The 71104-nt window shown below is 36.2% G+C and overlaps 6 protein-coding genes, 1 long non-coding RNA gene and 1 pseudogene across 10 annotated transcripts; 2 read left to right on the top strand and 6 right to left on the bottom strand.

Moving 5' to 3' along the window:
- Positions 1-7504: 7504 nt before the first annotated feature.
- Positions 7505-10328, bottom strand: LOC116187428 (probable glycerol-3-phosphate acyltransferase 3). The gene is made up of 2 exons (XM_031516114.1): positions 9511-10328; positions 7505-8741 (listed from the first exon to the last, which is right to left on the bottom strand). The coding sequence occupies exons 1-2, from the start codon at positions 10264-10266 to the stop codon at positions 7851-7853; spliced, it is 1647 nt and encodes a 548-aa protein (XP_031371974.1). The 5' UTR covers positions 10267-10328; the 3' UTR covers positions 7505-7850.
- An 11543-nt stretch (positions 10329-21871) lies between these two features.
- LOC116187425 (cleavage stimulation factor subunit 77) lies at positions 21872-33661 on the bottom strand. Of its 2 annotated transcripts, XM_031516109.1 has the most exons (23): positions 33344-33661; positions 33156-33236; positions 32994-33056; positions 32809-32918; positions 31732-31832; positions 30966-31027; positions 30732-30872; positions 30490-30618; positions 29773-29819; positions 28804-28867; positions 28098-28218; positions 27510-27568; positions 27328-27396; positions 27030-27170; positions 26373-26437; positions 26009-26105; positions 25237-25296; positions 24376-24528; positions 23924-23990; positions 23745-23837; positions 23055-23222; positions 22748-22969; positions 21872-22248 (listed from the first exon to the last, which is right to left on the bottom strand). In XM_031516109.1, the coding sequence occupies exons 1-23, from the start codon at positions 33380-33382 to the stop codon at positions 22085-22087; spliced, it is 2316 nt and encodes a 771-aa protein (XP_031371969.1). In that variant the 5' UTR covers positions 33383-33661; the 3' UTR covers positions 21872-22084. The 2 variants fall into 2 exon arrangements, with proteins under 2 accessions (XP_031371969.1, XP_031371970.1); XM_031516110.1 differs by lacking the exons at positions 30490-30618; positions 30732-30872.
- Positions 33662-40275: 6614 nt separating this feature from the next.
- LOC116187446 lies at positions 40276-43102 on the bottom strand. Its single transcript, XM_031516147.1, has 4 exons — positions 42961-43102; positions 41793-42440; positions 40735-40889; positions 40276-40596 (listed from the first exon to the last, which is right to left on the bottom strand). The coding sequence occupies exons 2-3, from the start codon at positions 42352-42354 to the stop codon at positions 40780-40782; spliced, it is 672 nt and encodes a 223-aa protein (XP_031372007.1). The 5' UTR covers positions 42355-42440; positions 42961-43102; the 3' UTR covers positions 40276-40596; positions 40735-40779.
- Positions 43103-44389: 1287 nt separating this feature from the next.
- LOC116187430 lies at positions 44390-49143 on the bottom strand. 3 transcript variants are annotated; one of them, XM_031516121.1, is made up of 6 exons: positions 48994-49143; positions 47599-47911; positions 46841-47291; positions 46194-46483; positions 45134-45490; positions 44390-44855 (listed from the first exon to the last, which is right to left on the bottom strand). In XM_031516121.1, the coding sequence occupies exons 2-5, from the start codon at positions 47899-47901 to the stop codon at positions 45158-45160; spliced, it is 1377 nt and encodes a 458-aa protein (XP_031371981.1). In that variant the 5' UTR covers positions 47902-47911; positions 48994-49143; the 3' UTR covers positions 44390-44855; positions 45134-45157. The 3 variants fall into 3 exon arrangements, with proteins under 3 accessions (XP_031371981.1, XP_031371979.1, XP_031371982.1); XM_031516119.1 differs by lacking the exon at positions 44390-44855 and having other exon boundaries at positions 44903-45490; XM_031516122.1 differs by lacking the exon at positions 44390-44855 and having other exon boundaries at positions 44903-45490; positions 47599-47923; positions 48994-49133.
- A 2685-nt stretch (positions 49144-51828) lies between these two features.
- On the bottom strand, positions 51829-55518 carry LOC116187423 (annotated as a pseudogene).
- A 3485-nt stretch (positions 55519-59003) lies between these two features.
- LOC116187436 lies at positions 59004-63548 on the top strand. Its single transcript, XM_031516131.1, has 8 exons — positions 59004-59462; positions 60113-60180; positions 60457-60523; positions 60621-60775; positions 60882-60952; positions 61966-62034; positions 62463-62563; positions 62986-63548. Exons 1-8 carry the CDS (start codon positions 59193-59195, stop codon positions 63286-63288), a joined length of 1104 nt encoding a protein of 367 aa, XP_031371991.1. The 5' UTR covers positions 59004-59192; the 3' UTR covers positions 63289-63548.
- Positions 63549-64964: 1416 nt separating this feature from the next.
- LOC116188859 lies at positions 64965-65622 on the bottom strand. The gene is made up of 3 exons (XM_031518319.1): positions 65588-65622; positions 65420-65538; positions 64965-65326 (listed from the first exon to the last, which is right to left on the bottom strand). The coding sequence occupies exons 1-3, from the start codon at positions 65620-65622 to the stop codon at positions 64965-64967; spliced, it is 516 nt and encodes a 171-aa protein (XP_031374179.1).
- Positions 65623-65722: 100 nt separating this feature from the next.
- LOC116187421 lies at positions 65723-66278 on the top strand. The gene is made up of 2 exons (XR_004152045.1): positions 65723-65822; positions 65987-66278. It is a non-coding gene; the product is annotated as an uncharacterized LOC116187421 (long non-coding RNA).
- The last annotated feature ends 4826 nt before the right edge of the window (positions 66279-71104 follow it).

Genomic DNA, 71104 nt, shown 5'->3' with positions numbered 1-71104 from the left:
TTTTTTTGTAATTTGCCCTATCTAATAGTATATTGTTAGTGATTGTAAATTACTATTTTCTAGATGTGCAATTGTAAATTACTATTTTCAACAATTCATAACAAATATTTTATATAATAAAATAGCAAAAGAAGATCACATTTTATTTTGTTTAATGCACAGGCCACACAACTAGTATATATATAAAGTCGTATCACATGCAATAAATAAGGTTAGAAAAATAAATGTCAATATAATATAGGGTCACAAATGTAAATGTCTAAATAAGATTTATGATTAAAATATTATTATAGGAAAACAAGTAAACCTCTTGCATTAAATGCATTAAGTATTTAAACAATTAAAGGAATTTATTAATTATTTTTAGTCATTCTTAGCAAAGAGGTTGTATATTTATTTATAATATGGATTTATAAAATTTTATATACAATTTTTTATCTATTCAATTTATTATGCTACCGAAATACCATGCACTTTTTATATCTAAATAATATTTAAAATTTAAAAAGTACTATAACTATATTAAATATATTTTTGTCACAGATCTCTATCCATTAGTAAAAGGGAATTGGTACCTTTATTACATATTAAATATTTTAGTGCAACTAATTAATCAATTTTAAATTTTAATTTCATGAAAATGCTTCAAATAAATGATCTTATAACTTTTCCACCATGATAATAACTAAAAAATATTTTAAGTAAACTTCGTAAATAAGCTTTTGCTTTTATATTATAATTGTAGCACTTAAGTATGCGTATACATATATAACATCGATAATATACTAATGAAAAAGTATTGTGTACTATATTTTAATATTTCGATTTTTATGATTTAAAAAATGAAAAAAATTCTATTTTCATATTTTTATACAACATGAAAATCATTAATATGAGATTTATACAAAGATATAGTTTACTTATGAAAATATATTTGATGCAAATTCAAAATACACATATTCATAAAAGAAATCACTTGGTAAATGAATTAACTATACTTCTCCCACAGTTGTATATTTCACTTATTATTTGAGTTTCCAAAGTACGATTATATCATAATATAAAATCTTTCAATTAGAAATTTTTAGTTTTGATAATATTTTAACACAAATTTGAGCAAAGTAAACACCATCAAACACCCATGCATCGAACAGGAAAAGGTTAATAGACATAAGTAAATGAGAATTTGTTCATTTAAAGATGTGAATAAGTAGAGACAATGAAATCGTAAATTAATTTTTCTACCAAACAAAATTGTAAATTAATTTGAATGTATAGATAAACATATATAATATATAATATTATACAGTTCCAAAAATTTATAAAAGAGAATTACTATACTTAGAAGTTATATAGATATGACAATTAGAATGGAAATAGAATAAATAAAATATTATAATTAGTATCGGTGATCCAAAGAGTAATAGTTAAAACTTTTCAAAATTTTTAACTTATATTCCCGATATTTGGAATTAATCACGTGGATGAATTCCTGAAGACGACTTATCAAATCCAGACTTGATGCTATTGCGGAATTTGTCCCACCGACCTTTTGAATGGACAAGTCAATGAGGCCCAAGCAAGTAGCCATGCATACAGATTTCAATTATTTCGAAAAATGCTTTTGGGGATTTGTGTGCTCGATCAAGTGGAACGATGTGATCGGTGATTATTGGATCGATAGAATCATGTGACTGTCTATAATTGGAAGTTATACGTCGTTGATTCAAGTGTTGTTTGCCCAAGCAAAATGAAGTGATATGCTATTACTGGAAGTTAGACGGCGTTATGGCTGGTTGATGCTGACGAGAAGGACACGGACGACTGCATCCTCCCGCCTTTCTCTGAGAGATATTTGTGGAATGCTGCAAAGCAAATTACATTCATTTGGAATACTTCGAGATGAGCTGTTCGGGTTCCCCCCCCCGGATAAACCGAATAGAACATGAAAAAAAGGGGATATTAGCCAACCCCCTTCTGCACCTGATAATTATCTGTACTTCCCTTAAAACATTTATTATGTCCTTGATAATTATCTATATGTATGGCCCACGGCTGTCAGCCAAGGGAAGGATCGAATCACAAATTAGCCAACCACCTTCTGCACCTAATAACGCATGCCAAATTATACTGTCGTCAGTGGCCAAAATTGAAAAATTCAAATGATAGATTGAAAAGAAAAGAGACAGGAAAAAGAGAGGAAAAAAAAAAAGATATGGGGCTGAGGCAGAAACAAGCCAGTTGATATTTTTTCAAAAAAATTTGTCGATTCATTAGGGTTTCTTTTGGTATATTACGTATATATACATGTAACCTGCATTCAAGAAACATATGCAACGATTGCGTGTTGGATGACATTGTAAACGTTGTGCCGTTCCAGCGCTCAATGCAAACTGCGGTTCAATGTTTTTGCTGAATTGCAGACAGTATCGCTCGACGAGAAATTCACCAGTATGTCCAATTTTCTCGTTTTCTAGTACGTTCAACATTTGTACGTACTTTCTGTATTTTCATTCTGTCTGTTTTGCATGAACATCTTTTCATTTTCTTTGCAATTAGACTCCAATTGCAGCGTGTCTAAGGGCCTCCGTCTAAGCATATAAATTTAAGGGTAAATTCTACAAAAAAATCACGAACTTCGCTTTTTTTTTTCCAAATCTAACATGATATATTTTTTCTCACAAAAATATATCCACTTTCATATTCCTTTCCAAATCTAGCATCGATCAGGCTTTTTAGCATATTTTTGCTGGCTTGGCAGACAAAATGCTGACATGGCATTAAAAATTCACAAATAATATAAAAGGCACTGAAAGAATCAAAAATTTTAAAAATAGATAAATGAAAAAAAATTGGAAAAATCATTAAATCTTATAAATTTCAAATAGTTTGGGTCAAATGTAAACAATAAAATAAAATGTAAAATTATAAAAATAGATAAATTTAGGAAAAATGAAAAATTCCAGAAAATTCCAGAAAATTTTAGAAATGTTAATTAGACTAAGTAGAAAAAGAAATTAAAGTATAAAATCTAGAATTTAAAAGATTAAGAAAATTTTATGAAAAATTAAAATAAAATTTAGAAAATTTTATAAAGTTCAAAAATACATAAAATAAAAAATATTCTTTAGATTTAGAAAAATAAGAAAAATTCAAAGACAAATAAAATGAAATTTTAGGAAAAATAAAACAAAATAAAATAGAGTGCGTAACCTGGCATGTAAGGGAAGTATAATGATTGGTTAATCTTCCTCACGAGATTTCCAAAGATTAATTAAATGGGCATATTAAATGTTTAAGTTATTTTTTTTGAATTTTGAGAAAGATTTTTTTACTTTAACTTTTGATACCTACATTTAATTATTTTCCTTAAATTCACTCACTCTATATTTAACTATTTTCCTAAATTTCATTATATTTTTCATTGAACTTTTCTTTTTGTCAATATTTTTTTATTTTCTAAACTATATTTTTATGTACATTTCAAAGTTTTTAAAATTTTTCTAAAAAAAATTTTCTAATTTTAATAATTTTTCATGAAATTTCCTTTTTTTTGAACCTTTCTAATTTTTTTTCTGAAAATTTCCATTTTCCTATATTTTTCTATTTTATATTATCTAAATTTTATTCTTATATTGATATTTGATCTGAACTTTTGGAAATTTTCTAAGTTGATTTTCTATTATTTTTCTGAAAATTTTTCATTTTTCATTTTTTTATTTTTAAATTTTTATGCATTTTATATTATTTTAAAATTTTTAATGCCTTGTCAGCATTCAGTTTGCCATGTCAGCAAAAATAAAGGAAAAAAAATTGACGGACACTTGATTTAGGAAGGAAATGAAAATTAATATATTTTTGTTAGAAAAAATTAGATCATTATAGATTTGGGAAAAAAAACAGAGTTGGTGATTTATGACGCAATTTACCCTTCTATATGTGGACCGTTCAAAACAATATGCATGTCCCTGTTGGGATCGTATGCCCATATGCATGACTACATCGATAATCAACGTGTCATGTGATATGGTCGAGAATTTAATTCTGGTTGGTTTGGCAGCTGAGCAAGAGCCAATATCTGGTATATAGAGCACTTCATATATCTAGACAATTATTTAATATGTGGTATATAGAACACTTCATATATCTGGACAATTATTTTGAAAAGGTGGAAAAAATTATGGAAGTATTTATTATTAGAGAATATATTCTGGGTTTTTTTATAATATTTGATTATTAGATAATATATTCTGGGTTTTTTCTTATAATATTTGATTTTTTTCCCAATTATAAGGGAGGCAATGAATTTAATATATGATAATAAAAAATTTAATAAATGAATACGAATAATTTCATTATGAAAAATCGAATTTGAAACTTTTAAATTATTAGGCAAGAGCGCGTGTTACTATATTTACTTTCCTTTCTCGTTGATCCTTTTAGCTTCTCAATAGAATTTTTATGTATAGATCATTTGACGCTAGCAAATACTAAATATCCTATATTTTCCATAAATCCATTTCCCTTTATTCGGTTCTCGAATTTTATTCCACTCTATCCAGCAACCGTTTCTTCTTCTTCTTCTTTTTGATGAATTATCCAGCAACCTTTTCAAAATGTATCTTTATCTATATATCTATCAGTTCTCCTTAATTTGTTGATAATATAAAATATATAGTAATGTATGGACTGGCATATTGTTGGAAAAATACTTCCTGAATTCGGGAAAAAACCGAGAAGCACAACATGAATATCAAAATATATGTTTTAAAATTTTCAAACCATGGAAAATATTCATGGACAAAGTATGAAGTTTTTATTAGATTGATGAAAAATCAGATATTATCACTTCGAGATCATACTTATGTATTTTACCTTCCATTACAAGACCCAAGCATATGAAGAGCTTCACAATCTTCGATTGTCTTCACTCTCTCACTATATACCTGAAATTATCCTAAAATTCGATATTCCCCTTGAAGTAAGAAATACATTACAAGAAATCTCGTCCAAATTGAAAGTTATCCGCTTGCGCATTATCACCCAAAACTTACCGTTTTAAGCCAAAACAACCTTGAGACTGGTCTCACATGTTTCTACCCGAGATAGCAGTCTTATAGGCCTGACTGCAGTTCTCGGCTCGATTTGGTCACCCATGTTGACCGTGGTTCCTCTTCGAGACCTAGTTTCCTCCGGGTCGTTGGGTTTATAAATGCGACAAATCTTAACAAGTATGAACATACTGTCAACATTATTACATATTTATGTACATAATTTTCAATAACTCAATATATATATATATAAGGAAATATAACCAAATAAATATGTATAACATTTATATACCGCAGCAAAAAGTTAGAGACAAAATTGAAGAAAGAAAAGCAAAGGTCATGAATGTGCAACTAAGTACAACTCTAATGAGACATGAAAACCCCACGAAAGACTACAGCTCCTGAGCTAGCTCCTTCTTCCTGTGTATGTATGTATTGCACATGTTGATGGAGCTTATTAACTGGTCTTTAATTTTGTGGATATATCTCACGAAAATGATTTGAAATTATTTTGCTATCTTTTCCAAATAACATATAGTATGCAACTCCTCTTGGACCATCCAATTTTCTTTTGGAAAATGTTATATATCAACTGTTTTCAATAAGCGGCGACAAATAATAATAATAATAATAATAATTTCTTGTTGTTGCTATTGTTGTTGCTAATATTACTGGGAAGGTATGGGCGCAGGTACCATTAATTTATCAACAGAATGAAGAAGACTTATAATAAAAAGTGTTATCCTAACTTATATCCTGGCAATTGTATTAGGTCTAAATATGCAATAAAGTAGTTATTCCTATATTCTTACTATATTGGTGGCAGCAAAAAGAAAATTGTCACTACATTCAATTAATTTTTACCAAGTAATTATAAACACAAGGATTTATTTCATTTTCAGATTAATACGCATATTGGTAGTGCTATTACAGTTTATCATTTACCCTTGGGGCATAAATAAGAAAATCCAAACAGTAGAATCGTATCCATATGTATAACCAAGGCTTTTTTATTGATTAATTATAATTATAACTATACTAAAGCGCTATAATTCCAGCTTTTGAATATATTATATGATTATTGAGGTTATGAAATTTATTTTATATTTTATTTTATTTGTTTTTTGAGTAGAGACATATGTAACTGTTTTTTCTGTTACACACGCACATATATATAGAGAGACTGTTGGTAGGGACCACCCAGGTAGGGGAGGACTGTGGAAGTAGGTAGGCGGAAATTAAAAATTGTGAGCATATATATAATATAGAAATTGGTGCAACATTATATGTCTAGACCCACCCACCCACCCAATTGCAACCGTGACAAAGCTAAGGTCTTAAGAGTGCGTTTGGATTCAGATTTAAAGTAATTTTAATTTTAATTTTGATTTTGATTGTGAAAATGATAAATGAGATGTAATTATAAATTTGACTTGGAAACGTATGTTTTTGTTGTGTAGTGTGTTGAATTAAAGTTAAAGTTAAAATTTTTGATTTGAGAAATGTGGGTTTTTGTTGTATAATGTGTTGAGTTAAAGTTAATGTTAATGTTTTTATATGCTACTGTCTTGACTACATTCAATTCGAAAATTAGTGATCCCTTTCTATACAAAGTTTTCAAAAATTTTCAAATTTGGACACTATATCATGTCAGCAGTGTAATAGAATTAAGATGGCACAGCTGGCTTTTTCTACTGCTGTGCACCGCACCATCTAGTATCGGGAACCCGATGTACTTTAACTAATTTACTAAGTTAGTTCATTCCGGATTGGTTTATTAAGGATTGAAACTCTTCAAATTGTTTTTTTTTTATTCACAAAATCGAATCCAAAATCTTATTTAAAGAAAGAAGTCGAACTGTTTGAACTAATCACATCCGCAAGACGCTCGGTTGGCTTTGCATAAATGATAGAACATTTGAGAAAAAAAGAATACAAAGGAGAGAAGCTAGAAAATAAAGAAATTTAAATAGAATTGTTTAAATTAAAACTTAAATGACAATGAATATTTGGTATATAAATTCAAGTGTTTAATACATTTAGTACTCGTGATTTGTGCAAGTATTTATTATTTTTACTTTCATTTCAAGTGTTTAGTTTTTCAACTCAAGTATTTAATATTTTGTACATTTCATCACAAATACTAAAAGTATTAAACATTTGAAATAAAGTACAAATTTTTTTAATTGAAATACAAAAAGTGTCACTTTAACTCATTGTCATGTAGAATTTTCCTTAAACAAATTATATAATTTTTTAAAAATTTTGGGAGACATTGTTCTTATAATTTCGAGAGATCGAACATTAAATATTATTTTTCCTTCTAATAAGTGCTTTTCCCAGAACTCGAACTTGTGTTGTCCTTAAAACTTACCACTTAATCAACACTTTCTTAGTAAATAAATTGTATTTTAGGAAGTGCTCGTGGAATGGAAACACAACACGGTTGGGATATTCAATAAAAGAATGTTTCCTGAAAATAGGAATAATACATTAAAAAATTTCTAATGAACGACATACGTATTTGCCACAAAAAAAAAGATATATGTGTATATATATATATATATATATATATATATATATTCCACATGTACATACACAGTAGACCCTAATTAACCGTTCGTCTTAGCGTCACACGTCGCATTCTCGACTTCCACCAATCCTCACCTGTCCAGGCACATCGATCGTAAAGATTCTTCCAGTCTGGGCGCTTTTGCACTCCAAAACAAGTTGGAAGTTGCATCAATAAAGAATGTGACCTGCAGTCACAATATGTATGGCTTTAAGACCGCCGCTCTATCACTTCGTGCCGTTAACTATTCCTTCGTTACCGGCCAGGATCATGTACTTGTCCCTCCTAGTGAGTCCAGTACACTCGAACCCTAGGGCACTCCCAATATGTTGCTGAACCTCATTGGCCACATCGAACCTTGATCTCTCACCATCTCGGTCAGATATCGTGGATAAGCCAGACACCTTCTCGAGCAACCGCAGGCTGTAACATGGGCTAGGGTTCATCATGAAGAACAACGGATCAAAGCACTTAAGCCCACCTGCAGTTGTCCCATGAAACCACTCCACGCTTGTGTTAACTGCCACGGGGACGATCTCGTCGCTCATCTCTGCAAAAAGCGGGCTGAACCGTAGGAGGTATGGTTCCCGGCACGTGGTTCCCTCGGGGCAGACCACAAGGTCCCCTTGACGTAGTAGACTCTCCATCATTGCCCTATCCTTGACCCGATCCCTAGTCAATCGAACAGTCTTGATCGGGGAGAGGATCTCAGAGACACGGCTTAAGCTGTAGGTGACCGCGGTGAGCTCCTTTTTTAGAGTGAAGGATAGATATAGCGGGTCAAGGAGGGTTCGATGGTTGCAGACGTAGAGCTGGCCTTTTATGGCATTGCTCCCAGCTGGGGTACCTGGGATGGGAATAGGGATCCATACGGTGTGACGAAGGCCAGAGAAGATGAGGATGGGGATCGATAGATTGTGGGGCAGGGAGACACCAATGGCGATTCGGAGAATGGAGAGGACAATGCCGAAGGGGACCCACATAAAGAGAGCCAGGGCGGCGAGCGGAAGCGGCCGGAGAGCCAACCGGCCGTCGTGGAAGATGACTGGTTTGGTGGTGCTGTGGCTGGGGAGAGGCCGCCAGCTCCTCTTCTCCCCTCTGCTCACTATGTATATTTCCTGTTCCACAAAACAGTACAAAAAATGTAAATTGATTTTTCTTTAATTTAATCAAATAATTAAACAAATTATAAGCGAAAATGATTGCCTAAGTGTGCTATCAGCTCAAGCAGTAGCGCAGTCTTATAAAGTGAAAGTCCTTTTTCACATCCACAAATATTTATGAACGAAAATTCTAGTGTGCAGTCAAGTAACTTATTAAAAATATAAAGACTAGAAATATGTCCTAAAGTTGGCATAAAAATGCCCTTAAAAAAATTGAGGTACTTGTGCAGAGAAAAGGGATTTAGTGCGAGTGACACTATTTGTGACATGCTTTGTTGCTTCCTCAACTTGGAATCAAAAAGTGCCTAACTCCAAAGTGACTATGGATTCCCCATATAACCAGAAATAAGAGAAGTTGTTCAATTAATTGCAAAAGCATGGCATGAGGTGTATTGGTCCAAGTTTCCCCACCACCCACACCATGCACTTATGATGAGGAAACGGGAAACTCCATCAATTTTATTTTTAGGGAAGAATGAGTAGTTGGCCATCGTATTTTCTCTTCGGCTGATATAGATCTAGAAGAAATATGTAGAAAATTTAACCGCGGATATTTCGTAAATCTAGATCCTGGCTAGCACCAACTTGAACTTCAAAAAGATGGAGATGGGAGTATATCAATTATACAAATGTTTACATTCTAAAAAGCAGATTCAGAAACCCAGATGAAAAGATTCGAAACTTAAAAATAGCATTCAAAACACGTTGTAAGAGAGTTACATACCTTGCAATGGGAGAAGATGTGATTATTAAGGGATGTTTTGAAGCTGCTAACACCAATGATGCTATTGTTGAACTTACCACCAAATGCCTCATCTCCAAGGATCTCCTTATCCACAAAATTGAGGATAACTGCACCATTATTTCTCTTCCTCTCCTCCATTATCCCCAAAAAATACCCACAAAACACTTTAAGCTCTCTCCCCACCACCACATCAACCTCCAAATAATCCCTCAAGAAGCCCTCAACCATCACTTGTGGCAAGCCACTCACTCCCACTTTCTTCCCAGCTCTCCTCAACACCTCAAAGCCCTCAAGCCCAACATCCTCCATGAAGAACTTCGGCAACACGGCGCTCCCTCCCCTAAAGCTCCTCACCTTGACTCCGAAGAAGCTCACAAACACCATCACCTTTAGCCCCGACTCGCCACCAAGGAGGGCTATCAGGGGGTATAAGAGTAGGAGCACGAGCGCCCTCACAAAGCTCCCGGCCTCGAAGGCCACGAGCATGAAGTAAGGGAAGGGTGAGGACGACCTCAAGAGTGCGCCCTCAAGGTCGAAGACCACGGTGTGGCACGGGAGGTTTGGTTTGTGGGCAAGGGAGGAGAACTTTTGGCACTTCGAGAGATGGTTATGATAAAAAGCTGCAGTGCTTGCTTTTCTATGCAGACCTCTTGGGTTGTTGCTCCTTAGCTTCCCAAGGAGGATTCTATAGAGGAAGTAGACAATAGATTTGAAGAAGAACACTTCGGGAAACATTTGGTGTTCTTTGGGAACAAGCACTTGAGAGATAGCAAAAATTATTGAGGATGTTGAGTTCTATCTAGGGCAAAGTGCATGCCCTTCTTATAGAACGTTCATGTGATGAAAACCCTCTGCGTTGGCTATTATTACCAAAATGGCAATCCGTCCTTTTCTCTTTTTTCTCTTTTGTTATTGTTTCATTTTTCTTCTTATTGGATTTTTTTTCTTTATTATATTTTTTGACGCCACCTATGAAGTTGCAGAGAATTGCACCATTAACTAGTTTTTTTTTCAGTTATAAAAGAGGCTAAAAGATCCATAAAAGAATAGGAAATTCCCTATGAAGAGATGAAAATAAAGGAATATAAAAAGTAACTATGAGAGTATCACTCAACGACAAACTAAATTTCAATGTGTATCTTGATATTCGAAAGACTAACAAACCTTGATTAATCCAATTTGAGCCGGGTCAGCCCATTAAAGGGTAAATCTCTGTCAATCATGAATTTTTTTTCCATTCACAGGACTTGAACTCGAGGTCTTGTTAGACAGAAACAAGCACCGAACCACTTAAACCAATTCTTATTGGTTGACAAACTAAATTTTTAGCAAAAGAATTTTTTATATCCATAACGCAAAGATTTGAAACGCACTAAAAATATCATGTATATAGGGTTATGCATGAAAAGTTATACTGATTAAAATGGAATCTATATTCTTGTAGTTCCAAGCTAATTAAGACGTGTAATTTCATGCACTAAACACTATTTATCAATTGATAGTTCAGTTAATCATTTACAAAAAGGGAGAATTGGTATATTTTTGGAAAATATGTATTGTGTGATCTCTGATGGCTCGGTCTTCTTTGCGGAATTAATTAAACACTTGCAAACTTATCTATAAATATGCATTAACGTCCCCACATGTGAGTTCCTTGTCTTTTTTGCATATAATGTAATTTTTATATATACGTAGCCAAATTCCTTCTCAATATTATATATATGTTGATTAAAACTGCATTGGACTCGAATTCAAAAGGCATACTTAGTGGGAGGAGTAAACTTAAATGCTTGATCATCCAGAATTACTCATGCAAGAGCAATTGTCTCTAACACTTTTTTTTTCCAAAAAAAAAAATTGCACCACACATATACAATCTCGAGTGATTTCCGCCTAATTAATGTAATTAAAGCATCTCCCTTATTAATTACTATAATAAATAGATAGCGAGAAATTAAAAGAAAACCGATGAAAGCGAGTTGTTTCATGTGATTCAGTACCCCTTTCCCTTAATCTTGAGCCTTGTTATTGGAGTAAATCTTCGATTATGAGAGTTTTATCTCTTGAACCCATTGAACCTTTGGATACCAAGGAGAGAAAAAAAATGCGTTCACGACCTAATTAGTTTAATTGTACAATACTATGAATGTAAAATATATAAGTACGCACTTCACCAAATATATATATATAAGTACACATACACGTAGATGCATAATTTCCAAAAATGAAAAATTATATATGTGTGTGTGTACATGTCTGTATTAATGCATTGATGATAAGAAAGGGAGAGAATGGAGGAAGCAACTGGATACAGCTCCACCTGCAGCTCTTGGTGGGTTGGAGCAGTTGCTTGGACTTTGGAGAGGAAAGAAAAGAGATGAGTAAATATTTAATGACTATTATTCAATTGTTTCATTACGTAATATTCAATCAAAATGTCTGAAAGTAAGAAATTTGTCTCACAACGGACTCGCAGATTCTCACTTATAAGTACTATGATTGGTTATTATTAATTCAAAGTGAATGAGTAAAACTCGATCAATATTTTTTCAAAGAGACAATACTGGTCCACTCCAAGATATTTCCCTATGAGCAAAATATATATATATATATATAAATGAATTTTTTATATAAAAAAATGGACCCTAAAATTAATTAATACACATCCAATTATTGATTTTTTTTTTTGCCCTAGGTAGTCACAATTCAATGAAACTGATTAAGCATTAAGCAATAGAATCTCATTCGAAACAAGGAACGTATGTGTGTGTGTGTATTTATATATATATGCAGCTATAGCCTCCTGTGGGAGAAGTTTTATAATATATATATATATGTCATTCAATCTCCAATGACCATTTGTACACTCGATCGCACACCATCAATAATGGTTCTGCCAGCACTTTCAATATGTTCTGTTGGCACCGTACTGCACGATAGGGCAGTCCTTCTTAGAACGCGTAAATTGCCTAATAGTATGGACGAGCCCCTAAGGACCTAAACCATAACTTATATAGAATAAATTCAAATTTTTAACCTTGCTTTTTTTCCCCTAAAATTATAAATGGTGAGAGCAACAATAAATGAGAGGAGGGAAAGGGAAGGGCTCAGTTAACTATTGGGGTTTAAGTCCACAAAAGGGGACTGATAGGATAATAATCGTCCCCCTACCGCTACCATTCTCACATGGGTGGAACCGGCTACATAAAGACTAATACAATATACTCGTATACATATACAACTGTACAAATTGTGGATATATACATATATATACACCTTTTATACATATAATTATTAACTATGCATGTATGTGGGACGATTTTATGTACAACAGCTAGCTTTATGCTAGGTACATATATAAGCATGTTACTGTCGTCGATGACAATTAATCTATGTACCATTTGGCATTTTAGATGGATAATATATATGACCAAACACATCGTCGTATAGATTTATATTTATATAGTATGTATTTCATGTGAGTTGGGCTCGCGTGATTTTTAGTCTACGCGAAAGCTCCATGCTCTCATTGCGCTAGCTAGCTAGCTAGATTCAAGTCATGAATTCTTCTTATGAAGTGTACTTCATTAATCTTTTTTAGGTGAAAATAGTATCTTCATTTTAAAGTAGATATAGGGCAGCAATCCTAGGGTTCTTTGCTGGGGTAAGTTATTGCCATTTTAATTGTGGAAAAATGACCGGAAAAGCTAATCTGCGGTAGCTTATTCATGGAAGGGGAGAAAAGGCACATGGAACTTAATTGAGAACATGGAAAACGATAAAGAAATTTTACAATTAAAAACAAAACAAAAAAAAAGTCAGGCACACTAAAATAAGAGATGCATGAAACCTTTTGATTTCAAACAAGACTGTTTGACAACGCGCTATATTCCTCAGGACAAGAACATATTTATTTATTTAGTAATTTTGCAATATTTAACTATATGAAATTATTAGATAATTAGTATGTCGAATAGTAGGGAACACTTGTCATTAGTTAGAAATATTAAATTGATTTAATCAATTGAGAATTGACCACATGATATATCATCAAGTTTAACTTTACCTAAAGAATTAGTAGAACTTGTTCTTAATTGTTCTGGAAGAAGTAAAATGAGATATGGGAAAGAAAAGATCGGAACTATAACATGAAAAATAAAACAAATATGCAAAGTTCACATAAAATCTTGTAATTTTGTTAAAGGAGGGGGGGGGGAATGAAAATAAATAAATAAATAAAAAGAGGAGGACACGCGGCAATGGAATGTTGAATGAACCAGCTATATCATTTATTGTAGTAATACTGAAATGTCCCGTTCATAATATATAGGAAATATATATATATGTGGCTATTCATACAGGAAGTATATATTTATATATACATTACCCCACTTATCATGCACCACGCGTCAGTCAAACGAAGCATTCATGCATGTTATCCCACTTGATCAAGTTGATCACGCATTTAAATTTCAAATTTTACACCTATTAGATTACACGCTTATTTGAAATTTATCCGAACTGTACTACACGTGCCAATCGAGATCTCGAATCAGTTTCGAACTGTTGATGTCCACTGATAAATAATATCAAGCATCATCCAGAAACTGCATAAATGTGAGAGAGTCTTCATTAATTGCCAAATTAATTAATTAGACGATTAGAAATTTTCAAAATGAAGATTGTTGGATTGGAAATTATGATAACAGGGGCCAGTTGTCACGTGTCGGTTGAGTCAACAACCGACTTACGTTTGACAAGAAAGTTTTAATTACATGATGCGGTATGATATGATAACATACAACTCAATCAAAAGCGCGTACTGCTTGATGTTTTGATTGAGGAGAGGAATTTGGCATTTGTTGATTTTCCCTTTTTTTTATTTTTATTTTTCCAATTACAAAAGAAAACTTATGATCTCTAATAATAAATAACTAATAAAGGAACACGAGTAGTGACTTAACGAAAATTAAATTTAGAACCTTTTGGTTTACAGATAATAATATGTGTCATTATGTTACACTATTTTTCTTTCCTATTTATTTATTTATCATGTATTATACGAGTGTATAAGGAAACTAAAAAAAGTTTAATCGATTCGATTTTTATCTGAAAATTTGTTAATTCATTGAGAAAGTCTTTTATTTTCAAAAAAAGCTTTAGTTTTATTCATGATTTACGATGCAACAAGTGTTATAATTTTCCTAAGACTAAAATAATTATAAACAATACAGCAAGTGTCATAATTTTCCTGATATGGTGAAAAAGTGGGTCTTGATCACATATAAGCCATGGCCTCGAGCTTCCACGAACACTGCAAGAACAACATGTAAAAAGGGGAAGAACGGGAGAGTATGCCAATTTCTCTTTTCGATACTTAAATGAGAGTGTGTATGAGAAAGTAAAGAATAAAATTTCGAGTTTAGGAGTACTTGGAGAGGTACTTATAGAGATGTACGGGATATCCATATCAATTTATTGTAATCTGTATGAAATATTCATTTGCATTTCATAAGTAGAAATACTTGTCATGTATAGAATTAGAGATATAATAACATATCATACAGATATTGATAGCACATGCTCGAATATCTGAGAGGTATATCAAAAATATCAAAAGATACCGAGAGATAATTAAAGAGATATCATCATGATAATATTTCATTACCAACTCAATGTATCAAGGTGGGCCTAGGATGCCAAATTAAACCCGTTGAATCGGGCCAATTTTCCGATCCCTAACATTAGTCCCCCACTCCTGCGAGCTCGAGAGGTCGCGAGAAGTGGATCGATCTAGAACTGCGGTCATTGCATCGTAACTAATGTCTTGGCATGAAGGTTGATTTTGCACCACTTGTTCAATCCTATGAAAAGAAACCCAACCTTGGTTATCGGACTTTGTCGCTTCCACAAAGGAAGACTTCGCTCTTGGTTATCGAACGTTCATGGTTCCGCAGAGGAAGGCCCCGCTCTTGGCTATCGAGCGATTTTACTTCCACGAAGGAAGGCTCTGCTCTTGGTTATCAACCGTTGTTCGTCCATTGGTTATCGGGACGTGGTCCTTTGTTATTAAACTCACTTTAGCTTAGCCTTTGGTTATCAGGTATCGCTCCATCCTTGGTTATTTCATCCCTTGGTTATCAAGATATAGTCCTTGGTTATCGGACTCAATCAAGACCCTTGGTTATCGGGCGTAATCATTGTTACGAGCGTAGCCCTTCAGCGATCATGGCCAGAAATGTAGCTCCCCAACAAAGGGATATGATCAAGTGCGTTGTTTTTCTGTCCATAAAGAGTTAGCGAACCATAACACAACCCTTAGAATTCAAATAAGTATTCATCAATCAAAACAAGTTAACAACCATAAGATATTCATCCTAAAATATTTCTAACAAATAAGAAGGAAAAGACAATAGACTGTGCTAATAGCTTAATATATTTAATTAAGCACTCCTTGCAAAGCATCTTCACGCACGTCCCTCTGGCCGCGATCATGAAGAATTCCTTCACTTTGGACAAAGGACTTGAGGTGTCCCTGCTAGATCAACTTCTCAATTTCAAATTTGAACACCTGACAACACTCAGTGTCATGTCCACATACCTTGAGAAACCTGCAGTATTGATCTAAATTCTTACCCAAAGACTTATCTTTTTTCAACGAAGGGGGCTTCGCTAGACCAAGTCGCTCCATCTCTTGGAAGATAACCGCCTTAGGTGCATTGAGGAGTATTAGTGTCTCAAATTGGAAGAGTGGTCGCTTTTCACTGAACATGTTGTCATGATGTTCCTTTCATTTTTCAACCATGTGCTCCTTCCTCTTCCATGTCAAGATGGACTCCTCGACGGTCATGAACTTCTGTGCATGAGCTGAGATGTCAACCGAGTTGCTTGGTGGTGTGATGACCAAGCTCTTCGCGATGTCGTCATTCCTCAAACCCCTTTGGAAGGCAGCCATTGCCTCGCGCTGCGACAATCCTTCCACCTCAGTCGAAGCCTTGAAAAATCGATCATACTAGTCACGAAGGGATTCTTTCTCCCTTTGCTCCATAGAAAACAACTCAACAATGCTCTTCTTCACTCGTTGCATGCTCTCGAAACTTTACGGAAATAACTCTTTTAGTTGCTTGAAACTTGTTATAGAGCCAGGTTGCAAAGAGTGGAACCAATCTACCGCGACTCCAGTAAGAGTTCTTGGGAACAAGAGGCATTGCACTTGTTATGATACTCCCTTTTTCCCAAGAGTGAAGTTGTGTGGCGGCGGACATGGTTCACCGGGTCTGTCTTCCCATTATACAAAGTAATTTGAGGAGGATTGAACTTGAGGGGCACTGTAGCATGAAGAATCTCTTTGCAGAGGGGTGACTCAGAATCCTCTTCAATAAGGGGAAGCCCCTGTTGTTACCACTCTGTAGCCTGCAACACCTTGCTTACTTGTTCTACCACCAGACACTAGATATCCTTCGAAGAAAGAGTTGTAACTAGTCTAGGAGGAATTGTTATCAGCGAAGGCATGTCACCAGACAGCTTCGCAAAGTCCCCTTCGCAGGGAGATATAGGCCGATGCTTGGAGGGGACAACATCGTCTTCGATTCGGTTCATCACCAAACGATCTTCCAAGTTGACCTGAGATATGAGAGGTGCGATGATTGCATCCACCGCTACTCGAACATCTTGTGCTAGCTGATCTAGTCGAACCACGTTCGGGTTGTGCTCTAGCGCTGGTGGATTTAGATGAGTCAGCTGCACTTGGTTGTTTGTTACAACCTGTTGCAAAGGGTCAGGAGCCCCCCGAGACATGTATGTCCCAGCTTGGGAGTTTGTTCGCACTTTTGGTCGGATCCATAATTTCTTCTAGGTGGTGGAAAACAACCAATGCAGATGACTTTTCATTTCGTTTCTCCTAGACGGCGCCAATGATAGGATAGTGAAAAATCAAGTCTTGGTCACGTGCAAACCACGAGCCTCAATGTTCCACAAACACCGTACGAACAACCTGCAAGAAAGGGAAGAACGGGAGTGAATCCCGATTTCCCTCTCCGATACTTAAATGAGAGTGTATACTAGAAAGTAAAGAATAAAACTTCGGCTTTAGGGGTACCTGAAGAGATATTTATAGAGATGTACTGCATATCCGTATCGAGTTATTGTAATATGTATCAAATATTCAATTGTGTACAACAAATAGATATACTTGTCAAATATAGAATTAGAGATATCATAAAATATTATAAAGATAGTGATAGCACATTCCAAAATATCTAAGAGATATATCAAAGATATCAAAAAATATCCAGAAATAATTAAAGAGATATATTATCATAATAAGATTCCATTACCAACTCGGATGTATCAAAGTGGGCCCAAGATACCAAATCAAACCCGGCGAATTGGGTCAATTTCTCGGTCCCTAATATTTCCTAAGACTAAAATAATTATAAAAATTCAAAGAATTTAGTCAGCTAAGATATATGAAAATGGAGTTCCACATTTTGATACATAAAATTTATATACAATAATTGATAACTGAGTAATCAATTCATTTAAAAAATATGATATAATTTATCGGATTACAGTTTTTAGAGTCATGTTTATCCAATATATTGTAAGCAATACAATATCTTCAACTTAAAAGAAAATCACGTCGGAGATTCTCTTCTTTTTTTTTTGTCATGAGGGAGGTACATGAATTTAATATAAGAATAGGAAATAAGACGAAATAAAAATGCATATAAGTCCCACAGGTGATGATCGAACTCAAAATCTCTTCATTCCAAGTAGGCGTCTTGTGCCACTGTATTGAGACCCTTCTTCAAAATTCTCTATTTTCATGTACTTTTTTTCATATCTTATACTAAATTTTTTTAAAAATATCCACTTTAAGTATTAGAGTTAGGAAGAGAAGTCAAATATTATCAATGGTCAGATCTAGTAAGTGAAATATTCTTGAAATTCAATTTTCCCATATGTCTAATAATATTCTTAGCAATACATTCATGTTTGGTTAAAAATATATAATTTCTAAACAGTACAATAATGAATATTCTAACTTCAAATATATTTTTTGCTAATGTCTGGAATTTGAAACGTTGTCTTTCAGTTTTATTATCATATTAGACTTTCTGGTTGTTTCTAAATTAATTTTAAAAAGAGCAAGTATCTATGTTCTTTAACTTTGAAATTGAAAGCTTTGTGCACATGCTGTACGTGAGATAATTCCTTTTAGCAAGGTGATCTTATTTTGAGAAAAATAATATAGCGCAATAGCGCTCGCTCTCATTTGTCAACCAAGAGATTACAGATATGATTCTCGTTGAAAGACTATATATGCCCCTTATTAGCTATTTAGTATAAAAATTGTATTTGATCCATAGGCCTCTTTTATAACCGAAAATAGATTTTTTCGACTTTGGAGTACCATAATAGAAAATATAATAACATACTTTTCATTTTACAACTAATTGAGTGGTAATTTTTTATTTTTAACCAATATTTTTTTAATTATAAGATGGTAAATTGATATATTTATATGGAGATAATATGACAATATTATACTTAATGAAAAATATTTAAAATATCAATTTTATATTAACAATGAGAATTTCCGTATTTCTCATTTTATTTAATATAAGTATGGTAATCATGAAATTTTTCATTATTTCTAAATGTTCTTTTACATTTTCAAGAAGTGATTAATTAATTGGAAAATAAAATGTTCAAGAAAATAATGAGCTGCAGGTTTGCATTTTGGGCATGCGTGGCATATTCTCCTCGCACTCTTCAACTGCTATATATTCCTATTGATTTTATTCATTGAGCGGTAACTGCTTTTATTTTTAATATTCCTTTTACTATACGATGCTAGTCAATATATTTATGTACAGGTAATATGACAGCAATATGATTAATGGAGATATTTAAAATATCAAGCTTATATATGACACTTTTCATATTTCTAGGCGTATCCAATATATACAAACATGGAACTGTAAAAAAATTTCTAAATTTCTAAAAGTCTTTTTACATTATTTTCAAGCAGTGATTAATCACTTTGGGAAATACAATATTCAAAAGGAAAGAAGGGCTGGGGCTTTGCGTTTTGAACATATAAGCAGCGTCTTCTCTTTATACTCTTTATTTTTTTATATTTATATTAATTGTTTTTTTTTACTAACAGATGCTAAGTTAATATATGTATGTATAAATAATATGACAATAATATAATTACTGGAAAATATTTAAAATATCAATCTTACATTAGCAATGATATTTTTCGTATTTGTAAGTGCATTTAATATAAGTATGAGAATTGTAAAAGTTTTAAAAATTTCTAAATGTCCTTTTACATTTTTAAGTAGTAATTAATTACTTAAAGAATAAGATATTGAAAAAATGATGAGCTAGATGTTTGCATTTTCAGTAGAAGTGGCAATTTATCCTTGCATTTTTCTACTTCTATATCTATATTGATTCATTTTCTATTTCTCCAAACAATTTCCTAAAAATGGAAATGAACAATGATAATAATAATGATGATGATGATAATAATAATAATAATATCGTTATTATTATCATTATTTTGGGCAGAAGGGGTTCAAGAAAAATAGAAAATGTGGTATGTTGTAAGTTTACAAGTCAAATTTGATGACCAAAAGATTGTTTGGTGCTTCTGAGTACACAAAAGAGGGCCGCCCCTTTTATGAGGTCAACGCCTCTCCCCTCAGTCCCATACGCGTAAATTTATTAAAACCTTTTAATTTTTAAAGTAAAGAGAACGCATTTTTGCCAAAAATGATAATAACGATCCGATCATTTTGTATTATTAATAACGGAATTAAGAATGTTAGGTCAATTTCATGACAAAAAATTTATCAGAGACGGAAATGGTGGCCTAAAAATCTTTGAGAGACCAAAATGATAATTTACTTTAAATTTTATTGTTGTTGTCATTTGTTAAAAGGAAATAGAAAATTAAATGATAAAAAATGATATTCTAACAAGTTCTAAGAGCGAGGAAATCCTCTCCTCCCCTCGTAATATTTAATTCCAATGGAATGCATAATAGAAATGTGAGTTCTTCAATTTCAATAAACTAATTTGCAGGGATGGGCTTCGACAAGATCGCACAGAAACATTTAATGAATGACTAATAATTTTCTCTTTTCTGTCTAATAATTGTATCTACACACAACCCCAATTTCTTGGAGCTGTTGGAAGTCTCGAGATTTTATTATGGCATGGGCATGAAACCATTTGAATGCCAATCGATCCTGAACCAATTAATACGCAGAAATACTAAATAGATAAAAGATATATACCGCAAAATAATAAATCAATATTAATACGACCATACTCACAGTCGCTCGAGAGAAACCTTTTTATATATGAAGTTAGACCGATGACATCTATATATCCTTTGATGAGGTCACATGTCAGTAGTTTTCCTATTATATGATTTCATCCTCGTGACCCATGAGGTTGTAATATGTGATAGTAAGTGTTCTCAGAATTCCGATCAACAATTAAACCATCGTGTTAGATGCGGATGGGCAGGCAAACATAAATTCGAGCCTGTGCCAAAGGCGCTTGGATCGAAGCCGCTACAGCCTGAGGCCACAATGTCGTTAGATCTAGGGATGATCATTGATTTGTGTAAAAGTGACTTTATTGGTTCCAAATCCTAATAGACCGTTAAAGGATTACGTTTGATGGGTTATGGTACAAATATAGAAACTTTCGGTCAAAATCCTATGACGTATGGAAAAAATATGATATTTTGCATCAAAATTCATCTCAGGCCTGTTAAGATGAATGGTTAATAGACTGCCAGGCATTTATTATGTTTACCAAATAACTTGTACAAATAAAATTTTTCATCCTGCCTTTTCTCATCTTCAGCCTCCTCTCAATTCAATGAAACTCTTCTATGATTTGTGTTAATTTAGTTAGTTTTATTATTTTTAAAAGTCATGTGATAAAATATTCATTTTCTTATTGCTGCTCTTTTTTTATTAAGTTAAGAATTCATTAACAGATAAGAATTTCTCAAAATAATCCGTTAACTTAGTGGAAAGAACTTGGAAATTTTTTTCCAAATTCTTAACGGGTCAGAAAGGATTTGAACACCGACTCTTTTTCAAGGATTGGAGTATGGGAAGGATCAGACTACCCAAACCCATCCAACGATCATCCCTGGTCAGATCGAAGATACTCGGACGTTATCCAGGAGAGATTCAGAGTCATCATCGGATTCGAAGTCCGGTTCCAGTTTTATTTCCTACCCGAGCATTTCGAATATAATGAGCTACGCACAACCTTCGAATGGTAGAATTAAAATCCGAAAGAAAGGAAGCGGGCAATGGCTTACATTATTTGAGAAAGAATTGGAACACATTCTCACAGATCCGCACCAACAACTGCAAATAACAAATGATACGGAACTCGTATATAAACAGCAGATCCAAAATCGTCAACCTCGAACCCGAGACTAAAAGATGTGGAAGTCCTATAAAATAAAGGGGGGGGGGGGGGGGGGGGGGGGGCAGGGGGCATGCTCTTATCCCGTGCTCCCGGAGAGATCTCCGGAGAAAGCACTTCCATAAGAAGCGGAACCCGTCTGCGAGGAAGTAGCAGCTCGAGCCTTCTGAATCTGCCGCATCCTGAAGACATCCCTCGGGAGCGGCTGGCTTTGAACTGTCGTCGTCTCTTCATCCTCTTGTCCTAGAAATCAGTCATTTAAGGAGGATGAAACTTTCAGCAAGACTTCTCCACAGTAAGAATGTGCCTTACAAGATATAATAAGTGGAACTCTTGAACACCGACCCCTTATGTACAATGGAAGTTCACTCGTACGGACTAGACCGGACTTAAGAGTAGGACCAGACAGAACATACAGAACGAGAACTGGCTGTCGACGTAGTACACCTTGTGAAGGATAATGGTTATTACGGCTTTTTCTTCATTATATTTACCTCATTTTCCTCGAAAAGAAAAATGGGAAACTCTTTATATTTATTCTTTTTTCTAACACTAGGGTTTAGAAGAGGTTCGTTAACAATTTTTTTTGTTTTTGGTAAGTCGGATGGCACAGTCGAACTACAGGGTAGACGTTTCTGCTTCCTCATGGGGCGCATTAATTACATCCGCATGCATTAGTTTTACTGGTTCATAGTAATACAAAACATATGTAAATGTATGTGAGATTATCGAAGAAACTTACTGTTTAAATCTTTTCTTTTCTTGGCCTGCCTGTCCCCAGTCTGTTTGAAAGATGAACCGCTCCGGACGGGATGGGACTTGCTCGAGGTAGAAACTTCACTACCACTCAGAGCAGGACCTGTAGAAGATTGCTTCTGGGGAGCTCCCGGTTTTCCAATTGGAGCTGCTGGTATGTTGCTCTGTAAGCATATAGATAATACAATGTCCACATCCGGTGTCGGACCTGTGAAAGGGAAAACCTCAGACTCAGGTATTAACGTTATTATTTTACACGAAAGATGCGTAAAAAAAAAGGCAGAAAAATAAACCTTCAACAGCAGGCAAGGTTGCTAAGAATGCTGCCAATGCTTGAGGGGTTGCTTTTAGTATCTCGTCGAATGCATTCGTAATATTTCCTCCCACACCAACAGGAACAGGATTTGTTATGTTAGAAGGAGCAGCAACTGCAGGTCCCGTTGCCATGGGGGTTGGCATCCCTACAGCAATACAGTCATCAGTCACCAACACATTCTTTTGGCTAGATAGCATATACAAATTCTGCAAGTGACTTTCCGGCTTAATTTACTGAAAGGAAACACTCTGGACCTAACGAGTAAGATAAAATTCAATTAGTTCATGAAGTGATCGTCCCAGAAACAGAAACTGCAAATCAAAGGGGACAAAGAGGGACAAGTTACTCCCCAGACTAGATTCCGAATTTGGCTTCATTCGGGAGAACCGAAAAAACTCAAGTCAAGTCAAGATCAGCCCGTTAATATTCAGCTCAACAGGACCACCATTCATTATATTAGCAAGTATCGCATTCTGATCTATGTAGAAGCAAGAGGGAATCTGCCTGTCTTATGCCACTTACAGGGGGCATTTTATGATAAGCAAAAGCAAGTACACTGCTCGGTAAATCTCACGAAGTGGATAAACTTAATTAATATATATCTTAATAAGATCACTCTTGGAATGCAATGATAATTAGGTCATTATGAATGGCTGAAGCCGTATACCTGTTTTTTGCCTTGGGTCATATACGACCATTTGAGAAGTATCTGGATATATAACATCTGAAGATGAGGTTGAAGGGCCCAACAAGCCCCTTTCTGCATGAAACAACGGAGTTCATCCACCCAGTAACCGAACAATATGTCGAACTAATGGTGTAGAACAATTAGTGATTAAACTATACCCATTAATCCAGCTCCATTAGATACTGCTAGCTTGTCCGATTTCTTATTGAAATTTCTTGTAAGCCACTGGGAAAACAAATGTAAAAACCCATTATTAGACTCCTCAAAGAAAAGAAGAGATAATTATACTGGTATTCCATGTCGGAAAAAAAATAATAATAATAAAAGAAAATCAAATGTGTACTGATGGGAAAAAAGAATATCATTAAGCTGTCAAAGCAGCATCTTGATCATGGCATTCATGGACAAGTAAATGACATGACAGGCATAACTAACAAAACAGAAAGGAAGAGAAGAAGATAGGCATAACTACCAAAACAGAAGGGAAGAGAAGAAGAATAAGAGAATGTGAACTCACAGAAGAATCTATTTTCTAGAGGTTCTACTCATCACCAAACAACTTACAGGAGAAGAATTATAGAAGCTAAGGAATACTTTGAACAGAAAATACCTCCTGTCGTGACAAATGATCCAATTCTTGAGAAGAGCATGGCCATAAGTCCATGAACCTATAACGTGACACAATATCCTGCAACGATCCCTCTAATGCGGAGGCTTCATCTTCCGTGGTTCCAGAAAGAGCCTCTTTTCTTCTCTGCTCAACCTATAAGGTATTAAAAAAAAAAAAAAAAAAGGAGTAAGGTCACAAGTCGCTGACAGTAATCTCAGAGAAATGAGCATTAGAAAGAAATTGCACCATATTGGCAGCATATGGAAAGAGGGGGAACATACAGTTTACATGGACAGTTGATATTGTCATGCACAAGATATCAGAGTGAAACAGATTGCAACGATGAGAATTTTTTGGAAACCTCAAGATACATTTATGAGGTTGAGTACAGCTAAAATCAATCAAATGAGTTAAGAGAAATGACAGGAGCATATGTGAAAAGCTGCCATCCCAAATGAGAAGCAAGAAAAGTGTTCAGCTCACAAGGACAAAAACTACAGATAAGATATGAACACGATGAAAATTCAGTGAGGTCCTCCATAGCTTGTGATCTCCAAGGAGAAGTCATATGGCTATGAAAGTTTTTCAACTAAAAAAAGAGAGAGAGATGACAAAAACAAAATGAAAATAAGCTTGAACAGGCAGTTATAACATGACATCAATAAAAAGGACAAAATGACAAAATATGTACAAAATAAGGAGCTGAAAATTAGGCAGAGATAATAGACATATTTAAATAATTCAAAGCAGCACGCCATAAGAAATCACGAAAATCAGCCAGATTAGCAATCGCACGGAAGAATAGGGATAGGATAAATTCATACTCAGATTATGTAGCATGGAGAGATTAAAAAGTTTCACCTTCAACATGCTGGCCAAGTCCCCATAGGTTTGCTCAAATTCAACAAATCGTTTCCAAACCTATAATATAATGACAGATATTATTACACTAATGACTGGATATAGGTAGCCCAAGTACAGAATCACTCTAAACCATTCAGAGTTTTCATGAGTTATAGCTTTCTACAATCTCTCAATCCTTTCCTTCAGGCAATGCTCATAGCAATTGGATTCTCCATTTTCCTTACACATCAGACTCAGAATATGGTTATTGCCATAAATTCTACAGTGGCTTGCATCAGATGAATGAAGTTCTTCAGCAGTACAAGGTAATTGGAGAAAATGCTCCTAAGTACTTTTAAAAAAAAAAATTAGTTTTCAATTAAGATCTTAAAAATTGTTCTACCTTACACACTTTGGTTGAGCATATTTCAGCAGGCAATTGTACATTATTGCACATCCAACTTAAACATGCAGGGTTGGCACAAATTTTTTTTTTACTTCTTTTTGATTAAAAATCCCCTCTTGGATCACTTTTATTTCTCATCGGTATAGAAAGACCACACTCGTGAGCTTATTCCTCAGTCGGGACAAGTTAGGATTTCCTTTTTGACATCTTTACCAGAAAAAATATTTCCATAGAAATATTCAACTCACCAACCAGAAGTTGTTCTACCTCAAAGGAGAACCATCTTATCCCTAATTACAATCACGAACTCATCCTATTCAGCTTCATCTCCTTTACTTTAAGGCTTAAGGAGGATATTTCAGAAAGAAAACTGAAAGATCATACCTCCACAGATCCTTCTGCCGGCAGTGAGCTCAAAGCGCGCTCAAATAAAGCACGAATATTTTTATCATCATTCAAACGGGACAAGAAATCTGCATACCTGCAAAAGCTTAAATACTTTTTAGGCTGAACCAAATTCTAAACATGAAATTTGAAATGATTAGAAAGAACTTGTGGCAACTAAAGCACAAGTACTACTTCTAATTCACAAGAAACAGGAAGCCATTAAAATATAAACTATCAACTATAACAAGGAAGAAATGTCAATGAATATAGACTTCCAACTTTTCTAGCAAATTAACATGCCTACTAACCTACAACCTTCATAACTGGACAGAAAATACAATGAAAGGAGACTTGAACTCACTCAAGTATGTAGGCTGGTTCATTCATAAAACGTTTCAAACCAGCTTCAAAAACATTGTGTGCCATCTGCAAAATCATGAAATTCGTAAATTCTTAGTCTTAGTGGAAGACTATGAGTTACCAATACTAGAAGATGTTGGACCACTAAGCATCAAATGCCATATATTAAGAATGCAACTGATGGTTTTTGCGAGGTATACGGCACTATTGCTCTGAAGGATGCTCAGTTATGCAATGACAGAATTGTTGAATGAAATTAATTGACAGAACGTGGCACAATCATCGATGCAAGATGAAGTTGACAAAAAGGCGAACTGGATTTGCAAAGAACCCCTTTATATGGGTTAGAGCAGAGCAAGATCAATATGAGCATTGCAGCTGTCAAAATATGATCAACTTCAACTAGTGAATAAAGCATATTCTTTTGCTTTATAATATACTTACTATCTAATCTGGCGGTAAAGTTAATTTCCCATCCCTATCCTGAGTCTTATGAAGCAACTAGGCAGCGAAAAGCAACTAACTTTTTCAAACTATGAACTGATATTACAGTAGCTACCCCCCCCAAGTTGATTCAACTTATAGACTTCCAGAAAAGAAAACGGTAATTTAAGGTTGAAGGCTAATGCAAATGCAAATAAGGGATAAAGAAGATCACCTTGGGTTCCTTGTCAAGGCAAAAGGCTATCATAGCATATGCAACATAAACATGGTATGTACAGTTGGGGGATTTTCTAGCATCTAGGAAGTACTTCCGAGCTGCTTCAACACCTTCCGTCCTTCTCAAAAAGCGAATATACTGCAGATTAGACACCAAAGATGTAATATATTCTCAAGAGTACTAAAAACAGAGAGACCACCAGTTTCATGACTCTGATGGGCATGCAAAGAAATTTCTCTTTGCAAGGGAACATAATTCGTAAAGACAATAATTCATATGTTAATAGGGTAGATACTTGTATTTGCGCAAGGGAAGTATTTCTTGTGCCATCTGTAAAAAGGCTCTCATACACTTGCTTTGCTTCCTGCATCAGAGCAAAACTAGAGGTCAAAGACTGTAACTGAGCACATTCTTATACAAAACGAGACGCCAAAAGCTCTGATATTCTTCACCCCAGGAAAAAAAAAATTCCAATACCGGCGTTGCACCACGGGATTCTTCCAGCTCTAGATATGCATATCTAAGCAGCTCAGATTCTGCCAGTAAAATGATGGATTCATCAAAAAAGACGGAGTATAAAAATCATTGCCATTCTATTTTTGGGCTTTCAATCTATTTCAACAACTGGAAAACCCTAAAAGCATTGAAAAAATTCAAGCAGGGAGATTTCGTTAATATTTAAATTTCCTGAAATCACTAGCCACTGGCTGTTGCAATTGTGCCTCAGTTAAATTGACATTTCAGATGTCCATTTGTAAATGGTTTATGCCTAGAACTTCTATGGAAAATCTGAAAAATAAAATATTTCCTAATATTTTTTTTCTTGATCAAATGCACCGTCAAAGACAACCCATTTTCAATTCCAATGTCGTCGTTTCTCTGAAGTTTATCCATTTATTCTTACAGTTCATTCCACACTCATCCTATGTCAGTCATCAAGAAATTATTATTATTATCTATTATCACCATGTCTACCCATACCATGCAAGAATACCACGTTCTTACAAAAGTAAAAGCTAGGAAGTCCACAATCTACATGGCATTGCAAAAAGAGATGAGAAATACCTGGTAGAGCCTTCAATGCTCGCTGAAATACTTTGATAGCAGCATCAGTGGAACCAGATTTTGCATGCCAAGTCGCATAATCATACCATATATCAGGGTAATGGTATAAATACATCAGACACTACAAATCAACAGAATGCAACAAGCATTAATAACTTACATTTGATTAGTAGTTAGGAAACATACAATGACCAGCCAGAAGCTAAAGCTAGTGTGATCATGCAGATAAAGCCAAGTTTTATACCCTTCATATATAAAAGACCCATAAAGGAGCTGATAGGTGCAGTTGGGTATATCGGTAGTTGTTTTTTTTTTCCCCCTGCAGGGGGCCATTTGGAATTCAATTTCACAATCTCCCTCAAAGACGAACATTCCATCCTTAATCTCAACTTATCGCAAGATTAAATACAAAATGAGCACAAACATATGCCATTGCCTCCTAGTTCAGCAGTAAAGTGAGAAGTACTTGGCCCAAATTTATTGAAAACGAATCTAGTACTTCATGGGACAGAGAAACTGAGATAGAGAGAGAAAAGAGCAAGGGTACTGAGAGTATCAGTACTTTCCAGGACGAACAATCAAAAGCAGAAAGTCTCCAGAAACAAATGAATGTTTGGGTCCACAGTGTAAATGACAGAGAACTTAGGTGGAAAAAAGGGGGGCCTTCAAATACCCCACTTAGAAATTTAAGTCATAAATCTTATACCTGCTCATAGGTAAATTCAATGCGCTTATTGGCAGATGCAGCATCTATCCTTTGAGGATTCCCTCTGAAAATATTGTCAAACAAGTAAATGAATTAATTTGCCATTGCTAAGTTGAAAATTTAACTTTTAATATGAAAATTTTCATTAAAAATGATATGCAACAGTGCTCTACTTTGACCTGGGAAAAATCTACTTTTCATTTATTCTGAACCAAAAAAACTCAATAGGTCAATCCTAATGGGTATTGACAGTTAAAATTCCACTCATTTTTAGGATGAATAACTTACTAATGCTCAAGGAACAAGAATTAATTCCATATAACAGGATGCTGTACAAACATTCAATCTGTTCACAAGGTAAAATGATAGCTAAACATTTCTTTATGTTCAACAAATTCAGAGATATTCCTTTTGTACAGGGGCTCGCAACCTTTCGATGCTTGTAGTATACTACTGATATTGATTGCTTCAGATCTACATCAAGCTTCAAAAATAAGAGTGAATTATCACTCTCTACAAGTTGGTTTTCAGCTTCAAAAGCATAACTTTTTTTGGGGGGGGGTAAATCAAAAGCATTACTTTTAGATATACAAGGTTCATTTTTAAAAAATTCACAAAAGTATCAAATCCTTGTATATATCCACAAACATTCTCAGCTAACATCCATTCATAACTTCATGAACATTTTTTTGTTAGAAAGCATCAAAATTAAATTTGTTACAAATTTTTATGAAATTTGATTAAAAAGACCACATCCAAACATGTTACTGGAAGCTTGTAACAAAACTGAAGCACTACTTGTTCCGGTGCAGGTAGATCCTAAGACTTTCTGGCTTTGTAACACTTTTTTTCTTTTTTCTTTTTTTTGGATAAGTAGAATAAAAAGTTGGGATCAATAAAACAACTCATAGTATATTTTACATAAATTTAAATAAGCCATAAAAGGAAAAACACTCAGGAAGTTCTTACTTTTCAAAAGCTAAAAGTCTCTTCCATGCCATCCACTGCATTTCTTCCTGAAAAAATTCATGGGAAAATTTTACTTACTACTGATACAGCAGGAAGAGCAAAGAGCCGAAGCGAGGAAAACCTGGTTAAGTGTCAAGCAATCTACACTTAACAAAATAAAAGAACATTCGCAAACCCAAAAGTCCTAATCTCTTCTAGCTCCAAACAGTCCAAAAACTTTATATGGGGTTGAGGGATTCTTTTTCCATATTTTATCCTGTATGCACATCACAATTGACCTAAAGATTATTTGGTTGCAAATTATGACAGTAATCAACTTGGGTCCTCGAAATCCTAACATTGCCGACATGGCTTACTTGACCATACAATATGAAAATTTAGTGTAGAGCCATGCGACATAATGAAAATTGAATAATTAACGGGACAAGCATGGAGGCCTACAGATATCCATTAGATGCCTTGATATATAGTCAGAGACCCTTTTTTTGTTGAATCACTACTATCATGTTTTAATACCTACACAAAGATTAAGTAGGTAAATGGAAACAATGCATACTACTGCAGGTACAACTTAGTATACATCAATTATACTTATAACCAGAAAGAAAAAGAGATGACACGGTCATTCGGATGTAAAGCCTGTGTTCTACAATTAGCTACCGAACATTTCGACATAACCAACAGTCAAGGAGTACAGAAAAGGAAGCAGATTGTTGCCTTGTAGGAGCCACTAGGTGGTACTGCAAGCATATTCCAGTCAATCTCATCAACATATTTCTTCCGTTCTCTATAGACAGCTCTCGCACTGTTATATTTTGGTTGATATTCTGATACTAGCCCTTTTGCCTGAAAACCACAAGACCATCAACCTTTTCTTTAGAACTCCAGTCCAGTTTTCACAACTAGGTTACGTGAATCAAACTGAGCTCAGATTATACCAACAGAATTATTTATATTACCAATTGACGGCTGACTGAGTTTTCAAAATTCTCATACTCTTTCCAGAGTTGTTCGATATGATGGCAAGGCGTAACAATAGCAGTCTGATATGCTTTTCGAATAGCAGTCATTCTTTGTGATTCTTCTTGGGCATTTAGAGCCTGCAAGATCATCTCATGTACAGAATAAGCTAAAGTCCTCTATGCAGTAGATCTCTCTAAGACTAAAACATGAGGAAAAAAGAATAAATGTACCGGCAATGACTTCAGAAAAGCAATGTACTCCATCCACACAGGCCCAGCTGCCATGTCACCTCCTGGAAGTACAACCAGAAAAATGAGAAATGTGATTTACCTGACCTGAACAATACAATTTAAGCATCCAAAACATGCACGAAATTTTGAGAATTGATCTTAACAGACATGAGATGTTGAGGGGCAAACATTCCAAATGATCTAATTGTGCAGAAAAGGAGAGAAAATGAAGGCGGAAGAACAAACATTGGAGTAACATTCTACATAATTTTTAACATGCTAAGGTCATATATTATGATGATGATGATGACAGTCCCGCCCGATATTCATTTGAAAGGAGTACATAAAAAGGCCGATAAGCAAACATTGAAACCAACATGTAACTAAGAAAACAACTTCTCTTCAAGAGCTGAACCACCATATGCTATGCCCTCAAAAAACACAATTCAATTCGAATCCCAACTTTTTGCTCAAGAAAATACATGCCAAATGTCAAGAGAAGACAAATACGATGCCTCTTTCTAAATAATTTCCTTCAATATATAAAATGATGAATTTCATATCCCTGTCTTATGATCCATAAACAACCACCATATGGCATGCCAAAGAACAAAACTCAAAGAAAAAATATTAACAAAAACCATCATCATTAAATCCTGGTCACTACTTGCAACCTTACTATCAACACCCAAAAAAAGGGATGTCAATGATATTAAGAAAAAAAGCTAATCAGCACCCTTCGAAAAGACAAAGAAAGAAGACCCACCTACATAATTGAGCATGAAAAGGAATGCTTTCCTAGTTTCTTCATGGCCCTCTAACCCCTTCTTGTCATTGATCTTCCTAATGTAACGAATGTAACAACGCCTAGAAAGATGGTACAAGGAAAACATTAAGCCTTAAAACTATCAACAACCAGCTCAGGGCCATCTTAGCAAAGCCAGAAAGATAAACAATACTTAACCAAAAAGAAGAATAAAATTTAGAACAGCAAGTGGAACAGTTTGCTGATAGAAATGTAAAAAATCGCCAATAACTTTAGCCATCGATATACAATGCGTTACTGACTAATTATTAACCATAATATCCATGCAGTAGTGATGCTCTTTTCACTTCTAGAAAAGGTTTTGCCGATTTTGGGAAACTCATGACTTCTTCACATGGCATAGGAGCACAATTTTGAGTCACCCACAACACACAGTTATGTAAATCACTATATTATGCTTCTATTCCCTGTGATTTTGCAAGTAGTGTAATTGATGCACCTTCATAGAAGGAATTAATATCAGGATGCCTTAAAAACCACATTTCATATACATTTGTGTGCACCATCTTTCAAGATAGTTTGTGACCATGCAAACACTTTACATAGTATCAGAGCACAAATTTTGTGGTTTAGCCTAGCATTGTTTTTCATTTAGTTAATTAATTTCCTCTCTTTGCTCTATGTTACTTCTGGTTTTCCCAACGTGTCAAGCCCAGCTTGCGAGTACGGTCAGTGCTAAACCACCTTGGACATATACTGTCATTAGCCCCTCCTTCAAGCCTGAGCTTTTAGGAACCCATAAGCACAAAACATAATTGAGAAAACACTGCTGGCATAATAACAAAGACCAGACATCCAGAAAAAGTAAGCAGCTAATGCTCAACCATTAGTGAGAAAAGCATTCATTCACTTTTATTTATAAATTACCGCAACTATAACCATCAGATAACGACCTCATATGAACATGAGCACAAACATCAAATGTCTAATTTATTACAAATCGGGCTAATGAATTTCACAGAACTGTCAAAGTATTATATATTTGAAACAGAGAAACAAGGTAGGAGAAAGAGAGACCAAAGAGGCACTTGGAGACAATTCAATAAACAGCGGCTAAATATTAGCCTCGTGGCATCGTCATTGTTCGCGGCCATGTGAGCTTCCACATACTGCTTCCAATATTTGGCCTGCAGAAGCAAATAGAAACAGTTAAGGGACAAAAAGACGACTTATTTAAAACAGAGGAATTCAGAGATGCTCACACATGTAGGGAAGACCCCAAGAAGCTGCTCATATATCGGCACCGCCTCTGCAATGGGCAGCCGCTGCCATATCAACCAAAACAAAAGAATCAACAAGAAATTCGAATTTTTAAGGTTCAGATGCATCAACAAGAATGCCCCAAAAGAATTTGAATGCCCTACCAGAACCTCGCTTGCCAAAGCTTCGGCGGCTTCAACGTTGTACTTGTCAACCGGGGGGTCATCAGCAGCAGCCTCCTGATCCTAATTGCATCAAAACCAGACATTAATTCACGTCGAATCGCAAGTGAGTCCAAAACCAAAGAAACTGATGCTTCAGACAGCTGATGGAGCAGCTCGGGTAGACGTGCCTTCGATTCGGGGCCGCCGGGGTTCTCAACAGAGGCCATGCCGATTTGATTGGGGAAAGGATGAGCAGTGATGCGAATCCTAGTGCGTGAAATCGATGAGAACCGCCATGATTAGGGTTCCGGAGGAAGAGGAAGAGGAAGAGGAAGCGGAAGTGAAGAGAAGCTGTGGGACAGTGGAAGAAACGAAAGGGGGAAGACTTTCAACTGACAATCTGATGGAAGCGCGCAAACAAATCAAAACGGTCCGGTCGGATTGGGCCGCCGCACGCCGTCGCAGGGGGTCGGAGGGGTGTGAGAGAGAGAAGAGAGAGGAGAAAGGGACACGTGGCGAATAAGAGAAGAGAGAGAAATGGCGGTTACTATCGCATTTGTCATCATAATTAATCCCGCACGTTGGGATTGTTTTCGGGCCTGAGAGCAAACTAGAATGTCGATTTATCGGTCTAAATCGCTGTTTTGGAGCCTATGAACAAACTCTAGTATAAAATATTACAATATTCCCATTTACAGACTCGATTAGGGGGACTTTTATGGCATTGAAGATGGTCCTTAATAGCATGGTAAGTTTAATATTTAGTTGTTTAATTAATTAATCAAATAATATCGCATAATCTATCTCTTTTTTGGGCTTTTTTCTTAATGAATTCTTGTTTCTTTTATTGGTATTATACCTAAATATGTCCCTGGCTCTGCAGATGGAGAGATGAGAGAAGATCCAAAGACAACGAAGTAAGAAGATGATGCCTCTGTCCCTTCTCCCCCATCTTCTGATACTATGATTCTCAGCTCTGTTGTCTTTAGGTCATCTGGTTCTTTGAACATGCTGTTCATCTATGCTCTTTTGTCTTAAAATACCAGTGCTTTGAAGATCCTGTCCGAAGTATATGTTGGGCTTGATGTTGCACACGTTGAATGAGGTGATATGCCCCTTTCTTGAAGACCAGGCATTTGAGCAGAGGGTAGTATTTAAGAGAGCAATGTTCAGTGTCTGCTCTCTCCTGGACATGGGTTTGATAATAACGGGGATTCACAATTGGATTTACGTCTTCTGCCTCAACTATAAAAGTGACCGTGCGGACTTTGTTCGTGTTAATGAACGAGCAGAATAGGCAATTGGTTTCGAGACAGTATAGTAATGAATGGCATAATGGATTCGCAAGTTCTGGAAATCAATTCCCATTACTTGCGAGGGTAATGGGATCTCTCTGGTGGTGGTGGCGTTGCCAGAGTGAAAGAGAGGACGGTTCTTCAGTGAAGATCAAGAGCATGCAAAGAATAGGATAGATTATCTGAATTTGTTGATAATAACTGAGGGAGCAAAACCAAGAAGATCGGAAGAGAAGCAGAGTACAAAATGAACATATAGGCCCACAAGTTCACGAAAAACCTAGAGAGAGAGAGAGATGAGCCCTTGATTTCTTGCATGTGGGTATTTGCTTACCCCTCAATCTTGTTTACGCTCATTTTTCGCACCTAACGGTAATTATGGAGCTCGAGGGACAAGTGTCAAGAAAGATGGGCTCCATGGACAATATTAGGCTTAATTGAGTAGCCCATGACCGATTCAATTGAGCAAGCAAGGGCCTAAGCATGGGAGGGCAGCCCACAACCCAATTTGCAAAGAACCGAGTTAAGGACTCGCGGCACTACTCATTTTGGACAGCCGTGTATGGGTTGGCTGATTGGAGAAAGAGGTTGTGGTAACCTCTAACTGGGTTAATCTGTTCGGATTGGTCAAGAGCTTTGACTGTTAATTCTCACAAGGAAATGATCCCAATTCTTTTCAAGATGAAATTGAAACATGAACCTGGATATACATATGGGAATGGTGGTGTTTTAACAGTGCTGTTGGGATCATTTTCTTAACGACTCATGCCAAACATGGAAATAGCCGGACAAACGAGGGAAGGAGCTCTCACAAGGAAATTGACTCGATTCTTTAATAGATGGGCTATATGCGAAGCAAGAAGACACAGCTGGTGTCTTGATTTGGGTGGCCAAGGGATGTTTCCTTGGTTAGATATCACACTTTTGGGGATTGTTTGAAGATTGGCAAGAGTATTTGTCCATGTTAGGCAATTTCTTTATTCCTAGCTAGCAACATATATCTTTCCTAGTTTTAGCTTATAGATTTGGTAATTTATGGATTGGGGCTAGTTATCTTTATTCCATTAGAACAATGCTAAATGTTGTTGGGATTAGGTCTCCTAGATCTAGCCTATAAGAGTAGACAAGGCCATTCATTTTTGCTAGTTTTCTTTATTCCATCAGAATAAGGCTAAACGTTGCCCAGATTAGGTCCCCCAAGTCCAGCCTATAAGAGTCATCAAGACCATAACACAACAACACAATGCTTATCTGATTTGTCTTTACTTTCATCTATCATTTACTTTTTTCGTATCTTTACATTCTTGCAATCGGACTTTTCAATATCTGTCTTTCTTGCAACAGCACTTCAATAGTTACATATTGCATCTTCCCTGCCCTTTTCATCGTCACCTTCCCTTTCGAAGCCCTCGGTTCCATTCGTCTCCTCCCTAGCGGAACCTTTCGGTTCCATTCATCTTCTTCTTCCTACCGAAGCCTTCGGTTCTATTCTCCCTTCCACCATTCGAGCTTTCGAGCTACGAATGAATTCCACCGAGTTAACGGTTCCAGCGTGAGACTCTTTCTTTTCGGTTACCTTGTAATCAAGACCCGCCAAATACGGACCTTTCGAGGACCGTGGCCTTATCCGTCCCCAATTGGCTTTAGGGCCGTGACCATAACTTTCAGCTATCTCCAGCCGAGATTCACCTACACGGAGGGGTTCCCCGTAAGGGGTTGTTTAGTTTTCTTTTGGATAGAGTACATCTCTGATATTATTTAGAATTTCAAGAAATTACATGGATCCATACAAATTAACCGCATGGCTAAACTAATCGGTTAATATAATATAAAATATACAATAATTACTTCTCATCCTAAGTTAGGAAATGTGAACCGTGGATTATATAGAAGCTACTCAATTTAACTTTTGACTCTTCCATGAATTCCGCGCCTTCTAATTGCCCATGAGACGGAAAGAAGTTCCAAGTCCTTAATTAAAAAGTGCTTTCATCTAATGGCTTCAAGCCATTTTCAATTGGTGGTAGCAACCTTTATTCCTGAAAAAAAAAAACGTAAGAGTAGTTAATTTTTCATCTACTTATATCGAAGAGCACAATTGAGCATACAGTCTTCCAAACTTGGGTTGTTTAGACATGCCTTCCACAAAAAGGTCTTGACCTTGGGTGGGCAGTCAATATTCCATATAGATCTTTCAAACTTTCTTGTCTATTCTATATGATGAAGAAGGCTTTTGGCAGTTCTCTTTCTCCTTAATTTAAACCCCTAATGAACCCATAAACCGTCTTAACCGTAACTTCCCCTTTCTTGTCATGGGGCCGGATCAGTTCATCAGGTCTTCTTCGAGGCAAATTTGGTATTCTTTGGATGGCCTTCTCTTCCTCAGTTGTTACATAATGCTGCAGCACACCTAGCTTCCATTTCTGATTCCTACTATCCATCAGCATCTGTACTTTGCCTTTCATTTCTTCAGGTAATATCTATCATCTCCTGCAACCTGTTGCCGCTCAAACCTGGAACCCAAGCATCCTTCCATATGTCCATAACATCCCCAGCTCCTGTATGCAATAGACATCCTTTATTTAACACTTCCTTCCCTTAGTAGATACTGCTCCAATGCCATGGAGCTCTTCCTCCTTTCTTAGCCTTAAGGAAGTCTTCATTTGGCGGGGAAAAAAAAATAGAGCCCCCTTAAGAATCTTAACCCACAAAGCATCTATCTGGGTTTTCATATTATCTCCATGCAGCCTGGGTTAAGAGAGCAAGGTTGAAATCTGCCAAATCTTTAAGCCCATGCCACCTTGACCCTTCTGTTCTGTCATTTCTGACCACTTCTTCTAGTGAATTTTATGCTCCTCCTGCTTTTGGCCCTGCCAAAATCTAGCAATAACACCATTCACTTCCTGATGACACCATTTCCTTGGAAATCTGAAACAACTCATTGCATATGTTGGAGTTGCAGTGACCACGGCTTTAATTAGAACTCCTTTCCCAGCTTGAGTCAACACAAACTGCTTCCATCCTTGAATCTTCTTCAACACCTTATGCTTAATGAAACCTAATGCTTCACTCTTTGATTTCCCCCATTCTGTAAGCAATCCCATATACTTTCCTGGTTTTACATTAGGATTGATGCCAAACATGCTATAGATAGATGCCTTAGTCCCATTATATTACGAGCATTGGAACTAAAATATAGAGAAAACCCATATTCATCCCCCTGGCCTGAAGCATCACAATAGAAATAATCTTCTCGTCTACAAATAGCAATGGGACACAAACAGGACATAATCTTCTCATCTTGATACCCCTTAATGACCCCTGAGATACAGCAATTGAAATCATTGTTAAAAGAGCATCAGCTACTAATAAACAGGTAGGGAGATAAAAGGATCCCTTGTCTTATTCCTCTGGATGGACACAGATATTGTAGCTCACCGACTCTACACAGCACATAATCCAATTAATCCTAGTCTCACAAAATCCCATTTTAGTCATAATCTTCCTAATTAAATAAGCTCCATTCTATTCTATCATATGCCTTAATCATGTCTATTTTTCTTTTTTCCTCTCAAATAGTGAAACAATTCATGAACTCCCACTGAATTTGTCTTGTATAAGCCTGATCCCTTTTATAAAAGCACTTTTAAATATCTTTTTTTGTAATATTTCGAACCATTTTTTTTCTATTTAAAGAAGACTTCTATGCCGAGAGGCCTTTTTGTTCTTCTATGTAAGCCTTTCACATAGTTTCAAGAATGGATCATCAACTCGTGATGGATCGAGTCCTTGCCATTAATAATAATTCATCAAGTATTTAAAATTATTCGATTAAATAATATATTCGTAGTTTGTATTTATTAATAAGCTCTAAAAGACCGGGAACGTATAATTCTTTGATTATCTCTCTCACTCTAGCACACCCCTTCTTTCCACAAGCAAACCGATTAGCGATCTATAGTCACCTGAAAATCTGTTAGAGCTTATTCAGGTTTTGGCCGTCATGGTTTGCTCCTGGAGGGCAAGTCCATCCTTCTTGAAGAAGTAGGAGGTAATTCCAAGCGAAAAATTTATTATCCAATATAAAAAGGGACAACTATTGATTATTATTGGGCAAAAAGGAAAACAAATTCAAGCAATCGAAGAGCCTTATTATATATGTCAAAATAAGACTGGTTAGGCCAGTAAATTAAATCTGATGATGCTTTGGGATATCTGAAGATTGGTTAGGGCACGAAGGCCACGATGTTACAATATTTAATAATTCCTTTTATTCATCTACTAGCAATTTATTTTCCATTTTATGCTTAGTATACTTGTATTATTGAAATAACGCATACTCTCACTATTTTAAAAATTACAGATATATAATGTTGCAACATGGCCGAGTATGGAAAATGTTACTTATTATGTTCTAATTAAATAATAGAAATATAATGAAATGGAAAAATAAAACAACTTTTTTGATAAACATGGAAAAAGAAAAGGAAAATATATTATATGCAATTTAGTGCACAAACTCTAATAATGCAAAAATTTTCATGCGGAAAGTGAGTTGTCTTTTTTTAAGTACCTTTCATAAGTTCGATTTTTAGGAATATCATTATATCTTTAGTAAAAACAGAAAAATGCTAGCATCTAACCAACGTGTTGTATACATATCTAATTTTAAGAAAAATCTTAAAGCCCTTACATATTCCAGTATTAGTAAGAGTAATTAATAATATATAAAATAAAAATATACAAGTCATCATTATATTTATTTTGAAAATATATTTTTCAATGTATTAATTAAAACATATAAAATGCAAACGCCCATGCAACGCGTGGGTTACAAGACTAGTTTCTATTGAAAATATAAGGTTAAAGTGAACAAAGTTTGTAATGACAAGGACAATATAGAAAAGAAAGCAGCATTTAAATGAAAGTCAAATAACAACTAAAATTGAGAATTATAAGTGATTTTATTATTAATCATAGGCATAAATCATTAAGGTTCACCCATTCAAAAGTTACAATACATAAATATATTGTCCATAAAAAAGCAACCACTTTTAGTTGAATCAACGACCCACACATGAAACAGGTCGTTGATATCCTTTTTGCATAATAATAAAAAGTTCATTTACCGCAAAATGAAAAGTTAATTATAAAGACAGTAATTTCACTAGCACAAAATTCTTGATTCCTAAGCAACGACGTATGGGATCGTACTGCCCTTTTTTTTGAATCGTTGATATTCTGTAACAACTAAGGGAACATTGTTCGCTTATTTATCAAGGGAAAAGTATAATCGTAGTAACGTATGACAATAATATATTTATGAACACCGATTGTATAAATAACCCCAAAAAAAAAGGATCTGGATAATAAGAAAAGCAAAAAGTACGAAAGGTCTCTCCCAAATTGGATTTGCTCAATGAGAATCCCAATTCGAAATTTTGAAATCTCTACGAACTATAATACTAATGAACAAAAAATTGCAGTTAATATGATGACAATCTCTATAGACCACAATCTTAGAACCACGAGCTCTTGCTACAGCAGGACCGAGCTCCACTTGAGCAGACGGAGACCGATCTTAAGCTCTCCCGGAGATTAAAGGAGAGGGAGTTAAGCTGAATCAAGCATTAATCTGTTTTATGACTTCTAAGCTGGGCCAGATTTTGGAAAATAATCTGGACTGAAGTTTCGAGCTCAGGTTTCACAAGCCAAGTCGAGCTCGAGTCTGACACACCCTTATTCAGGCAGAATGAGCTTCAGTGTGTTCAATAACTTCAAGCCGAAACTGTATTTGTCCAACCAAACCAAATTTTCATGCTCAGTTTGACGGGTAAAGTCAAGCTCTGGTCAGTCATCCCTCTCAGCTCGAATTGGCTCGTTAATTTACTTGGGCGAACTAGTAAATGCAAATCATTTTTCTACTGTATCTTCGATATCAGCAAAAGAAGCTGTATCTTCTACAAAAATATATACAACAACACAGCCAAGCAATGCCTAAGAACCAGTTCGATTCAGAAAATAGAGGTAACATGAGATGCTGACCGCTAAAAAATGCTTGGTAAATTGTACAGAAACCACATCAATCAGCAACTCCAATTGCTGCTTCATGAGAACTCGAACTGGAAACACATCTATTCTTCAATCTGATGTAGCCCAACAGAAATGAAAAAGGAAACAACCATTATAAATTAACAAAATATATGAAAATCAGAAAGAGAACCTCAAAATATTGATTCTATTTACTCGGAGTGTTAGCTACATAGTTGCAGAGAAATGCATACCAAGGAGATTTTGGAGGAGTTGGAGTTGGAACTGAAGCTACTTCATTAGTTAGAAGAAAGGTTATCGAAATGATGAACCGAGATCATACTTTCGCTCATGGGAACATCAGATTCAGGAGAACCTTGCAGCCTTGGATCACTTCTCAAGTTGATTCCTGTTAGTGCATACATTACATATGATCAAATATATTCCTAAACATGCATGATGTACAAATGTATGGGTATGTGCAGCAAATATCATAACTCAAAGCATCTTAAAATATGTACTACAGTTCTCAAAAAAGAAAATATATATATATATATATATATATATATCTACATGTGTAGTAGAGCACAGCAGCATATATAACGATTTAACTGGGCCAAGAAGATTCTGATCTTGGAAAATGGTATACATGAATGTATTATCAAGAAACTTCACAGAAGTAGAAGAGAGAATGTATAACCAATTCTTTCCCCACTGAGATAAGAGGAACTGAGTCAAAATGATGAAATACGGCTCAAAAATCTTCTTGAATATAAGTTGACTGCCAGGAGAATTATATTTGATGTTTGTATTCAATAAAATGAACTACCATGCAGCCAGGTGACTGTATTTTCATGGCAAAAAGTATGATGACTGGGTCATTTTACAACTAACCAAAGCTACAAGGTAAACCCAGAGAAAGCTTCCTTCTTGGGCAGCACCAAACATATTTCTCTCTCTCTCTACCCGCATAAAGAGGAAAGCAATGCTCAAACTATGAGCACAATGATGATGAAGAAGAAGCAAAAGGGTTTCTAAGAGGACATTATTTATCCATGGAGAACAGAGTCAGATTAGATCAATTGCGGGCGTTGAAACACAACCATGTCTACACTCCAAAAAAAATCAAATAATTACCATGAAATTTTATCTCCTCAGGAGAAATCACTGAGCTCTAACTAAATGAACCCAATCACAATGGCAACCCGTAAAATGCTTTTACTCATAACCTTTTGGAGAATTCGCAGTTGCACAATAACAACTTAACCATAGGGCAGTTACAATTTACCAAAAACTAAAAGATGGATTATACCTTGAAAGACGATTACAAAGAAGAACAGAACTGTGATGAGCATTGCAGCTATGCTGCTGGTTGAAGATGACCTCGACGAAGCGGCTGCTTTAGCCTTCTTCAACGCTTTCATGCGTTCAATCCTCAATCGTTTCTTCATAGCAACCTCGGCAATATCCTTAACTAACTTCTGATCGGCAATATCAAGAAGGGGACCTTTCGGAGGCCTTGGTGGTTTCGGGGCCTTCCTAGAGTTGGTCAAGGGGTGTTTTTCCTGTACGTACATCTTTTCCAAGAAGGGGACATTTTCCTTATCATTCTCTTTCAAGTTTCTATCTACTAGTACCGACAGACTTCCTTCTACATCCTTGCCATGTCTAAAACTATCGCTACAAACGCATGCTCCAGATTCGCTCTTCGATGAACCATCGAACCTCAGAGCTCCACCCAAGGCCCTTTTGAGACATTTTCTCCTCTGTGAACTAGGCGGAGAAGCATTCTTTGGCCTCTCATCTTTGGAGGCCGTCCCGCCACTTTCAAGATCAACCTCAGGTTCGGTACTTTCTGCATTCACCGTATCCATGCTACAATCTAGGCGTCCTAAATTCAACTATATACAAGTTCTTTCTTCCTCATACGCCCAGAGGAATCAAACCCACAAATGCAGCCCTGTCATTGACGTGATAAAACATAAAAAATTAGCTTATATGACAAAGACATTTTTCTCTCTCCTATGAAAACAATAACTTGATTAGCTTTTTCGCCTCTTGTGTTTACTTTGCCTAATTCCAGCTTCTCGATTCGTTAGAACGCACAAAAACCATGATAAATCAATCAAACTCCAAGTGCAATAGCGAAATTCGGATGGTCAATGTGAGAAATCATTCATCATCAAACTGCAGAAACAAGTACGAGGTTCAAAACCACAATGCAGCTTATAAATCCGTTCCACCATCACAGGACGATAATGAGCTATATTTACGAAAAATCTGAGACCTCGGAGGGTCGTCCGACTAAAACACGAAGCCCCCGCGATGGGAGAAGCTTGTTCTACAGAACCGGGAAACTACGAGGCAAGAATCGAACCGCATTTCCAATAAAAATGCGAATTTCAGCTGTCACAACACGAGAAATCATCGGTCATTGTCCTTTGGAGTAGAATCAGAGGAGGAAGGAGCGATCAAAGTACCGTCGATCGATGCAGAGAACCCTAGTTTGGAAGGAGAGACGAGCAGACATTCTTCGTCCAGAGATTGTCTTCCGACAGCGCTGAGCATACCGAGTCGCGCCATTTGAATTGTTGATTGAAATTATTTATTATTAATTTATTTTATTTAGTTTAATTTGTTTGTTCTGTTTTATGAAATGTTTTTTTTTTCTTTCTTTTTGTTTGATGTCAGCAACAAACTTATCCAAATATGGGAGACAGTAGTTAATTAATACTTAATAATTGATTGATTAATTAATAATAATTAAAGAAAAAGGAATATTTAGGTGCAGAGACATCGTTTTGACATCCACTAGACCAAAACGACTCATCATGAGCACTTTTTTCTTTTTTCTTTTTTTTTTTCCCCAATGGTTCTATTTTATCACAAGATCCACGAAACTATCGACAAGACTGTAAAAATTTAAATAGACATACTAGCACGGTGATACTTGGCCCATAAGTCCTCACAGTACCAAAGATCTAATTCATTGTTTTTTCCGCGTCGAATTTGCTCTACATTCTCATTAGGGATTAAGTACATAATTCGCTAGATCTTGAATACTTATAGACTTATTAGTACGTGAGGAGTGAGCTCCTAATTCCATGTAATGCAGGATGAAAGATCCTTGGTTTTTTTTTTTTTTACGATATCATTGTGAGGATAATTTTATAAACGATTTCCTCCCGAATTTGCCCGAATATTAGCACTTCAATTATGTCCATGTCGCAATTTCAGAATCCTAAATCTATACATCCACAAAGAATTTCATCCATCGTCAATGCAACAAATCGGTTCTCTCCTCTTGATGAAAGCCGAAAAATTGCTTAGCCCATTGAGAGCGACGTCCATGCCCGTGCTTGGAGGTTCTTTAAAAATCGACATAAGAGGACCTCTCATCAACTATTCATGACCGTCATCGAGCCGTGTCTTGCTGTACTCAATAGCAAAGAACACTCAATCATCAACACCACGGAGGTGGGAACTAATGTCTTGATTTCCTCAATTCACACGTTTGACTGTTACCGTACTGAAATAACAACTGGATCAAATTTCCACAACCGTTCAATATTATTTGGAACACGGCGTGAAAAGTGTTCTCGAAAATCAACAAAATCACAAGTTGCAATTATATCAATACTTCGAGCACTCGACTCGCAACATGGCACTTACCAATAAGGTCGACATGATTACCGCATGGATGATAGTCGAAAGCAGACTTTTTACCGGATTGCCGGATGTGCACTAGCATGCAAACAGGGAAGGAAAAAGAGTCTAGATGTTCACATAATCCCGACTTAAGCCAAATTCAGCTGAACCGTATCAAGAATCACGACAAAACGAGAAATGTCGAGACTCCACAAACACATCCATCTATTCATATAGCGAACACAATCTCCCAGTCCCAAATGATGCAAGTGTACGTATCATATAATATTATTATTCGATAGCACTCCCATTTAAATTTGACTAAGCTTTCCTTTTTAATGTCAAGCCTGGCACAGGGGAACAGAAAAGGAACAGGAATGGAATGGAATGGAATATATTTCCATCATACTACCAAACATCACACCTTGGAAAGGCAGAGACCACATGCGGAAAAGAAGGTGAAGCAAGAACAGAGAGCCGAAGGGAACGACCAAGCGAGAAGAAATACAATTGCAGTACATCACAGAAGAAAATCTGAAATGACTTGAATCCGAACTTACTCTGCATATTACTCTCTTCTTCACACCAATTCTAAACAGGGTCGAGCAACAAACCATTTTGAATGTGATCAACATGGGAGAAACTCACCAATTTTCAGATAGTCCTTACCTAGAACAAGTCTCCCACTGTGCATAAGAACTACCCGACCAAAGATGCAGGCAATATCCTGAAATTTTGGAGTAGAATTTCAAAGCGACTTACAAGGGGAAAAAATTCAGAAAACATGAATAAAATTTTCTTCTGCCATTGCTTTCTGATGATATACAAATTTTTAATTTCACTGACTTCCTAAATTATGCAGCTCCAAACACACCCTATTCCTACTCACGTTCCAAAAGCAGCTTCTCATGGAGCGTGAATCCCACGATAAATCCCAAGACCACGATCTCAAAGCTCAGAGTGGAAGATTCACATTTACATTTCAATACGAGTAAGATAACTTACCAAATCTGACCTCAAGAGTACAAGTTAATACCGCCCGTAATTTTTCCCGTAACCATCACGTCTTTGACGTTGAAAATCGCCATAATTACCATGAGGCCTTGAATGGTAATTTTCCATTGGGTTCAAGGGGCCATTCCTCGGATCCATTTGGATAGCATACTGAGGGTTTGGCGGGCCATCATAATCGGAATAACCTTGCTGCTTATACCCACCAAAACCAGGGCCAGACATTTGCTGATGGGCCTGCACCTGACCCCTCTCGGCATCAATATGAAGGAATTCCTCAAACTGTCTTGCATGTGAACTCCTTACAGTGGAGAGTTGCTTCATATAATTCTCCCTTATTTCCCGGATAGCCTGGAATGAGATAGAAGCAAAGTCAAACAAAAGCTACTGTGGCATACAGCCTGAAGCAATAGCATCTCAGGAAAATGAATTTTTACTGGTCGCTGTTCGTGCAACTAAAGAGAGTTCAAATAGCAAAGACATGGAAATCCATAAAGAAAGACTAGTGCAGGACCTTCAGAACATACATCCATGACAACTCAGATACATCAACCCAAACAAAATTGTTATCTGATACATAAGTAAATGCCCCAGAGAAGAATAAGTGAAGTAGAAATAGTAGGAGAGAAACCATTAATAAGGAGCAACCAATATTATTCGCATAACGCAAACATCCTGCACAATTCAAAACGTAATGCTTGGGAAATAAGCCGACATCAGTTTCACTAGGGCAGATCAGCTAAGTGAGAAAACTAACTTGTTTAACTATAATTAGAAAGTAATATATATGGGGACCATAAAGGATGAAAAAGAAAAACTACAAGGTCCACAAAAAGAGATCTGCTGCATAAAGTTGTCCCATGAGAACCCAACTGGTCCTTAATAAATTGTCTACATTACTCAAAACCAGATATTTTCCCCCCTAGAAAAATACAGCTTAAGGCCTGAGAAGTCCACCATGTTTGAGAGTGTAGGACAGACGAACAGACTACATGTAACCGTATGTGACAATATTTACATATTATATAAAAATACTACATGATTCATTTCTTACCTCACGGTGTTTGTAATTCTCTTCATCTTCTTCTTTATCCCTGATTCTCTCGAGATCCATTGCCTCACGCTTATACTCCATCTCCAATTCTTCTAATGTCTGTGGGAACTGTGGCAATTCAGGATGACGCCCAGATTGAACACCAGGTGCTCTTCTCTCACCATCACTTCTATGAACACTCATGGTCTGACTATGACCATTGTAAGAATTATAGGAGTTGCCCCTGTATGGAGGATGTGCTGGAGATTTTGAACGGCTGGAATGACTTCTAGACCTATCATTACCGTAAGCTTCACCAAAGGAAGAGCATGTCAAGCACTTCATTCGAGATGATACTCTAGAAGGAAGCTTCAATTACAAAATCATTTTTCACAAAGTTCAACCATCTGAGTCAAAGAAGTCCTGATATTCTCTCAGTAAGAACTTGCATTGTCAGATCCATCCCAAAAGATGACTTCAGAATATACTGCTTGAACCTAAGAACTTACCTCCTGCTGCTACCAGTGATAAGCAACAAGCAATATCCTAAAGGATTGGCAGATAGGTGTCAACATCTATTCATCTAATTGTAGACCTAAAGCTATGCGCGTGAAAATACCAGCTTCTTATAGATGCCATATAGATATATGCTTCTATACTGGCCCTACCTTGTGGAGAAGAAACTTTATTAAATCTTTGCAAATCCTCACGAATACGGCCTTCAACAACTTTTTCCTGCTTATTAAACTTTGGTTGAAACTGCGATGCATTTGGAGGACCACGATTAAACCTCTGAGAGTCGGAGCGTCTAAACCTGTCACCAACAGGGCTACGGATGGGTGACCTAGATCTGGATGTACGACTACCAGATGGACCCCTCTGATCGCCTCCATCCTTGATCATTTTGTGCACCGCATCAACCCCTTTGTTCAAAATTAACCTATCCTTGCCACTAACAATCAAAAATTTCTCCTCAAGTCGGAGTTTACAGCCAATATCCTTCTCAATCTTCTGCACTACTTTCTCCGTGAAAAGTGCTCTCACATGACTATCCCTGGCAGGGACTCGCTCAAAGAAATCTTGAGACTTGCGGTTGGCTCCCAGAGTAGAAGGGCAACCCTACACATATGAAATATTGCAAAAAGGATTAGACACGTCCACCGGATCTTAAAAAGATATAACTCAGGCCATACCTCATCAGGACAAAAACAACTATCAGTCCCTTGTTCAACATTAAATAACTCTAACTGGTGTGCTAATCTCGCATGTTAGTAGAAGTAAAAGAATATTTCATCACAGACAAGACAAAATAACCAATAAGTAATAACCTGCAGGCATACATTGTACAGGCATTCAAGCACTTTCTTAGTTAGCATATTCTAAATATAAGAAGACAAATATTAATTTGGGGGAGAAACAACAAAACCTGAGTAAAGTGACCAGGATCGCCACATATTTTACAGATCATCTCTTCTTCTTTCTTCTTCTTCCAGTTCCTCTCAGTAGCTTTTGATTTAGCTTCCCAAACCTTTGCCTCTCGGCTAGTGAAGTCAGTAGGAACTGCATTTGGGTCTCGGGGTTCCTCTTCCTCATCGGAACCAGCATGGGACCTTTTCTTGGTTTTGGCATTATCCTCCGTATTAACAGTTGCAGATCCAGTTGGCCCTGTGTATTCTTTGTAAAGCTCTTTAAAATCATCATCAATATCTGAGTCTGATCTACTTCCCATTGTTAATTCCCTGCATTCCAGACTATGATCCCCCGTGAACATAGAGCAAGAGAAGCACAATAACTATAAACCAGATGCAATAACCAAATTAAGCTTTAGTAGAAAGTATCTTTAGCTTAAGGTGTCAGATATAAAAGAAGAAGAGGAAATAGGGAGGAGAAGGGGAATGTATGTCAGCTCTATTAGAGAGAATTAACAAACCGAAGGGACAAAATGGAGAAAACATTGACAAGACAGTATGGATTAAAGATAGTAATATGAAAGAGAAATAAACCACCACCCCCACTCCCCCACTCCCCGACCCCCCCAACATTCCTTCTCCACCCAATATTCTCCCAGGAGAATAAAGGCTACCCTTCATTTCCCTTCCCTGCCCTGCCCCATAAAATATCTCTGCCCCATTTTTCACTTAGCGTCCCAGTCCACAGACCAGAACCAATTTAACACATCCATCTCAAGCAGAACACAATACATTGTCCAAGCATAATCAAATCAATAAGGAAGAATATCAATAGAATTCATACTGGATAAGTGAACTTAACTTCATCATCAATACTGAATGCACGATATCATAAGGGATAAGATACCCCGAAAGCACTATCACCACTATATCAGCATAACCACTAAAAAATAACTTAAGAACCAGCTGAATAATGCCTCCATCCACACATGGATGCCCAAGTGCGCGCCCCCCACCCCCCAAAAAAAAAAAAAAACATTGACTGCATCCCTAGTTTACGTTGAAATCAAATTGAATAGGTAATAACCAAAAAGCCTATAATTCTAGCTCCCATAAACCCTTCCTGAATGACAGCTCCCAAATTCAATTCATCTGATGATGAGATTAAACCAATTGCCAGACAAAGTCGCATCATCTACACAATTTTTTCGATGAGTCCAATCTCCGAACTGTAGAAGCAACCGATGGAACAGCAGATTGGCAGCAGTTAGCCAATGCAAGGGCATTGAGGAAGAAATTAAAAACTCCATGGCTCGAGCAGAAGAAAAGAATTCAACAACAGCCGCTTCGGAGGAATTAGAGGAAGATTGAACCCCGGCAGGGATAGGATTAGATGAAGGTGAAGGCGTCACCTGAAATGGGCTCCGGGCGGCGAATGCGAGGGAGGAGGAAAGCGAACCCTAGGCCACCCGCTCGTTCAGCTTCTGCTCCGTTACTCGCAGTCTTCCGGGCATTTTCAATTTCCATCGGCTCCGTAAGTTCTTTTTCCCCGGTCCCTCATCTTATTGTTCAATACGCATAAGTCCCTCAACTTTACCCTCTACTTTTTCAATTAATGGTCATCAAAATCTCGATCTCATAGTCATAATTTTGCGATTTCATTTTTCTACTTCCTTTTCTCCGTGGGATCAAATGGTTTTTTCATATATTCATTATTTTCATTTTGAACTTAAAATATTATAATAATCTAAACTATATATAAAGCCCTTTTACATAATTGAATTCAAGTAACTCTAATTACAAATTAAATACTATTTTACAATATTGAATATCACAAAATAAATAATTTCACTTTTTTAACAAATGATTATCCTCTAAATAACATAAGTATTTTTATTGGGAATAAAATATGGCTGAATAATTAGACCAAATTATAATGTAATAAATAATTTAAAGTTCCATGTAGCTAAAAATCACAATAGTACACCAATTTAGGTAAAAGTTTGAGATTAATTTTCGCATGAAATTTGAATAAATAGATAAATATACAGAATAAATTCTTTTAAATTGAAGTTTTTTCAATAAATATTTTCATTGTAATAATTATTTATAAATATGTAATTTTAAAGAGATTATATAAATATATGGTGGAAATTATGTCAAAAATATTTTTTTACAAGATAGTCCCATGAGCCCATTACATTAAAATAAAAATCTTAAATATTTAATAAAAAGACACGAGTAGTCCTACTAGTTATCAGACCTGAGACATCTTGGTTACTAGATGAACGATGCTCTACTACGTTATATCATCTCTTGATATATGTTGAAAATCTTTGTCAATGTACAGCTAAAATAAGCCAAAAAAAACTTTAAATATCCATACAATTACTTTTATGTATTTTTTGAAATAAATATAGTTTAGAGCATAAGCGCTTATATATATATATATATTATATATCATGAACACTTGTATCTTATATATATTCACTATTGAAAAGTTTCAATATATTTTTTGTAAGGAAACATTCAGTTAAAAAACTCATTTTTCCATTCAAAATTTGATTTTTAAAAATAAAATATAAAAAGAGAACTAGGCAATTGATAGTGCTGACCTTGCCAATGACCGCAGTCGGGGGGTGTAGGGGTGCCCCGCCGACCACCAAACCCCCGATTGATGTTGGTGGTGAGGTCGGACCCTAGTCGGGACGCTACCGCTGACCTCAATTGGGGGTGGTGGCGAGGAGATTTTGAAACCAATTTCCCCTTATTTCCTTGGGGGAAATTGGGGGGTGTGGGGGTGCTCTAGGTCCGACTTTGCTGCCTACCTTCGCCAGGGGTGGCAAAAAAAAACCAAAGGTTTAGGTGAGAATGGCAAAAAATAAAAAGGTAAAGGCACGAAAGATTGAAGATTTTTTTTTTCAAAACGTTAATATTATTATTATGAATTATAGGTTATAAATTATAGATTATTGCTCATAGATTGCGAGTCCACCACCATATAGACTCTCGTAGAAATGCAATTTTCAATCTACAGAAAGTTAGAAACTCAAGTACACTGTCAAACATACATATATTATCATTTTTTAAGCAATTTATGTCAAATATAGAGTCCAGAACTAACAAGTATGAACATTAATTTACAAATCTCTCTGATTTCAACTGTTCTCTGCAATATGGATATTTCAAAAGTGAAAAGGTTTATTTGTATTTATGGGGCTCCTAGAATTTATGCATGTTGAGTCTTTGTTTCAACTCTATAAAGATTTTGTTCGTATAATTATCTGTGAACATAATTTCATAAAAGATAGCGACTCCATATTTTGACGTTGTGAACTCTATACAATTTTATACCCAGAAAATTCGATTTTGATAGTGTGTATAAGGAACGTCCATGCGACTTTATTTTTTTCCCCTCTGCAATCTTACGTTCACTCTAATGAGAATTGATCACCTAATAGTGAATAGAGGAAAATAAAACAAAACGAAAATGGGTGTCTCATGATTTACCCTCCATTTAGACAGATGGCTTTCCATTCAACAAATTTTGGTCGACGAAAGGGTTCAGAAACTAACGTTGATGTTTTCCAAAAAATCCTGCTAAAAGAAATCATCCACAGGAAAAAAAAAAGTCTTTTATTTTTTCTTTTATTTCCGATTTAAACAAAAGTTTAAATTCCTTGAATTTAGTCTATTATAAAAATAAATAAATAAAAAATAGTTGGAAGTATCAAATAATCATAGTCAAGTCAATGTCTGAATATGAATGAAAATTAATTTCAGTCTTTCAATATTCGAATCAATATCAATCTCAGTCTTGGCCTAATAAAAAAAGAAAAAGAAAGATGGGAAACACTTATTTTGGGAAAAATTGGAACTTTTCTTTTTCGATTGGAAAAATTGTGAGATATATTGCTCTCCTAATTTTGAAAAGTTGAATATTAAAAGTATTTTCCCTCCCAACAAGTATTTCTTGGGACTCAAATTTGCGTTCTTATCCGGAATTAGAATTGTTTACCACTCAACTAATACTTTGTTAGTGAAATTTAACCTTCGTAAGATCTTGTTATTATTTTTAACTAACTAACAATTGTTTTGACGTACTCATCAATTAAAAAAAAACACAATTGTTTTGATGTCCAAATAAACAAAAAGCAAAAAGGAAGAAAAAAAAATGAGTAACGCCATAAAAAGTATGCATTTTTGGATTCATTACAATTGATATTATATTATATTACACAGGACGACATATTTCTGGCAAAATAAATATTGTCACGGAAAAAAAAAGAACAGTTGGGATCAATCAAAACAGAATTTACGTGAAATTTTTCTGCTGAAATGTAGAAATTGAATGATTAAATGATTGACAAATGATCAGTACTCAGAAGACGAAGACCAAGTCCGAAATTCCACCAGACTCTTCAGTCCACTGGAGGTCCAAGATCAGCCTCCCATAGCTCGACCACTCGAACGGTGCTTAGCTCCAGTTCAAGAAGCATTTCTTCGGGGATCTGCTTGAATAGGCTAAGAAGCTGCCCCCTCATTTAACTCGAACCTTAGCTCGAGCCTCAGATCCACTGTCCCCATACTCGAGATCCAGGACTGTCCCTACGCTGTTATACATGTTTTTCAGCCCGATGAAGCCGAATTTGATGAGATTTCGTCCGAGCTTCTTGATAGGAACAAAGCTGAAGATCTCAAAAGAAGACGGGTCCAAGGTGACTTGGATTGGGTCGGATTTCGAGTCATCAGGATGAGTTTGTCAGCCCGGTTCGGGTAGACAGCGAATTCTTCAGATAGACCACTGGTTCGTGCAAGTTCTCGGGATTGGTCCCATTCAATGTCCGTGACATGGACCAAACTGGAGACAAGCTCATAGCACTCCGGGAAGCCTCCTATCTTTTGCTCCTTCGGGTCCCATCCAGCTCCTTGGCAATTGAAAGCTCCAATCACTCCTCCAAACTGCACCATGATTGAACGATTTAGTTCGGAGTTTCTCTTATCAGCGCTCGATTTCAACTAACAATACCACATGTTTTAATTTTTTTCAAGTTGAAACATCAAGCAGGCCAGCTATCTTAGATTGCTTGCCTTATTGAAGCTCCAGAGCTTTAGGACGGTCTTTTTGTCAAGTAGAGGATTCTTGAAAAGGCAATCCCGAGTCGGGAGGGCGAATTGCATGCACTGGGGAATGGTTCCATCTGGAAACATAAGCTTCCTGAGAAGATCAAAGTCATGACTCCCCACCGAGTCGTTGACATAAACCGGCCCGCCGCAGATTGCCCTCGAGCCTGCATGGAACTCGGCACACAGGTGATCTGACTGGAACATGTCCCAATCGGGCTGTATGATATGGCCCATCCACAGGCTGTTGTACGAGCAATGGATCATGTGGACGCCCTGCAGCCAGTACACTCCCATCGGTCCCGTTCGGGTCTTGGAACCAAAAATCATCACCTGCAGAATTTATAAAATTCACGTAATTTATCATATTATATTTTAAAAAAATATTTTTTTAAAAAAATAATGGTGGAGGCAATGACCGTTGGGTTTGAGTTTCTTTGACTCACCTACTCGTCCCATTGAAATCTGCCGGGCCAAGGAAGAAGAAGTCATTGCACTGTTGCATGCTTGATATGACTCCACTGCCTTTGAAATTCTTTATGAGTGAATCTGTTAGGGCCTTGTAGTAAGCCTTTGCAAGCTCAACCCTGCCTCCGTATTCTTCGGATACGTATTTGAGTGTCTGCATTGATGCCATATCACTGATTATAAGCCGATTTAATGACAACATATGATCGAGATACATGTACATGTATGTTCTTACCGACATTGATTTATAGTTTCAATTAATCTTTTGGAGATTCACTTAATGGGAAGGAGTGATGTTTTTCTCCTGCCAAACCCATCGGACCTGCCAAGTACCCGCATTACCCCGACAATGGACGCATTTTACATGAACCTGAATATGGTCTTAGCATAATTTGACACATGTTTGGGAAGTTTAAATTGGAAAACTGTTACAGTTAGGATTACAAGGTTAATGTGTCAAATTTTGCAGGATCGAACGAATCAATCGCAGGGTTCGAATGTTATAATGCAGTCCGTGTCAGTTGAAACCGGATATTTAACAGATTTGAAAGGTTTGTCGAGGAAAACTTAGGAAGGAAGGGTCAAGGGAACTTACATTGATGACATCGACTTTCACTCCCGTTATCCCGGCGCTAGCAAGGTAGGAATGGAAGGACTCGTAGAAGTCATCCGCTTGGGTGGGATGGACGAGCCCGATCCTGCCTTCGACAATTTTTACCACTGCCAGATGGTGCATGGTCCCATCGAGCCCCGGGGATACCTTGCAAGGAACAACCTTCGAGTCGAGATGGGTCGACCCAGGTCTCACCCTGCCCCAAGCACCGCAGAGTGCGTGCCACACGTAAATATCATCCGAGCCCTTGAACTTTGTCCTCAAACCCCTAGTGAAGGCCATTAGCCCTAAATCATCCTCGCAAGCCTCTCCTCGAACTTGTGCATCCTTCTCTTGATCACCTCCTATAATTTCGTTGAGCTCCCGCTTCAGCCTCTCGATCCTTGACTGCAGCTCGGACAAGTCGGTGCTCTTCTCCTGGATTACCCGACCTAGCTCTTTCTCAGCCTTCTCAATCTCGATGGCCTTCGAGATGATCATCCGGGGCTTGTTCGTGTCGAAGTGGGGAGAGTTCGGGTCCAGAAGGGACCCTCCCACGTATTTCTGAAACTTCTCAACCTCCCGAAGCCTACGAAGCTGGGCGGTCATCTGTTCCCCGCCAAGGACGAGGTTCTTCGCATCCTCATTGGGGTTCTGCCCATCGAGGTTGATGCTCTGCCACCCATCATCAATGATAAAAAACCAGGGCCGTAGCCTGGCATCGTAGAAGTCCTTCACACCATGCCATACACTGACCGGATCCACCGCCAGGTAGAACGCATCCCAAGTGCACCAACCAAACTTGCCGACAAGGTTCGGGACGGTCTTCTCTTCCAGGAGCCTGAAAGTGTTGAGATGAACCCTTAGGGTACTCAAGGCTTCCCTCATCAACTGGTAGGGGTTGTCACACACATGAACATAAGCTATGGCATCAAAGCATGATGCTCTCACCTGGGTGGACCCACTTTCTGCCCAGAACATAACATGGCCATTGTCCCCAGGGCTTAGGGCAGCCCTAAAGCTGCCCTCAATGATGGGCATTGAGGGCACAATAAGGGCATATGCCCTAACCTCAGGGACATCCATTAGGACCCACTGAGTCTCCTTTTGCAAGTCTGATCCTGACTTCCCCACCCACATTGTTGACCACCATGTCTTGAACCTAAATATGCTCAGGAAATCCTTTCCCTCGAGCCGACCTAGGGAGTTCACGAGGCGATTGGACGGCTTTTTGTGGACGAACCCAGGGAACCCGCCCCGGTGGGATGAGAACTCCATGCAATGGAGGATCAAGATTGGGGCGTCTGACTCAAAGTACCGGGAGACCACGGAGAATGGGAGAAAGTGACGTTGTCTGGGACTTTGGTGAGTATCGGGACACCCTCGACTGTTAGCTTGCCGTCCGATAAGTCGATGTAGGGCTCCGGTTCCACAGGTTGGTGTGGGAGTATGCTGAGGATTGGGTTGGTGGGTTCATTGGGATGAGCCATGAGCAGAGGAAAACAGAGCGCAGAGGAAACGATTGAAAATTATTTTCTGCAATTACAGTTTATTTTGGAAATTACAGAAAATTTGCTGAAAATAATTTCAAATGAAGAATACAAGAGGGGATGTCGGGGAGAGCGGGGACAAGAAGGAAGTAAATCAGGGGGATTATGCGCAAACTTCAGGGAGTTGCTATTGGCCACTCTTCAAACTGAGAAATGCTTGACATATATAGAGTGGACTTGAATGTGGTGTTATGTTTTATCAAAAGCATAACATAATTTTTGTAATAATAACAGTAGTTCAAAATTAATTTCAGTTGTAGGAGCTGGGAAGAGGAAGCTGGATGGATCTTCTTGAAGATTCCCCTTATCATCAATCTCTTTCTAATTTTGGGTGCTTACGTATTCTAAGAATACAACAAAGACTCAAAGAAAGTGCGAGATGAGAGATGTAATGCGGTCACATCATCAAAAAATTTCAGATTTCATTATCACTAGTAGTATTATCTATTTTTTTTGTTTCCGTTTTTTTTCATTTATTAGATTTATGAATCTCTTTTATAATAAAACAGTACAATGACATTATTTTAGTTTACAATATATATAAAAGTAAAAAAATTTAATTCCCTAGATTCATTTATGTCCATTTCTCTATCCGTGTCCTAGATTCACTATCTTTCTGGTGGAAAAAAAAAAAAAGAAACTGCCCCTAATACTTTTTCTCCTCATTTTCTTTTTGGGTTTCAGTTGTTGGGGCCTTGTAGCTTTTGAATTTGTTGTTTGGTTCTAGTTTTCTTTTTCAGTTTCCAATCTAAGAGACACCTTTTTGATATACATGTTTCTTTTTCTTGTTCTGGTTATAATTTCTAACCCATTTTTTGTTTTTTCCCTCAAGAAATTTGTTTGTATAATATTTCTTGTCAAAAAATTTTATGGTCCCAATCACCCTTAAATGAGCTAACTAGAAAGTTCTATCTTCCAACAATGACAAAACATTTTGCTCCTTTACTTCTCTTATTGCAGTGGAAACTATGACTAATTTCTTTCTTATACAAGTTTTATACTTAACTAGTTGTGAAGCTCGTACGTTGCATATGATAATTTCATCAATGTAAAAAGAAATTATAATTAAAAATAAAAAAGAAAAATTCCTTTGAATCAAAAGTGAAACAAAAGAATAAAATAAACAATTAACTTCGAGTTTGATAGTAAACGATCTTACTTTCTGAAAGCTTGCGTATATGGATAGCAATACCTTTCAAGAGATGATACTCACATCACCAATATTGAAAAAAATACTGAGAAAAAAGCAAAAAAAATCCCGAAGTGAAACTAAAAGAATAAAATAAATAAATAACTTCAAGTTTAGTAGTAGATGATCTTACTTTTTGAGAGCTTACGTATAAGGGTAGCATTACCTTTCGAGAGACAAAATTTACATCACCAATCTTGAAAACCAATATGAGGAAAAAAGCAAAAAGATAGAGAAAAATAAAATAAAAAAGAAAAATAATCTAGTCAACTCACTTGCATCGAGGGATAGACATTCATTTCGAACTCCCTCTAGTTGTAAACGTATTCTTTGAGAGTTGAATAAGTTCATATTTATGTGTATAATAATTCATATTTATAACTATCATATGGAATCTAGATAAAATATAATCCGATTTGTCTTCATTTTTTAGTGAACAAATCGGATTTGTTTTATGAAAAGAAAATATAATTTATATATATCGATAAAATATTATCTAATCTAATTTTCAAAAATAAATTTCTATTACAATATATAATATAAGTTTTGATTATAATTTTATAATTATAATGTTTATGCATAAGTATTGATGATATATTAAAATTAAAATACCTTACGTCTAAATATATTTATGTATATAGAAATAAAAAAATATTTATGAAATTTTAATTTATATGTATTTACAAATTTAATCTTATTTAACTCAAATTGTATATATATTTACAATTATATCATTATTTATTATACTGTATTGAAGTTTATATATTATATAAAGAGGCAATATTGGAAAGGAAAGTTAAACCAATTATTTTCTTTTCAAATTTATAATATATAAATAGATAGATTATTGGGAAGAAACGTTATAGTGTAATTTGACATATTTGAAGAACTTTTTAAAGGATGAATGCAATTATTGGAAGGGCCAATTTGGAAATACAAAGGTATGACGAAGCCTTTTTTAAGGCCTTTACAATAGTAGAGAAGAGATAGAGAAAAAAAATATTTAACATTTTTCAACTTTCAGCTGAGAATAAATAAAAATAAAATAACACCGTATAATACGAATTTTTTTTTCACGTTGCAGTATAAATTAATATAATTTCATCATGCAACATGAAAAAAATTCACCCCATAGCATTTTGTCTTTTTTTTTTCAACGTACAACATAGCTTTTTAAAGTGGTGACTTTTTTTCGGGTTAGTTTTGCAGAAATAGAAACTTAAGGGACCTAAAACAAATTAACAAAAGTAAAAATAATATAAAATTAAAAAAATCAAGGCCAAAATCGGATAAGGGTGTGGGTGAGTCCTTACTGGCCACCTACTCCCTGGTCAAGGTCGTTGGCACAGTTTGATCTGACCAACGACCGCCACTCTCAATTCAAGAGATCCCATGCAATTTGGACCCTTAAATCAGGAAGGCAGGGCTCTTGTCGCCGACCACCCACGTCCCTACCGAGTTCACCAGTGCGGATTGAACCGACTAGCGAGCTCAGTTGGGAGGTAGGAGCCAACCAGCGACCTTTATCGAGGGAAGGTGGTGCCTATGCCAACCATCCCATCTCCTGAACGAGGTCGTTGGCGCGATTTGAGTCGAAAAACTACCTCGATCGTGGGATAGGCGACTCGATAAGGCATCCCACCCACCACTTCGATCACCGCCTGTAATTTTCTCTCCTTTTTTTAATTTTATATTTTGTTTAATTTATTTTAAGTCTCTCAAATTGCAATTCCGGCAAAACAACTGAAAAAAAGTCATTGCGTTAGCATTCCATCAATTTTTTAATGGAATGATGAAGAAATGTTGTCCTGAGGTAAAAAAAAATTCATGACACGAAATTATTTTGATTTGTGCAGTAACATGAAATAAAACACGTAGGGAACATTTTTTTCCATGCAAAATTCAAACTTTACAGTGTAAAGTTCGCTTTATATAGTATTTTACAGAGTTTATTTTTAGAGATTGTAAAAGTTAATAATTATATCATTTGTTCGAATTAGAACTTTACAGCCGTGATCAGTAAAGACTTTGCATTCAAACATGTGGAATTGTTAGATTATAACAGATATTATAATCAATCCCAATGGGTGCGGCCTAGTGATTAATGTGCACCCAAGTTTGCATCGAGGTCCCGGTTCGAATCTCCTTGGGGCCATCGGAGCGCCTTAAAGTAATCACTCGTTCCATGCGCCGTCGGGAGTCCACAAAGCTCCGGAGATTAGTCGGGCGAAATCCGAACACCTCGAGTTAAAAAAATAATAATAATAAATAATAGAGATTATAATCGTGAAACCCGCAATCATTTCTATAAAAAATAAAATATATATCATATCATCACTCACATTCCCCATACTCCAATATAATTTTCCAAACACAATAATTTCACATTTCAGTTTTTAACTTGAAAAAAAAATTTATAATTAAAATTTTCCTCGAATCTTCACATTCAATCTGACATATCAAATACCCGTACCAAGCGCCCCGAAGTGTATGCCTGAATGGTGTTATTTTTCAAAAAGAAAAAATGAAAATTCAGCGTTCAGAAAATGAAACACGAAGAACAGTCAAATAAGCTCAGCTGTTTCTACTTTTGTTGGGCTCTGTCCTGTTCGATCGATCAGCTCAATGCCGTCTCTGACTCTCAACGCCGACGCCTAAGCTCTGTTTCCGATCTCCCTTCCCTCCGACATGCATCGGCCCCCGCCCGTCCCAGTGCTCCTCCTCTTGCTGTCTCTGGCCCTGGCCGGCCGGGTCAGCTCCCACGAGGAGTCCGGCGAGTGGAGCTGCGACTCCTCCGCGTCGGAGATCCGTGTGGAGGCCCCGTTCCTTCCCGGAATCATCACCCTCGATGGTCGCGCCGACGATTGGAGCGATGTTGATGGCTCCGAGTTCTCCCTCCTCCCAGCCCTCGACCCCGATGATGACAAGGAGTACGGCGGCGGGAAGATGACCGTTAAGGTAAGGATTGCGATCCTATCTGCCTTCGATTGCTTTGAACTAGACGATGTTGATGTGCGCGGTAGAGGCATCTGATTGGTTGATGCGTGTTTGTGTAGCTGAAGTGGGTGGCAGGTTGACTTTATGGAAAGCCTTTTGGGTTATGGAAAGCGCAGTTGATCGTATCTTTCTCTGTGGTGTTTCTATGGCTTTAGCTTTAGGTGGCAATTTTTGTCCATGAGTGGAGTTGCATTCCTTGCTTCAGTTCATGTGATTTGATCCATGCAATGTTTAATTGAGATTACTGTAGAAACTAAACTGGTCGGGAATTGTTATCATGCGGGTCAATGTATCTGCTCATGCCAAGCTTCGCTAGTCATAGTTGCATGGTTAGCTTGTGGTTGTAAGTCCATTGTACTCCTTTTGTTTTGACAGGCTGTCTAAATCCATGGCAATTCGGGGGCAATAAGATCTATATCGGGTTACAATTGTGACGATTGATGTAATTGTTGTTTTCCACGGCTGCAGGCTTTCGTTGTGTGCATGCTTCCTTTTTCTTTTTTCCTCCTCATTGATTCTAGATGTTATGTTATCTGTGTCAGAGATTTATTTCTGGCCTTAAATTGATGGTCATCTTCAATTTCATTTGATTTGATTTTGTGTGCGTGCAGGCTTTGCATGATGGGAAGGATGTCTTCTTCTTATTACAAGTCGATGGGGACTATGCTTACTCCAAAGGGTAATCTTAACTTCCTTGATGAAGGACCACTAATAAATTTGAGATGTGTATTCTGCAGCTTTGTCAATTGGTTGAGCATTTTAGCCTGTCATGATCTTGCTAGTAGAAGGGGCCTGTAGTGGAAACTTCGATTTTGATGCCGTCATTGTGCTTGAAATTGCTGTAGAGCAAAAAAAATCCCGTTCCCTCTTGCTGCCTTGATTAAGTTTAACAGTGAAATTCACAAATCTTTCTGTTTATCTTTGCACTTCATAGATTTTTCTTTGTGAAATGCAGTGAAAATACCAGATGCCCATCAGCCGCTCTCATGTTCCAGATTGGTGAGAGTGCGACATATCATAATGTAAGTGATTCGTGTACCTTGCGTTCGAAACTTTCCGCTCCCACTTATACTTTCCTTCTCATAATGGATTAGTTTAATGTGCATGAATAATTTATAGATGGGAGGGTGTAAAGAGGGGCGTGATAGTTGCACCAATAAGACTTGCAAAGGTCATGAGGTTGACATCATGCACTTTTCGATCGGAAATGCCATCCCGGGACGACTTTATGGTGGCAATCCAATAGACAATGGAAAGGGGAATGGAGGCGACAGGTAAAAGTAATCTTATCACATCTTAAACTATCGACAAAAATGTTATATAGTTGGATTCTATAAATCGCAAAAGAGTTGCTATTAAACTGTGAAGGTTGGTAACTAGGTTTGGCCATCTGGTGGATCTTTATGCTTGGACGCCGCATTGCAGATACATTGATGGAACTGGTCCTTCAGGTAATTCTCTGCATAAGATTATACATTTTCTCTATTCTAGTGGGAAATGAAATCTGCAAACATGGAAGAAGAGGGATTGATTCTTTATCATAAAGAAAGTTAGGAAAGGGGAAAACAAGACAAAGGCTTGCAAAGCCAATTAGATTGGTAGAAAGAATTATTCAATATTTAATACCAACCATTAATTTATGAAGATTTTAAACATAGATTATATATGGAAACTGGAGTATGAATTAATTATAAATTAAAGGTATTCTGATGCTGTCTGGAGATCACAGATTTTAACATTGCACTTTATATATAAAATGAAATCTTGTTGCAGGAAAACAATTAAATGTAACTGCACAAGCATGTAACTTTGTATTTCATCTATATTTTCTGTTCCTCAAAGTCTCCACTATCCCAGAGTTAATTTCAATTAGGGGGTGAATGCGGCTTGATGAACTGGGAAAAAGGAAGTACATAACAGGCCACCTACAACCATGGTTACCCAATCTGGCTGTTCAATTGTTAGCTAAAAAAATCTATGGATTGACTTAAGGGTGTAAATTTTGATTTTGCCGAGAGATACTGTATGAGTTCTCTTTTCTTCTGCTTCAAAATTCTGTGAAATAAATTGGTGTTTAGTTCACATTCATGCTAGTTCTATTTGAAGAGGAAGCGACATGAACACTTCAATGGGAGCTTTCTGCACCGAGAAATGGTTTGTTGAAGGTGATAAGAGTGCAGTAACTATTTGGTTGTAAAGCTTTGTGCTTCCTTGAAGGCTTATGAATTGTTCATCGCCAAATTCTGAATGAAACTTCTGCTCCTGTGCTGCAAATTCTAACTGTTATATTTTCCTTTCCACCACAAGGTTGGATTAGGCCTCAACAAATCATATAAATGGCATACAGTTACTCTTCTGTTTGCTTTCTCTCTTCATTAATCCCTCCCCACTATGAACTGTTAATAAAGGAGAAAAAATCAAGTATGCATGCTGATCTTTGATAATCATCATCTGCCATCTTCAGGAAATGACACCAGTGCGCAAAATAACTGGAAGGGGGCATGGTGGCATAGCAGCCTCTCTGTTCAGTCAGGTATTTATGTTTTTCAATTTTTCCATATTGAAAGTCTATCTATTATTTGAATTAATGAGGTGGCCAAATGCTGATAGTATTGGATCAACACGGTTCAATTAGCATGACTGTTATTGATAGAGTTGTGCAGGCACAATAAACTTGCAACTTTGATAATTTAAGCATATAAATGCCATTTGGTCCATCCTTACTGCAGACAGTGATTACTACTTTGTTTGCCCTATGCCATGAGCTGGAAAAAGTAACTGATTTGACTGGTTGACAAGCGATTAGTATTTTGATCTTTAACATGGAAGAACTTAGCCTTTTGATATTCCTTCTTGGTAATATGAAGGGGTCGATTTTTATGTAAATGTTAGCCTTATAACTTTAACCTCTGTATTGGCTTAGTCTGTAACATGGCATATTTCAAATTTTACGCCTTTCAGGTTTTGTTGAGGAAGACAGTCCATATGCTTCAAATGGTCAGAAGGGTGCATATTACTTTGAATTCTCACGGCCTTTGAGAACAATGGATCGCCTTCAACAGGTCAAAAACTCATCTCTGATTTTCAGATTTCTTTTTTTATTTTTTTCCATGTGCTGGATAGAATGTTCTGCATCACTGACGAAGATCTGTTGCCAAAAAGTTGTTTTATATATTTCCATGTTCTTGGAGAATATCTTGCTAAAGAAAAGCACTCTAATAACTTTCAATTGTTTGGACAAAGGATGAACTTAATACGGTGCTTTAAAGAAAACCATCATGTTGTTAATATATCAAGCGTTGGTTAATTGATATATCAGTTGCTTTGTAAATTCTACTCTTATTTTCTGTGCAATTTCTGTTTTATTTGAGAAACAAACAATACCATGTATGCATGCAATTTCACTTCAAAATCTTGAATTTTATCCTTTGTTTAGAAGCTTAGATATGTTGCATCATAATCAAGCACTACCCGATTTCCACAGGATGCACAGTTCACGGTTGGTGGAACAGCCAAAATGTCCGCAGCATTCTGGTACCCTGTTAATGGAAACCCATGGCATGGGTCGGGCCACTTCTCCATCAACTGCGACTGGGTCTCAATGGACATATCCTCAGGCACGTCACTCCTCACAAAGACCGCCTCGTCGGGTAGTTCGTGGGATGCTGCAAGTGCTTTCTCTCTGCTATTCTCGGTGATATCCCTGTGCCTCTCTGTTTTCATAGCCTATCGGAATTTCGGACCCAAGTCCGCTCAATATAAGCCCATGGAGATATCTCTAGGGTAGTTTGCTGTTGTCCATTTTTAGGAAGTGTACTGTTGATGAATGAGAGACTGTACTGCTTTGCATAGGGTATTAAGTACTTTAAAGTTTTGCCATTTAGGGTCCAATTCTTTAGATCAATAAAGTCTCACTTTTTTTTTTGAGGGCTTTTTCATAGTAGTGGGTGTCCTTATTTCATTCCAGTTTTGTGCTGCTTTTTGGTTTGCTTTCTGTGTCGTGTCCTTTCAGTTTATTAATAATACATGCCCTTATCTTATGGTGAATGATTGTTTGTGCCCCTTGCTCGGACTGAGTTAGGAGAGAAACCGAGAATGCTACTCTTTGTATATGCAAATACGAACTTCCTCAGTGTCTTAACTTGACACCCTAGATGTATATGTGAACTTCTGAATTGGTATCTTGGAATAAATCCGTATATATGTTGGCACTATTGGAGATGTTATGGAGAAAATGAGAATATGGCAATTTAGTCCGAGTACTGTGAAGGTGTTGTAAAAGGAAATTCTCATGAACGTGGTAGATCCGGTGTAAACGGTGTGCTTAGACTGGGGCAAGGGATTAGGTTGCTTCTGAAAAGGAAAATTTATAAAAGGTCTAAAGATAATGAAGCATTTGATTCAATGCAATGGTGCCAAGGAAGAACTCCTAAATTTGGGAAACGAGGAGATAGAGTGGATCGATCGAGTCGGCTCAAGTGGCTGAGGTGCGGTGGCAGTGTGATTCTGGACAAGGCAGCAGTACCTACTAGGGATGAGTTCGAAGACGCAGGGGGACTTTTTAGTCTAGCGGCAAGGCGTCCCTTCTTTCCCTAAGGGCATGTTTGGTTCGCCCGCCGGATTAGATCAGACAAGGATTAGGTATTCCGTACGGAATAGACAATCCGGCGTTTGGTTCGCTGGATTCCGGAATAAAAATTCCGACCGGACTTGTATATGCGGATTAGGACAGGATTAGCTAAGCCCCCCAGCATAGTCCGAATTAGCTGAGCCGGGTGCGGATTAGGACGCAAAAAGACCAAAATACCCTCGCGTTCGTCAAGTAATTACAACGCATGCCATCCTATAAAATACATTGCTTCCCCGACATTTCCTTTCAGTCGGAAATTAGAAACCCTAGCAGAGCTTAACTCGTCCATTTCGCATCCCCTCCTACGCGATTTGGGCTTCGATTCGGCCGTCTGGTAGAGGATATTCGAGGACGGGTTGATCTCCGCCGCTCCATTGCCGGTCGGAAAGTGGAAGGAGAAGCGGAAACTGGGCGGACGTCCCTCTTCAGGTAAGTCTGCTTCGTTTCGCTCTGGCCAAAAGGATTCTTCGATTTTTTGCTAGCCCAATACAGCTGCTTGTTCATGAAGTCGCGCAATCAATTTTTGATTTGATATACTGGTACCTTCATTCTGATAGTTAGTAGTGGACACCACAAATTGAAAAGCTGAGTTCATCTAGTTGCCCGGATCAACAAACAAAAGGCACAGTCAAGAGTAAGACCACGTTGAATGACTAGACTATATTTCTCTATGTACATAAAGTAAGACACTTTAATGTCATCGGTGTTTTGTGATGAGGTTTTCCTGTGTTAGCGGGATTTTCTGAACGCCATAAGTTTACAGAACTCTGTCGAGAAGAGAGCGTGATCTTATTTATCATGATTCCTCAACTGAAACACTAGTATAAGTGCATTCACAATTCTCTCCCTTCTTGTTCTTCTCTCGATACTGGTTCCAGGAAACCTTCCATGTCACCAGCAAACTTTGCCTGCATTCGTGGAATTGCAACCAAATTTGAGAGATAGAGCAAGAGAGGAAGGGAGAAAGAGAGAGCGAGGAAGAATTGGACAAATTCAAATATGTATAAAACAAAAATGGCATTGTATAGAAAGTACCTCTCTAGGTCAATAGTTCTCTTTGCAAGCATGAGAGTCAAGAAAACAGGGACCACAGCAGCACAGAGATGCTTAAGCGTGTGTCCACTGACAACGTGGTGAGTCCATTTGTAGATTGGTGTATCTGCAGCTTCTTCAATTTTGGCTATAAGATAAAATGCTGCAAAAAGTCGGATTAAGAAGACTCAGCATGGAATAAGTAGTAAGGCTCTGTGAAATTCCCAAATTCGAGCAAACAAGCAAACAAACCAACCTGCTGCCCAAAGCCAGTATGTTGAGTGCGTGTACATTGGAGGTAGCAAAATCGCCATAATTGGTATAGCAATGCAAGGAACGAACTGGATAGCATATGGGCGAAGATCATCAAAAAACCTGCATGATAGGCAGTGTGAGTCAAGCCCATGGATTGAAACGGATATACAGAAAAAGTCCTTTTTTCCTTGTAAAGATAAACATTTGGCAAGGGAGGTTTATGGTTTGGCTCCAAGGTAGATGACATGAGGATTCTGTCCGAACAGGCTCCGTCCTCTAGTTGACGTGCAAGATGTTGCTCAAGAAAAATCCCTGAAGGTAGATACATATTGTAGCGGCTATCAAGACCCGAAATTGGCGGAAAAGCTTCGTAGACTATATCCTGACTTCACTTACCCGAAGAAGTAAGCTCTTTCATCTATTTATTTATTTTTTTTCCTTTGCTTGATAATACAAACTAATTTATCTAGCCTACAGGTGTTCTATGTTGATGTCCTTGGTAGTGAATTCGCAATTTTTTGGCTAAGAATTCTGTGTTCTGAGAGCCTGGTTTTTGGTCTTTCCACAGTTACAGTGAGACTCAACATGACAACAAGCTGAACTCCGAGAAGCTGCAGAAGCTGGGATGGACTTATTGGCCACTGGAAGAAACTCTCATAGACTCCGTTGAAAGCTACCGAGAGGCTGGGCTGCTTAAGTAGTTATGGCTTGTGATGAAACTCGGAAAATTCGTTTGCTGTTATTTTCGATAATTTGGATTGTACAGGAAAGTTGTTGTCCTTCATTTCTATTGATAATGAAATTTCTTCCCAGATGTACTTATATTTGGCAATTTGACTACAATTTCTGTTTCTTTGTCATGGGTTCTTTGTCATTTGTGTTTCCAGAAGTGAATTGAAAAATAGTCGGGGCGAATCGATTAGGCTCCAGAACAAATGAAAACATCCCGAGCAAAATTATGCTATTTGTTTATTCAGCATGCCCAACTACCTTCTGAACGAGCTATTGGCAAATCCAGTGTTTGCGGAAGTTCGATTCCTCTTATCTATTCATGGTTCTTCGTAACCTATGTTTCAAGAGCTGGACGTTAAACAGCCTAGATGAATAATCATAAAGATCATTGTGTTTGGTAATGAAATTAAGTTGGATTTAATTTGATTTAGTGTTGATTTGAGGACATGAAGACAAAAGTAGTTAAAAAAATATGTGAGAGAATTTGAAGAAGAAAATTTTAAAAAAATGATTGTGTCGTTAAAATTGAGAAAAAATGTTAAATAATTAAGAGAATTTAGTATTAAAAAATGTATTATCATAATAAATAAGAAAAAAGTCTGAGAAAGAATTTAAAGAAAAAGATTTTAAAAAAAGTAACGATTTTATTATTGAATTGAGATAAAAATAAAGTAAAATTAAGTTAAGTTAAATTTGTCACATTGCGTTTGGTAATGAAGTTAAGTTTGATTTAATTTGATTTAGTTTGATTTGAAGAGATAAAATACAAAAGTAATTGGGGAAAAAAGTAATGATTGTGTTATTAAATTGAGGAAAAATGTTGAATAATTGTGAAATTTTAGTATTAAAAAATTTTCTGTAATAATAGATAAGAAAAAATATGAGAGAGAATATGAAGAAAAAGATAAAAAAATAATAATTATATTATTGAATTGACTGAAAAAGTAAAATAATTAATTATTATAAAAATAGATAAATATATTTATTACATTATTAAAATAATTAATTTTATTAATAAACACAATTTTTAGTAATTTAATTAAAATTTTAATTTTTTGAATTACCTTTCTTTATATTTTTTAAAATTTTTATTTTTTATTAATTAAAAATTGTCATTAAAGTTATCTATTTATCTTATAAAACTCATTATATTTATATGAAGGGTATTTCTGTCTTTTTATCATATTCATGTTCTTTCTATTCCTTATTCAACCCAACCAAACATCAGAATTATAATTCTATTCCCTGTCTATTCCCTCCAACCAAACACAAAAATTTCATCAGAATTTCCATTCTATTCCCTGTCTATTCTAATCCCAGTCTATTATATTCCCTGTCTATTCTAATTCTACGAACCAAACGTGCCCTAAAAGTTTTGCTCTTTTTCCTTTTTCTTTTTTTTTTGGATTTTTTGGTTTTTGAAATTATTTTCTAAATTCTAAAACTAATAAATTAATTTTTGGTAAAAAAAGGGGTCGGGGGTGCCCGTTACTTCTCTTTAAGAAGATTTGAGTGTCACTTTAGCACTAGATCCAAAGGTAAGGGGATGAACTGTATTTCTGCTTTATCTTTTATTTGGTGCATCTTTTCCAGATTTTATATGTCATATTATTTTACATCTCATTATTTGTCAAAATTTATGCATGATGCACTTTTTATGATCTCACATGCGATGTTTCTTGAGCTCCGATCTCAATGGGTGAGCCCCAAAATTTTTTTTGTCGTCATTAGGACAGTGAATGCGTTGGAAAGGAAAAAATAATAAAAAATAATAATAATAACGTGGGTGAGGTCTCCAAAGCTGCCATCTGAAAAGAAAAAAAGGGGACCACTCTGCACGTCGTATCACAATGTGATAAAAGAATCCATTAAAAGAATCCTATGCCGGATTAAAGGTATTCTAGGCCGGAGCATTAGATTGTTTGATTTTAAGATAATATTTTAAAATTATAATTTTAATTTAATTCTATTCATTATAAAATAAAATAATTTATACAAAGTCAAAGAGTGGATTTCATTTATATCACTTTTTTTCATAATAAAATAACATAACTCATACAAAGTCAAAGGGTGGGTTCCATTTATTCCACTCAAAATCAAAATCAAAATCTGATTTTAAAATCCTACTATGAAACCAAACACAACCTAAATCTAAGCTTCAGTTGTTATGTATTGAATAGAAGCAAAAGCCTCAGTAACAATTGGACATTAGTAAAAAGTCATAGCAAATCCCATAGCTACTTGTACTAAAAAACAAGTAAGCATAATTCCTCCTAGACAATAAAATATATTGACATGTAGAGGAACATATTTACTAGTTATATCATCTGCGATCTCCTTAATCTCGAGACGTCGAATCAATCATAGACTTTATTGAGATGGGTAAACCAATAGTAATCTCATACGGTAATTTTGGAACATGCGATGCTAAGTCATGCTACGCTAAGATCAGATCAGATTGACATGGAATGAAAATAATTTCAAAAGAATTTCACTGAATATGAACCATGGTTCTTGTGCATAAGAGACATACTCGTGATTTTCTTGTAGGTTTTGCATGTCAATGGAAGCAGAATGGTGAGATTAGTAAGAAGCAAAAAGCACAGGAGACTCGGTGATGCAAACCGTCGATCGTGAACCTCTAGCATACCTCGATTTAAAAGGGATATACTGGATTTATATGTAGAGAATTATGAATATCTATTATCTAACTTGGGATTTTCGATATACTTAGTTGATCCATAGAACTCAACACTTGAAGTAAATTGATTTTGTGCAGTTGATGGTGGTTTGATACTGTTGATAATGAGAGACTGTACTGCTTTGCGTTAGTTTTAGTACTTCAAAGTTTTGCCATTCAGAGTCCAAATCTTTAGATCAATCAAGTTCACTTTTTCTTTTTCTTTTTTTGAGTGCTTTTTCATATTTAGTGGGTGTCCTTATTGAATTCCACTTTTGTGCTGCATTATGGCTTTCTTTTTCATAAGAAAATTCTCATGAACGCGATAGATCCGGTGTAAACGGTATGCTCAGACTGGGGAAGGGATTAGGCTGTGTCTGAACAGGAAAATTTATAAAAAGTCTAAATAAAATGAAGTTTTAAAAAATTGAATTCAAAAGGCACCAAAAAAACTGAAATCCCTAAACAATTTTCCATCTGAACGATACATTGTGAATAATTCTGGCACAATTACTATATGTATATACACAATTAAGCTGGTGTTATAATTTATAAGACTTTTATCGTTAAATTGGTTACTAGCAAGTCATTTTCCTAGATTCAAATTTTGGCTGCATTGCATAATTAAAAACTAAGCATATTTTCGCAGAAGTCGCTCTTAACAGTGCGTCGCAAATTCGAGCAAGCCGAGTACTCATTATATACGTGCATGGTGTGTATTTTTATATTAATGCTAATCTTGGAGTCCGTGCGTTGCACGAGATAGAATTTAATAATTGTTTTGGAAGAATTTTATAATATAGTGTTTTAAACATTTATGTATATTAATATATATCATTATCATTTTTATTTCCTTTAATATTATTATTTATGAGATTAAATAATTACTTTGATCATAATCTAATAATTCTTATTAAACAATGACAAACTTAAATTAGCATGTTAGTTTATAAGTTATAAAATGGGAAAATTTTTTAAAAACTCACGGAAGAAATTCCTTTAAAAAGTTTTCACAATTAAAATTGAAGAGACATCATAATCGGTAATAATATCTTATTAATACACTTAGCAAAATAATAGACATATTTTGGTCGGATTGACTATATGTGTATATAAAATATATGCAGTAATGAATTAATAATGTTAGTATATTTAATTTGAAATTTGCATTAAAAATTCAGCTTTTGAAAAAATTATTTTTATAATTTGTTCTGGATAAATTAATACCACCCCCCAAGGATAAAATTAATTTCAACTTTCCCCTATTCTTTTCAATTAATACTCGAAGTATATAACCACTATATCTATATATGTATACCATGATGATTAGACTTCCAAACAGAACCATCAAACATAATTAAACAAAAAGAGACATGATTATTAGAGCATAACCATCTCTCCTTTCGATTGTCTTCCTCAACTATCATACGGTGAGCAGCTAAAATTATTATATATATATATATATGCAATTGGAGTTGAAAAGATAAATAATAATGAACTTCAATTATTAATGTTGAGTCAAGAATAAAGGAATTTAATTCTGAATTTGCATATGGAAAATTATAAACTAATCAATATATAAATATGACAGAATTAATATATATATATAGTTTCATCCAAAAGAAATTAATATATATATATGTATATGTATATGTAGCCAGCATGGAAGTCAATGAGATGCAAATTGATTAAATGGTAATTTTGAAACATGCAATGCTAAGTCATGCTAGGCTAAGATTAGATCAGATTAACATGGAACGGAAAAAATTTCAAAAGAATTTCACCGAATATGAACCATGGTTCTCGTGCATAAGAGACGTACCTATGATTTTCTTGTCGGTTTTGCATATCGATGGAAGCATAATGGTGAAATTAGTAAGAAGCAAAAAGCACAGGAGACTCGGCGACACAAACCTCCAATCACGAACCTCCAGCACATCTTGATTTAAAAGGAATAAACTGGATTTATATGTAGAGAATTATGAATATCTATTACCTAATTTGGGATTTCCGATATACTTAGTCGATCCATAGAATTCTGCACTTGAAGTAAATTGATTTTGTGCAATTGATGACGGTTTGAAACTGTTGATAATGAGAGACTGCACTGCTTTGCGTAGGTTTTGGGGCGTCAAAGTTTTGCCATTCAGAGTCCAATTCTTTAGATCAATAAAGTGTCACCTTTTCTTTTTTTGAGTTGCTTTTTCATAAGTAGTGGGTGTCCTTATTGAATTCCACTTTTGTGCTGCTTTTTGGTTTGCTTTTTCGTTAGAA

Source organism: Punica granatum, chromosome 8 (assembly GCF_007655135.1).
Source record: "Punica granatum isolate Tunisia-2019 chromosome 8, ASM765513v2, whole genome shotgun sequence".
Lineage (NCBI taxonomy): Eukaryota > Viridiplantae > Streptophyta > Magnoliopsida > Myrtales > Lythraceae > Punica > Punica granatum.
Note: the sequence above shows the minus strand (reverse complement) of the source record. Positions and strands in the feature narration are given on the sequence as shown.

Bases quoted from the DNA above. Each gene is read 5' to 3' on its own strand.
- LOC116187425 (XM_031516109.1), bottom strand. From the start codon at position 33,382: ATGGCCTCTGTTGAGAACCCCGGCGGCCCCGAATCGAAG. The intron at 33,237-33,343 runs GCACGTCTACCC...TGATGCAATTAG, and splicing joins CCGGCGGCCCCGAATCGAAG to GATCAGGAGGCTGCTGCTGA. The intron at 31,833-32,808 runs GTCTCTCTTTCT...CCATCTTTCTAG, and splicing joins TGTCTCCAAGTGCCTCTTTG to GCGTTGTTACATTCGTTACA.
- LOC116188859 (XM_031518319.1), bottom strand. From the start codon at position 65,622: ATGTTTATCTTTACAAGGAAAAAAGGACTTTTTCT. The intron at 65,539-65,587 runs GTATATCCGTTT...CCTATCATGCAG, and splicing joins AGGAAAAAAGGACTTTTTCT to GTTTTTTGATGATCTTCGCC. The intron at 65,327-65,419 runs GTTGGTTTGTTT...GACTTTTTGCAG, and splicing joins ATACTGGCTTTGGGCAGCAG to CATTTTATCTTATAGCCAAA.
- LOC116187428 (XM_031516114.1), bottom strand. From the start codon at position 10,266: ATGTTTCCCGAAGTGTTCTTCTTCAAATCTATTGTCTACTTCCTCTAT. The intron at 8,742-9,510 runs GTATGTAACTCT...TTTGTGGAACAG, and splicing joins ACATCTTCTCCCATTGCAAG to GAAATATACATAGTGAGCAG.
- LOC116187430 (XM_031516121.1), bottom strand. From the start codon at position 47,901: ATGGGAAGTAGATCAGACTCAGATATTGATGATGATTTTAAAGAGCTT. The intron at 47,292-47,598 runs GTTTTGTTGTTT...TCATATGTGTAG, and splicing joins ATCCTGGTCACTTTACTCAG to GGTTGCCCTTCTACTCTGGG. The intron at 46,484-46,840 runs GTAGGGCCAGTA...CCTTTGGTGAAG, and splicing joins TAAAGTTTCTTCTCCACAAG to CTTACGGTAATGATAGGTCT.
- LOC116187446 (XM_031516147.1), bottom strand. From the start codon at position 42,354: ATGGATACGGTGAATGCAGAAAGTACCGAACCTGAGGTTGATCTTGAA. The intron at 40,890-41,792 runs GTATAATCCATC...ATGCACTAACAG, and splicing joins CTTTGTAATCGTCTTTCAAG to GAATCAACTTGAGAAGTGAT.
- LOC116187436 (XM_031516131.1), top strand. From the start codon at position 59,193: ATGCATCGGCCCCCGCCCGTCCCAGTGCTCCTCCTCTTGCTGTCTCTG. The intron at 59,463-60,112 runs GTAAGGATTGCG...GTGTGCGTGCAG, and splicing joins GCGGGAAGATGACCGTTAAG to GCTTTGCATGATGGGAAGGA. The intron at 60,776-60,881 runs GTAAAAGTAATC...GTTGGTAACTAG, and splicing joins AAGGGGAATGGAGGCGACAG to GTTTGGCCATCTGGTGGATC.